Source organism: Bufo gargarizans, chromosome 1 (assembly GCF_014858855.1).
Source record: "Bufo gargarizans isolate SCDJY-AF-19 chromosome 1, ASM1485885v1, whole genome shotgun sequence".
NCBI classification, from domain to species: Eukaryota; Metazoa; Chordata; class Amphibia; order Anura; family Bufonidae; genus Bufo; species Bufo gargarizans.
In genome coordinates, this window is record NC_058080.1 from 148,588,041 (window position 1) to 148,660,129 (window position 72,089).

Below are 72,089 nucleotides of genomic sequence, written 5' to 3' on the forward strand. Positions count from 1 at the left end.
TAGTGACAGAATTAGACTTGGAAATGCACAGAAGCGTGTGTGTGAAGTTATTCTGAATGACCCTATGTGCACCTTCAATATTATATACCCTTTTAGGGATAGATTTCAAATAGCTCTGATATAGCAGAAACCACTAAATTATGAAATTGCTAAATTGGGAATTGTACTTCAACCCAGAACAAAAAATGTGCTTTGACGGACACTAAATATCTTGCCCAGCAACAACAGTACAGCGGTGGGTAACGAGAGATTTAGAGGGATTTAAATTTGAGGCCTAGTATTTAGGCGCTGGGTGACAGGTATGGGTTTAGTGACAGAATTAGACTTGGAAATACACAGTAGCGGGTGTGTGTGAAGTTATTCTGAATGACCCAATGTGCACCTTCAATATTATATACCCTTTTTGGGATAGATTTCAAATAGCTCTGATATAGCAGGAACCACTAAATTATGAAATTGCTAAATTGGGAATTGTACTTCAACCCAGAACAAAAAATGTGCTTTGACGGACACTAAATATCTTGCCCAGCAACAACAGTACAGTGGTGGGTAACGAGAGATTTAGAGGGATTTAAATTTGAGGCCTAGTATTTAGGCGCTGGGTCACCGGTATGGATTTAGTGACAGAATTAGACTTGGAAATGCACAGAAGCGTGTGTGTGAAGTTATTCTGAATGACCCTATGTGCACCTTCAATATTATATACCCTTTTAGGGATAGATTTCAAATAGCTCTGATATAGCAGAAACCACTAAATTATGAAATTGCTAAATTGGGAATTGTACTTCAACCCAGAACAAAAAATGTGCTTTGACGGACACTAAATATCTTGCCCAGCAACAACAGTACAGCGGTGGGTAACGAGAGATTTAGAGGGATTTAAATTTGAGGCCTAGTATTTAGGCGCTGGGTCACCGGTATGGATTTAGTGACAGAATTAGACTTGGAAATGCACAGAAGCGTGTGTGTGAAGTTATTCTGAATGACCCTATGTGCACCTTCAATATTATATACCCTTTTAGGGATAGATTTCAAATAGCTCTGATATAGCAGAAACCACTAAATTATGAAATTGCTAAATTGGGAATTGTACTTCAACCCAGAACAAAAAATGTGCTTTGACGGACACTAAATATCTTGCCCAGCAACAACAGTACAGCGGTGGGTAACGAGAGATTTAGAGGGATTTAAATTTGAGGCCTAGTATTTAGGCGCTGGGTGACAGGTATGGGTTTAGTGACAGAATTAGACTTGGAAATACACAGTAGCGGGTGTGTGTGAAGTTATTCTGAATGACCCAATGTGCACCTTCAATATTATATACCCTTTTTGGGATAGATTTCAAATAGCTCTGATATAGCAGGAACCACTAAATTATGAAATTGCTAAATTGGGAATTGTACTTCAACCCAGAACAAAAAATGTGCTTTGACGGACACTAAATATCTTGCCCAGCAACAACAGTACAGCGGTGGGTAACGAGAGATTTAGAGGGATTTAAATTTGAGGCCTAGTATTTAGGCGCTGGGTCACCGGTATGGATTTAGTGACAGAATTAGACTTGGAAATGCACAGAAGCGTGTGTGTGAAGTTATTCTGAATGACCCTATGTGCACCTTCAATATTATATACCCTTTTAGGGATAGATTTCAAATAGCTCTGATATAGCAGAAACCACTAAATTATGAAATTGCTAAATTGGGAATTGTACTTCAACCCAGAACAAAAAATGTGCTTTGACGGACACTAAATATCTTGCCCAGCAACAACAGTACAGCGGTGGGTAACGAGAGATTTAGAGGGATTTAAATTTGAGGCCTAGTATTTAGGCGCTGGGTCACCGGTATGGATTTAGTGACAGAATTAGACTTGGAAATGCACAGAAGCGTGTGTGTGAAGTTATTCTGAATGACCCTATGTGCACCTTCAATATTATATACCCTTTTAGGGATAGATTTCAAATAGCTCTGATATAGCAGAAACCACTAAATTATGAAATTGCTAAATTGGGAATTGTACTTCAACCCAGAACAAAAAATGTGCTTTGACGGACACTAAATATCTTGCCCAGCAACAACAGTACAGTGGTGGGTAACGAGAGATTTAGAGGGATTTAAATTTGAGGCCTAGTATTTAGGCGCTGGGTCACCGGTATGGATTTAGTGACAGAATTAGACTTGGAAATGCACAGAAGCGTGTGTGTGAAGTTATTCTGAATGACCCTATGTGCACCTTCAATATTATATACCCTTTTAGGGATAGATTTCAAATAGCTCTGATATAGCAGAAACCACTAAATTATGAAATTGCTAAATTGGGAATTGTACTTCAACCCAGAACAAAAAATGTGCTTTGACGGACACTAAATATCTTGCCCAGCAACAACAGTACAGCGGTGGGTAACGAGAGATTTAGAGGGATTTAAATTTGAGGCCTAGTATTTAGGCGCTGGGTGACAGGTATGGGTTTAGTGACAGAATTAGACTTGGAAATACACAGTAGCGGGTGTGTGTGAAGTTATTCTGAATGACCCAATGTGCACCTTCAATATTATATACCCTTTTTGGGATAGATTTCAAATAGCTCTGATATAGCAGGAACCACTAAATTATGAAATTGCTAAATTGGGAATTGTATTTCAACCCAGAACAAGAAATGTGCTTGAACGGACACTAAATAACTCGCCCAGCTACAGCACTAGGGACAGATTTAGCTGGATATAAATTTGAGGCCTAGTATTTAGGCGCTGGGTGACCGGTATGGATTTAGTGACAGAATTAGACTGGGATATGGCCAAAAAATGAACAGACTATTGCTGGTTAAATGCACTTGGTGTGACAGCTTCACCCTGATGTAGGCTTTAGCCAAAAAACAACCACACCATTGAGGGTTAAATGCACTTGGTGACAGGCGCAGCTTGCCCCTGATTTTGTATATGGCCAAAAAATGAACAGACTATTGCTGGTTAAATGCACTTGGTGTGACAGCTTCACCCTGATGTAGGCTTTAGCCAAAAAACAACCACACCATTGAGGGTTAAATGCACTTGGTGACAGGCGCAGCTTGCCCCTGATTTTGTATATGGCCAAAAAATGAACAGACTATTGCTGGTTAAATGCACTTGGTGTGACAGCTTCACCCTGATGTAGGCTTTAGCCAAAAAACAACCACACCATTGAGGGTTAAATGCACTTGGTCGCAGCTTGTGCTGGCGCACCACAAGACACAAAATGGCCGCCGATCACCCCAGAAAAATGAGACTGACAAACGGTCTGTGCAGCCTAAAAACAGTGAGCAATTGAGGATCAGCAGCTCAATGATCCACAGCTGCAGATCGATCAGTTAATCAAGTCCTTTGGAGGAGTTAATCTGCCTAATCTCGCCCTACTGTCGCAGCCGCAACCTCTCCCTACGCTAATCAGAGCAGAGTGACGGGCGGCGCTATGTGACTCCAGCTTAAATAGAGGCTGGGTCACATGGTGCTCTGGCCAATCACAGCCATGCCAATAGTAGGCATGGCTGTGATGGCCTCTTGGGGCAAGTAGTATGACGCTTGTTGATTGGCTGCTTTGCAGCCTTTCAAAAAGCGCCAAGAAAGCGTCACAAAAGCGCGAAGAAAGCGACGAACACCGAACCCGAACCCGGACTTTTACGAAAATGTCCGGGTTCGGGTCCGTGTCACGGACACCCCAAAATTCGGTACGAACCCGAACTATACAGTTCGAGTTCGCTCATCCCTAGTTGTCAGCAAGGTAGTGCAGGGATATACACAGCCAAAAATTGGTGAATGTCACCCAAAAATTTAACAGACAAATTAGATTTTTTTTTTTACCTGTCTACTAGGTATAGCAGTCGTATATCACACCCAAAAATTGGTGAATTTTACCCGAATATCTAACAGACAAATTAGTGTTTTTTTTTTTTTACCTGTCTACTAGGTATAGCAGTGGTATATTACAGCCCAAAACTGGTACATTTCACTCAAAAATGTAACAGACAAATTAGTGAAATGTTTTTACCTGTCTACTAGGTATAGCAGTGGTATATTACAGCCAAAAATTGGTGAATTTCACCCAAAAATGTAACAGACAAATTAGTAATATTTGTTTACTTGTCTACTAGGTATAGTAGTGGTATATTACAGCCAAAAATTGGAAAATTTCATCCGAAAATGTAACAGACAAATTTGTGAAATTTGTTTACCTGTCTACTAGGTATAGCAGTGGTATATTACATCCAAAAATTGGTGCTTTTCACACGAATATGTAACAGACAAATTAGTGAATTTTTTTTAACTGTCTACTAGGTATAGCAGTGGTAGATCACAGCCAAAAATTGGTGAATTTTACCATAAAATGTAACAGATAAATTTGTGAAATGACATAAAATAAAATAAAATACGTACAAATTAAAAAAATTAACTTGATTTATGAGGTGGAGGTCCATATGGAGTAGGAGTTTGAGGAGGCGGTCGACGTAGTGGTGTAGATGGAACCGGTGGTGGAGGAGGACGAGGTAGCCAACACTGGGTTTTGGTTTTATTTATTTTTTATTTATTTTTTTAAATTAGGGTACACTCCAAAAGAGTGTGAAATATCCAAAATAGAACAATGAGCAATTGCGCTGTAGTATAACAATGGCTGGGTAAGGCCGGTATACATGTCTATTCTGCACAAGGTACGGACAAGTCCTGTGGGATCCATGCCTAGTTCATTTTAATGAATGTGAGCTTTTCTACATTGGCTGTGGACAGGAGGCTGCGCTTGTCTGTGATAACGCCCCCTGCCGTGCTAAACACACGTTGAGAAAATACACTGTCTGCAGGGCAGGCCAGCACCTCCAAGGCGTATAGGGCAAGCTCAGGCAATGTGCCCAATTTGTAGACCCAGAAGTTGAAGGGGGCAGACCTGTCAATCAGTACATGTACATGTGTGCCCACATACTGCTCCACCATGTTGCTGAAATGCTGCCTCCTGCTAAGATGTTCCATATCAGCTGGTGGTGCTGGTTGTTGTGGCATGCTGACAAAGCTTTTCCATATTTCAGCCATGGTAACCCTGCCTTCTGAGGTGCTGGCGGTGCCCCAGCTGCGCTGGCGACCTCTTCCTCCTCCTCTGCCTTTGCCTTGTGCTTCCACTGTGCCCCCCTTTCAGGTGGGAATGCCACCAGCAGCGTGTCTACCAGCGTGCGCTTGTACTCGCGCATCTTACGATCACGCTCCAGTGATGGAATTAAGGATGGTACGTTGTCCTTGTAATGGTTATCCAGCAGGGGGGCCACCCAGTAATCAGCACAAGTTAGAATGTGGGCAACTCGGCGGTCATTGCGGAGACACTGCAGCATGTAATCGCTCATGTGTGCCAGGCTGCCCAGAGGCAACGAGAAGCTGTCCTCTGTGGGAGGTGTATCGTCTGTGTCCTCTCTATCCCCCCAGCTGCGCACCAGTGATGGCCATGAGCTGGTTTGGGTGCCACCCTGCTGTGAACATGGTTCCTCCTCCTCCATCTCCTCATCCTCCACCTAGTCATCCTCCAGAACTGTGCCCTGGCTGGACAATTCTGTACCTGGTGTTTGTGGGTGCAGGTACCCACCCTCGGAGATTCATGTGAATTGCTGGCTGGAAACGCTATGAAATGATCCCTCTTCCTCCTCCTCCTATGCCACATACTCTTCCATTATCGCCAGTAGTGTTTTTTCAAGGAGGCATAGAAGTGGAATAGTAACACTGTGAACGGTGTTATTGCCATGTTGGTGGAGTACTCGAAACAGCGCAACAAGGAACACAGGTCTCGCATGGAGGCCCAGTTATTAGTGGTGAAGTGGTGCTGTTCCGCAGAGCGACTCAGCCGTGCGTACTGCAGCTGAAACTCCACTATCGCCTGCTGCTGCTCGCACAATCTGGCCAGCATGTGCAAGGTGGATTTCCACCTTGTGGGCACGTCGCATATGAGGTGGTGAGCGGGAAGGCCAAAGTTATGCTGCAGCACTGACAGGCAAGCAGCAGGGTAAGACGGCCGAAAGCGCGCACAGACGGCCCTGACTTTTTGCAGCAGCTCTGACATATCAGGGTATTTTTAAAGGAATCTATGCACCACCAAATTCAGCACATGCGCCAGGCAAGGGATATGCGTCAAACTGGCTAGACCCAGAGCTGCTACGGGATTTTGCCCATTACTGCACAACACCAGGCCGGGCTTGAGGCTAACTGGCACCAACCACTCATCGGTCTGTTGTTCAAGGCCTGTCCACAGCTCATGCGCAGTGTGGGGTTTGTCCCCCAAACAAATAAGTTTTGAAACTGCCTGCTGTCGTTTATCCCTGGCTGTGCTGAAGTTGGTGGTGAAGGTGTTACGCTGACCGGATGAGGAGCCGGTAGAGGATAAGGAAGCGGAGTAGGAGGAGAAAGCAACAGGAGGCAAACTGAAGCGCACTGCAATCCTCGGTGGTAGAAGGACATGCGCCAAACTGCTATCCGCCTCAGGCCCAGCCGCAACTGCATTTACACAGTGTGCTGTTATAAAGATATAACATCCCTGACCGTGCTTATTGGTCCACGTATCCATAGTTAGGTGGACCTTGCCACAGATGGTGTTGCGCAGTGCACACCTGATTTTGTCCCCTACTTGGTTGTGCAGGGAAGGGATGGCACTCCTGGAAAAGTAGTGGCGGCTGGGCACAACGTACTGTGGGACAGCCACCGCCAAAAGGCTTTTAAAACTCTCCATCTCCACCAGACGAAATGACAGCATTTCAAAGGCCAGTAATTTAGAAATGCTGCCATTCAGGGCCAGGGATAATGGGTTGGTAGGGGGGGTACTTCCTCTTTTGCTCCATTATTTTGGAGATGTAGAGCTGAACACTTCCGTGGGACATTGTGGAGATGGTTGGTGACTCAGGTGGTGGTTTTGCTGGCAGATCCTCTGTTTGCGGGGTGGCAGGTGCCACTGTCACTCGAGAGGTGGATGAAGAGGCCAAGACTGCAGCAGAAGAGGAAGCAGGAGGAGCCAGAGACCTTTCTTGTTTTTTAAGGTGTCTACTCCACTGCAGCTCGTGCTTTGCACCTAGATGCCTGGTCATGCAGGTTGTGCTCATGTTGAGAACATTTATGCCTAGCTTCAGGCTCTGATTGCACAGCGTGCAAACCACTAGTGTCTTGTCGTCAGCATATTGTCTGAAGAACTATCACGCTAGGGAACTCGTTGGAGCTGGCTTTTGGTGTGCTTGGTCCCTTGCTGTGGTGGGCAGTAGCAGGTGTACTGTCTAGGGGACGGCCAGTCCGCTTTTGCACACTGCTCCCTCTTCTGCTGTGCTGGTGTCTCTGTACAACCACCGCCTCTTCCTCTGAACTACACAGGTCACTCGCATGACCTTGATTCCATGTGGGGTCGAGGACCTAATCGTCTTCCACATCATCTTCCACCCAGTCTTCACTCCTGCCCTCCTTGTCGGCCTGCACACTTTCGAAAGCCACAGCAGTTGGCACCTGTCTTTTGTCATCATCCGAGACGTGCTGCTGTGGTCCTTCCGTGTACTCTTCTTGAAACATAAGTGGTTAGGCATCGGTGCACTTAATTTCTTCCACTTCTGGGGCAGGGCTAGGTGGATGGCCCTGGGAAATCCTGCTAGCAGAGTCATCAAAAAGCAGAAGAGACTGCTGCATGACTTGGGGCTCAGACTGCTCGGCTGATTTGCAAGGGGGTGAGGTGAAAGACTGATGGACATCAGCTGCAGGTGCCAACTCTGATCTTTCAGCAGGAGACTGGGTGGGAGACAATGTAAAGGAACTGGAGGCAATGTCAGCAACCCAATCTACTATCGCCTGTACTTGTTCTGGCCTCACCATTCGGAGAGCCGCATTAGGCCCGACCAAATACCGCTGAAGGTTCTGTCGCCCACTCGTACCTAAGGAAGGTGTTTCACTTGTGCGTTTAGCTGGCACAGATCGACCACTTCCTCACCCTGCAACAGGAGCTCCACCAGCAGCTCCACGACCGGGGCCACTTTTCTCAAATTTAGGATCTTGCCTAAAATGCTTTTTTAAGAATAGAATATAACAACAGTATTTAAAGGGTGTATCTCACATTGACAGATGCAGCAAAGGCAAACAGAATATAAAAGCTTAAATTGCACACTGACTAATGCGGCAGAAGCCCCAGATGGAGGGTATTGCCAAAAATTTTTGTTTTTTAAAAGCCAGAAAATTATTGAAGTATTTCAAGCTTGTTTTTAACACTCACAGATGCAGCAAAGGCTGCAATATAGTACAGTATAGTACTTTGCCCAAAATGGGTGTTTTATTAATAACAGAATAGTACAGCAGTATCTAAAGCGTGTATCTCACACTGACAGATGCAGACAAGGCCGCAAATTAAGTACTTTGCCCAATATGGGTGTTTTTTTAATCACAGAATATGACAGCGGTATCTAAAGGGTGTATCTCACACTCATAGATGCAGACAAGGCCGCAAATTAAGTATTTTGCCCAAAATGGGTGTTTTTTTTAAATAACCGAATAGCACAGCAGTATCTAAAGCGTGTATCTCACACTAAGAAATGCAGACAAGGCCGCAAATTACGCATTTTGCCGCAAAAGGGTGTTTTTTTAATAACAGAATATAACAACAGTATCTAAAGGGTGTATCTCACACTAACAGATGCAGACAAGGCCGCAAATTAAGTACTTTGCCCAATATGGGTGTTTTTTTAATCACAGAATATGACAGCGGTATCTAAAGGGTGTATCTCACACTCATAGATGCAGACAAGGCCGCAAATTAAGTATTTTGCCCAAAATGGGTGTTTTTTTTAAATAACCGAATAGCACAGCAGTATCTAAAGCGTGTATCTCACACTAAGAAATGCAGACAAGGCCGCAAATTACGCATTTTGCCGCAAAAGGGTGTTTTTTTAATAACAGAATATAACAACAGTATCTAAAGGGTGTATCTCACACTAACAGATGCAAACAAGGCCGCAAATTAGGTATTTTGCCCAAAAAGGGTGTTTTTTTAATAACAGAATAGCACAGCAGTATCTAAAGGGTGTATCTCACACTAACAGATGCAGACAAGGCCGCAAATTAAGTATTTTTTCCAAAAAGGGTGTTTTTTCAATAACAGAGTATGACAGCGAGTATCTCACACTGACAGATGCGGCAAGGGCTGTAAAATTGAGTATTTTGCCCAAAAATTTAGTTTTGTAAAATCCTGAAAATTATAGCTGTATTTCTAGCTTAAATTAGACACTGACTAATGCAGCAGAGGCCCAAGATGAAGGTTATTGCCAAAGATTTGTGTTTTTTAAAAGCCTGAAAATTATTGAAGTATTTCAAGCTTGTTTTTAACAATCACAGATACAGAAAAGGCTGTAATATTAAGTACTTTGCCAAAAATGGGTGTTTTTTTTATAACAGAATATGACAGCGTTATCTAAAGCATGTATTTCACACCGACTGATGCAGCAAGGGCTGTAAAATCGAGTATTTTGCCCAAAAATTTTGTTTTTTTAAATCCCAGAAAATTATAGCTGTATTTCTAACTTAAATTGCACACTGACTAATGCTGCAAAGGCCACAGATGTAGGATCTTGCCCAAAATAGGTGATTTTTTTAAACCCAGAATATAATTGCAGTAGTTAAAGCTTCTATTTGACTGTCACAAATGCACATATGCTGTGCTGTTGCAAAGAACTTTCGTAAAATGGCCACCGCCGCCGCCCACCTAACTAACAGACGGATAAAAGTTATTTTTCTGGGTCGCTGGGTTCAGGGCAGGGTAAAAAGATTGTACCCACAAACCAAAATCTTGGTAGATCGCTGAGTTAACAAGCACTTCTAATTAAAGATTCTGTCCTATTCTCTCCCTCACAGCAGCAGCATCCTATTCCAATGCTAATCAGAGCAGAATAACATGCAGCGCTATGTGACTCCAGCTTATATAGAGGCTGGGTTACTTGCTGCACTGGCCAATCACAGTCATGCCATTAGTAGGCATGGCTGTGATGGATTCTAAGGGCACTGAGTTAAACGCTTGTTGATTGGCTGCAGCCTTTCAAAAAGGGCCATAAAATAGCCGAACACCGAACCCGAACTTTTACTGAAATGCTCGGGTTTGGGCTCGGGTCCGGGGTACAAAAATCCTAAAGTTCGGTACGAACCTGAACTTTACAACCCTAATCATAATGAATATCAGAACATTTGACAATTAGAAATATGTGTTATAATTGACCCTGGATTGTTTCAATCAACATCACAGGTTGCTCTAATTTGGAGAGTTTTGTTCTATGTAAGTATGAATCCTTGGGACTACTTTTAGGAGAGCTTTTTATTCTGCATTTTGAGATTACACTGCCACAGTAGGTTTTAAGTCTCCTTGTTTCAAACACCATAAACCAGTAAAAAATAGATGCACTATAGTTATGATGTAAGTGCTTATGGGTTTAGTCGAGTCACTGGCAACAAACAAAAAATCTACAATACAGTAACATGATTTAAGCATGCTATTAAACATTATTTGGTGAGTATATTGTTAAAGAAAACCTGACAGCTATCTCTGTATACACACTTACACAGAAAATACTATCAATCACTGATAACACCTCCCCTGTGTGCATCTATCAGTGACTGGCCACTATCTATGTATACACACTTACACAGAGAATGCTATCAATCATTCATAACATCTCCTCTGTGTATAGCTATCGGTGACTTACAGCAATCTATGTATACACACTTATGTGAGATAAAGAAACAGCTCTCATTGTCTGAACACTGTGTAAATTAAGTTAAATATCTGGACTGACATTCTGCTGTTTGGCCACAAGATGCCACTGTTTCCTAAACACAGCTAACAGGCTGCATATTATTCCATATTCATGAGAGGTGGAGTTGCAAAAGCCTGGAGAGAAAGAGATAGAGCTGCCATCTTGGGGAGGGCTTGGAAGAGGATTCAGAGGCTGGTTGTGAGGAGAATCTATTGACATCCAGGTGTGGTGGCACCCTTCGGTGACCAGAACTAGAGCCCAGTGAAGCTGATTGTGTCTAAGGCCCTGATTCTGTATAGAGGAACAAGGATTGCTTCCAGGAACGGTGATGAGAGCTGAGGAGCAAAGCAACATACTCTGCGGCACCGCATGCTTGTTGCTTGTTGGAGAAGCTTTTGTTCGGTCCACAGCCACCAGCGGATGCAGAGCAGACCCGGGTGGGTAAGACAGATCGTACACACACCTCATTACAGTGTTGGCGCCTAGAACCCTAGAGACTGAGACCTGAAGTTAGTTAGATAGGGTTTCTGTTTGTGTCAGGCCACAAGTGTTGCTGGCTGTTCATTGCAAGGACTCCACAATTTAAAGTGACATTTTACACTGGAGAGCAGATAAAGTTTCCCACAAATTCAAGCCAGGCTTGCATTTTGCTCAGAAGCAATACTCAGGCATGTCCTACAAGACCAGTTATGTGAGGGGGAATACAGTAGAGCATTGTAAGTTTGTAAGCTGTTGTGCTGCTTCGCAGGCTAGCCCGTACCACACACCCAAACAGTTGTTCTTGATTTTTTTGGGGGTAATAGCAGGTAAGGCAAGGCTGTTTAGTTGTGCCCACCAGTAGGTAAATTACCGCATTTTCCTCCGGCATCCATCGGAGGGTGCAGCATTGTACAGCACAAAGGGATCCGCCTTCGGGCTGGGTGTAAGTACTTTTATTGTGTGTTTCCAGCATTTGTGGTTGTGCTCATTGCCACGTTTAAGTAAAATACTGTTTTGGAAAAAGCTGGTGTTAGAGTTGCTTACCTCGTTCGTGACTTCGCTGTATCCTGGGGAGCCCACCCCGATACACGGCTTACACTTACACGGAAAATGCTATCAATCATTGATAACACCTCCCTGTGTACATCTATCAGTGACTGATAGCTATCTATATATACACACGCAGAGAATGCTAGCAATCACTGATAACAACTCCCTGTGTACAACTATCAGTGACTCACAGCTATCTATGTACACACAATTACACAGAGTATACTATCAATTACTGATAACACCTCGTCTGTGTATAGGTATCAGTCAGACCCCCGTCAATGACCAGGATGATATTGATTACCTATCCTGAGGATATAAAAAAGCGGAGAACCCCTTTAAGAATCTGCTCCTTCTCCTCTATAACACACTTCCATCAGATTGTGGTGATAGGTACTCTTTTTGGAAACTACCAAAGTTCAAATTCCTGCTTAAAAGTGTTATCCCATGATTAATGTCAAAAATGAAAATCAGACATCACATGGTACATGGTAATCTCTTTCTAACTAATCTTTCACATAGCCCTGCATTTCACATAGATCCAGAGATCTCCCCATTCATTGCTCTGCTAGATTTGCATCATGCTGGCAGCTCAAGGGGAGTTTATTTTCAGCTGCAGCTAAGGGTGTATCTCAGCTCTCCCTATCACAACTCAGGAGGCAGTTGAAAGCTGAAACTGAGTGTGTGCGGCCTTCTCAGTGAGCAGGACAAAGAAATAGGGAAAAAATAAACAGCAGGTGGCGCTGTACAGATACATTTTAATAAATAACTTAGTGGCTATGCTACCTTTTTAATTGCATGCAATTACAAAAGTATTCAGATCCAGGTGCTGGTTTGAAAACAGTAGAATATTTTTTCATGGGAAAACCTCTTTAACCACTTCAACCCCCCTAGCTGAAACCCCCTTAATGACCAGGCCACTTTTTACACTTCTGCACTACACTATTTTCACCGTTTATTGCTCGGTCATGCAACTTACCACCCAAATGAATTTTACCACCTTTTCTTCTCACTACTAGAGCTTTTATTTGGTAGTATTTCATTGCTGCTGACATTTTTACTTTTTTTGTTATTAATCGAAATGTAATGATTTTTTTGCAAAAAAATGTCATTTTTCACTTTCAGTTGTAAAATTTTGCAAAAAAAAAACGACAGCCATATATAAATTTTTCGCTAAATGTCTTTGATAAAAAAAAATGTTTGGGTAAAAAAAAATGGTTTGGGTAAAAGTTATAGCGTTTACAAACTATGGTACAAAAATGTGAATTTCTGCTTTTTGAAGCAGCTCTGACTTTCTGAGCACCTGTCATGTTTCCTGAGGTTCTACAATGGCCAGACAGTACAAACACCCCACAAATGACCCCATTTCAGAAAGTAGACACCCTAAGGTATTCACTGATGGGCATAGTGAGTTCATAGAACTTTTTATTTTTTGTCACAAGATTTATTTTATTTTTATGATGATTTATTTTATTTTTATTTTTTTTCTTACAAAGTCTCATATTCGACTAACGTGTGACAAAAAATAAAAACTTCCAAGAACTCACTATGCCCATCACAAAATACCTTGGGGTGTCTTCTTTCCAAAATGGGGTCACTTGTGGGGTAGTTAAATTGCCCTGGCATTTTAGGGGCACAGATGCGTGAGAAGTAGTTTGAAATCAAAATCTGTAAAAAATGATCGGTGAAATCCGAAAGGTGCTCTTTGGAATGTGTGCCCCTTTGCCCACCTAGGCTGCAAAAAAGTGCCACACATCTGGTATCACCGTATCACAGGAGAAGTTGGGGAATGTGTTTCGGGGTGTCATTTTACATATACCCATGCTGGGTGAGAGAAATATCTTGGCAAAAGACAACTTTTCCCATTTTTTTATACAAAGTTGGCATTTGACCAAGATATTTATCTCACCCAGCATGGGTATATGTAAAGTGACACCCCAAAACACATTGCCCAACTTCTCCTGAGTACGGCGATACCACATGTGTGACACTTTTTTGCAGCCTAGATGTGCAAAGCGGCCCACATTCCTTTTAGGAGGGCATTTTTAGACATTTGGATCCCAGACTTATTCTCACGCTTTCGGGCCCCTAAAATGCCAGGGCAGTATAAATACCCCACATGTGACCCCATTTTGGAAAGAAGACACCCCAAGGTATTTAATGAGGGGCATGGCGAGTTCATAGAAATTTATTTTTTTGGGCACAAGTTAGCGGAAATTGATTTTTTGGGGTATTTTCTCACAAAGTCTCCCTTTCCGCTAACTTGGGACAAAAATTTCAATCTTTCATGGACTCAATATGCCCCTCATGGAATACCTTGGGGTGTCTTCTTTCCGAAATGGGGTCACATGTGGGGTATATATACTGCCCTGGCATTTTAGGGACCCTAAAGCGTGAGAAGAAGTCTGGAATATAAATGTCAAAAAAAAATTACGCATTTGGATTCTGTGAGGGGTATGGTGAGTTCATGTGAGATTTTATTTTTTGACACAAGTTAGTGGAATATGAGACTTTGTAAGAAAAAAAAAAAACGAGCTGGAGCGCCGAAATCTCGCGAAGCGCGAGCTAGCACATGCGTAGTTCGTTCCCTATGCTGATGCCAGTACAGGGAATGAACATGATGCCGACACTGCGCATGCACTAGCTCGCGCATCGCGAGATTTCAGCACTCCAGCTCTGTGACGTCAGCCAGCAAGGAGGAGATTTCGGAGGACGCGGGGCGGTGCTGGGCTCCTTTCCGCTTGACTCATCTCCGGATACAGGACTCATATCAGGTCATTTGCATATGGATCAAAACTGTTTTTTAACACAATAAAAGCGCAGAGAGCTATGGAGACTGGGTATTGCAGATGTGCTAGTGGCCATCTAGCAGCCCATGTCCCCAGTTCTATGCACACAATCCTGGTGATAGGTTTCCTTTAAGCCTCCAACACACTAAAATACAGCAGATTGTATCCTGCTTTAGGAGTCCCCTGCTCTGACTCCATATATAGTTTAGGAGTCTCTGTTTTAACTCCATATATAGTTTAAGAGTCCCTGCTCTGAATCCATATACAGTTTAGGAGTCTCGGTTATCTGTCTAAATCCACATATGGATATATTTTAGTTAGGAGTCCCTGCTTCCTGATATATGAAGTCAGCACGATGAGGATGGGCTAGCTATTCCCAATGCTTGTGGATACCTCACTGATCCATAACAGCGACAAATACGGTATTAATGTTTCTTGTTATAAAGGAAAGCCATGGCATGAGTATGAACGTGACCTAACAGTCACGGTTGACAAGGTTTAGTTGATAATTCAACAACTAAAATAATAATCAAATGTCTCATTATATTCATTCATTAGTAGGAGGATATCTTTATGTCAAACATTAAAAGTTGCTGTCAAAATAATTTATGTTACATTGTTAACGGTCCTCTGGTCTACAACTGTCTCTCTCCCTTTTTTTCCATAATACATCTTCATACAAATGCGTTATTTGACCTTCAGCATCTGCTATGCAAAGTATTACACATTGTCAGAACCATTCTGCTTGGGAAGGTTAATCTGAAGGCATGTTTAATCATAATTTAAAAGCATTTAGCATATTGAGCAAAAGATACTCAACTAGTGGACAGGAAAGACTTTTGTGTCTTTAGCAAATACGAAAGAATAGTAAATATTCAAATTAAACATTCTTTAATATGTGAAAAATGTATTTATTGAAACAAAGGTACTATTCTCAGGCTCTGCTTACATTAAGTTTATATCTTCTTTAATTTAAGCGTATGCTTGTGACAGAAGATATACAGTGGAATCATTCATTCATATGGTTCCTTTGTTAAAACAATAGTTTTCTTTTTCCAATGCAACACCACAACATCATGTGCTGGCTGTGCTATATGCTGTGATGTCTCTAATGCTTGGAGTGGCTTCTTCAGCATTGCCAATGTTCTCCACCTGGTACCTGTGCCAGTGTCTTGGTTGTTGGTCTGTACAACCTGGATGCACACTGGAGGTTTTCCATCCACACTGTATGAGGAGAGAATCAGCTGAAGATCATATTAAACTGTATTCAGGATCATAATTTCTGAGAAGTAGAGAAGAAAGGAGGATGAGGCAGCTCTTTAGCCCAGTGAACTAGTGAACTGACTTGTGAAGTAACTTGCCCTGCTGTGTTATTAGTAGGGTTGATTGTGAAGCCATATTTCTTCAAGCTTTCTGGTAGCGAATCAATTTTTCCTAAAATGGTGGCTGAAAAAAAAAACTAAAATTACACTCACCTCATCCACTTGATCTCTGAGAGGCTATCTGCTCTGGTCTTGATAAAAAAAAAATCCCCCCAAAGGGCCTGCGGCGAGCGTGAAGACGTCACCACGTGATCACGCTGGCCACGCGACGTGCGGTGATGTCATCAGTGACACGTGGCATCTGAGGGGTTGAATGACAACGGTGGCACGATTGCTGTTCCCTGTCAATTCGCCCAATCCATAAAATGAAAAGCGATTTGTGACTAAGTAATTTGTCATGAATCGAATTTCTTTACGAAGTTGGGCAAAGCTGCCAAATCAAATCTTTCAAAATTTTGTTCGTCACCAGTGATAAGAACAGGCTTTGTGTGCACTAAGACGTTGGCCATTTTACTTCTCCTAATGATTGCTTCCCAGAGAAAACGAGTCATTATTGGAGATGAACGAATTTTTCAAAAATAAAATTGGATAAATTTATTTAAAAAGCTGCCTCCACATTTGTGGCATGGGAAACAAAGATGGCGCTGACACATCCCCACAAGACGAGTGAGCGCACCGCTGAAAAATCGGATGAGGATAGCGATACTGAGGAGCCCCAAAGCAGAGGTGCCCTGCCGATCATTAGGCTTTACCTGAAGCAAGCCCTCTATAAAGCCATGGAACCAGTCCTCCGTGAAATCTAAGGAGCTGAGGCAAGTTCGGGACCGAGTGGAGGTTCTGGAGACCCATCAAACCGCGATTTTGGCTCACCAGACAGCTACAACGCGATCTTTCGAAAGGTGCAGTACCTACCTAAATGACTTACATAATGCTCTGGAAGACCAGGAAAACAGGGGGCGCCGCAATAACTTGCGCTTTAAAGGGATCCCAGAGTCCGTGCCAACAGGGCATATACCTGCAGCAGTCAAATCAATCTGCAGCACCCTTCTGGGCCCATAAGAACCCCCTGACATTATCATTGAGAGAGTTCACAGGGTTCTTCGCCCCAAGCCGAAGCCTGAAGACCCCCCCAAGGGATGTGATATGTAGATTTCTTAACTTCCAGATTAAATTGGCGATTCAAGATGCTGCATGGAACCGTGCTAACCTGTCATATAAAGACGCACAAATCGCAGTATACCAGGATCTTGCACCTTGTACTTTAAGAAAACGTAGAGCCCTGAAGCCTCTGACTGACTGGCTTAGATCCAACAAGACCCACCATAGATGGAACTTTCTGTTTGGCCTTTCCTTTTTTTATGAGGGTCGCCACTTGGATCTCGGCCTACACAGATTTAGATCCAGTATATGATCATCTGCAAATCCCTTCGCTGCATGTGGAGAATTGGGAACTCTTTCAAGATTTAGCGACGTACAGTCGCTCCCTTTGCTCCGCAACGCACACCAAAAGCCCAGAGAACTGGGATAAGGAACCATCCATTGACACCGAAGAGACTGGCACAAGATTCACACTCAGTACAATTACTGATCACTCTACCTTTCTTAATAACCCCCTTAATCTTCACAGGTTGCATTATTCATAAGGGTCTTACAAATAATTATGCAGGTACCTGTCTTTTTAAAATATTTGTACTCTCATAACGGGGTAAATATTGAACTCTATTCTGTTTTTCCAACCTCAACCTTCTGTATTATATAGTGCGGGGGGAGTCATATATGGGTCCATAGACCATTTTCCCCCAAGTGCTCATTTTCCTCACTTACATTGTTGTTTCAATGTATAAGTCTATTTATTGTTTACTTTTAGTATTCATTTTCTTCTTTTGTACTAGGTTGTACTTGAAGTACAGGGTATATCTATGCATGGTTATCAGGACAATCTGTGTTTCCCTCTGGGCCTTTGCTCGTCCCCTGGTGGGGTGGAACTTCTGCCAGTATAAGCATGCGTCTACTTGGATGGAGCTCTCACTGCACAAAGGTAATCTAAAATACCTTAGTCCCTTATGGTTGACTTACACATTGCATATTACAATGTTAAAGGCTTCAATTCTCCATCTCAGCGTAGCCAAATCTTCACCATGTTACACAAATCAGGGGCCAGTGTCCTGCTCCTCCAGGAGACGCATTTTAGATTTAACAAATACCCTAATTTGTCTTTCTCACACTACCCGCAGTGGCATCATTGTGGAGGAGGTTCTTCTGCATCGGGGGGGGGGGGGGGGTGAGCATTGGCTTACAGAGGAAAATCCCTTTTAAATATATCAAACACGGGCAAATAGGCCCACAAGTTTATACTTTCATAAACATTTATGTGCCAAACACTGGACAAACACATTGGTTCTCTAATATATTGCCCACCATTAACTCCTTCAAGGAGGGGATTGTGATATTGGGTGGGGATCTGAATGTTGCCTTGAAGCCGCAGCTGGATTCTTCATCCCTAAGACACGCCCCGACCCGGTTAGGAGATGCGCCCTCCCACTCCGCAGCTGAAGGGGATTGAAAAGATTAAGGTAAAAATCAACTTCTTTCAGCTGCAGAGGTGGGAGGGAGGGTGACTTTCTCCTTGCAGCTCACGCTCAAACAGCACAGTGTGATGAAGGACATGGAGTCTGAAAGCTGGACTGTCCTGCCTAAAATCAGACCTCTGGCCAGCCAAGGGGCAGGCAACTGTGGAGGTCACAATTAAGGGGAAGGTCCGCTATGGAGGTCAGTGTTAAGGGGCAGATTGCTGTAGAGGCCACTGTTAAGGGGGCAGGGTGTTGTGGAAATTACTGTTAAGGAGACAGGGTATTGTGGAGGTCACAAATAAAGGGGGGGCCGCTGTGGAGGTGACTGTTAAAGGGGCTGGTGCTGTGGAGGTCTCTGTTAAGGGGGCAGGGAACGGTGGTGGTCACACTTAAGGGGATGGTCCACTATGGAGGTCAGTGTTAAGGGGTGGGGTGCTGTAGAAGTCACTGTTAAGGGGTCAGGGTGTGGAAATCAAATTTTAAGGGAACGGAGCTCTCTGGAGGTCACTATTAAGGGGGCGGGTTATTGTGTAAAACACTGTTAAGGAGACGGGGTACTGTGAAGGTCACTAAAAAAGGGGTGGCTGCTGTGGAGGTCACTGTTAAAGGGGAGGGTGCTGTGGATGTTACTGTTAAGGGGGCAGGCCGCTGTGGAGATCAATGTTAAAGGGGGTACTGTGGAGGTCACTGTTAAGGGAGGAGGGGACTGTGGAGGCCACCAATAAAAGGGGCAACGGGGTACTGTGAGGTCACTGTTAAGGTAGCGGGGTACTGTGAGGTCACTGCTAAGGCAGAGGGGTACTGTGGCAGTTACTGTTAAAAGGGTAGTCGCTGTAGAGATCTCTGTTAAGGGGGCCGGAAATGGTGGAGGACACAGTTATGGGGACTATAACCTTTAGGCAGTGTTAAGGGGTGGGTGCTGTAGAGGTCACTGTTAAGGGGGCTAGCCCCTGTGGATGTCACTGTCAAGGGGGTGGGGTGCTGTAGAACTCATTGTTAAAGGGGCAGGCTGCTGTGAAGGTCAAAGTTAAAGGGATGGGCTGCTGTGGAGGTCCCATTTTAAGGATACGGCGCACTGTGGGGGGGATCAATGTTAAGGTTTGGGGGCTGTGGAGGTCACTGTTATAGTGGATACTGTTGAAAACATTAACAAACATTAAATGAAATAGATGATGTAACGGACCGTTTCAGCAGACAAGGGGTTAAGATCCGTTTAGGCGATATGCCCCTTTCCGAGAGACAGGCACAGCTACTGCAGAACACCAACCTCCCGAACTGGATACAAAATAGCACTCCAAACTGGAACCTCACAAATAGCTGTCGGCAGACGAACAGGAAAAGGATCCAATCAGCTTACACTCCTGGCAATCAGTCTCCAACAGCATACAGGGAATCCCCCCAATAACGAGACAAGGCTCCGTCTTGAGGGTCAGCAGTGATCTGACTGTACTTCAAGTACAGCCTCTTTTATTGATAAAAACCAAACATAGTACTGCCCACAGGGTTTTGAAATCCAACCAATCAGTAATTCACAACACACACAATGTAAATACAGCAACCAATCGTTCCCGCCCCCTAGAGGACCAGAAGGGAGACTGCGACACAGAACAGATACAACATATCCCCACAATGCATCATGGTTTCCTCCTCTCTGCCTGGGAGACGACCAAAGACAATCCAATTATCTCTCAGGACAAAGGGGAGATCACCAATACACATGTGGAGACAACAGGACAGACATCACCATTTAAACACACAATGGGACAATGGGACAATAGAACCACACCCAGCATATTCCTCCCAAGCTGACAAGTTACACTTATTATAAGTTGTTATAACTTTGTGAGGTTACATTGTCCATACATATAACTTACATCAATTTAAACAGTATAACTTGGGGGACAAATCTATCCAAAATTCCCTGGAATAGGTTCAGGGGTTTAAAAGTTACTATGGGCCATAATCCTGAGGCAAGAGGCTTTTAAACAGCCCCCTCCAAAACCCAGTGGCGAGGTTGGTTTCGCCACACATCTCCCCCCCCCCCCCCCCAGGGAAGACTAACCAGATACCTGACCTCACGCCGGTCGGTACCTGAGTTAGTCTGGCAGGCCACCCACAACAAAATAGTGGACCTGCTGAATTTCGTAGCCTGTCTCTGTCCAGTGAATCCACCAAGATTATATTTGTAGCTGGTACTCCCGGTCTCTGAGTTGCTCCCTGGCTTGGAGTGGAGGTTGCTTTGTGGGCAGGGATCAGCGGGACTCTGCCCTGGTACCAGCGCTACCATGGAAGAAGCCTGGTTGAAGTCTGGTTGTTGGAGGGGGAAACCGACTGTCTCCCCTTTGGCTAAACTGCCCTGTTGCTGGGGGACAGGAACAACTGTCCCTACCCCCTGTGCTGTAAGTGCAGAGACCACGGTCCCATCTGCACAGTTGTGGGGCTTACTGTCTCCCCCTGGTGCGTTAATATGCCGCTGGGGAGAGGGGGTAACGAGCTCCTCTCCCATACATACTTCCAGCCGCTGGGGAGGGCGACCGACCGCCTCCGCTCCCAATACAGTGTCCTGCTGCTGGGGAAAGGAGACTGGGCTCTCTATTCCCTGTAGGACACTCTGCCGCTGGGGGACAGGACCGACTGTCTCTGCCCCCTGTAACTCCGTCTGCCGCTGGGAAATGGAGACTCGGCTCCCAATTCCCAAAAAATCATGCTGCTGCTGGGGGGCAGGAACAACTACCTCTGCCCCCTGTAACTCAGCCTGCCGCTGGGGAGGGAGGCCGTTGCTCTCCTCTCCCTGCATTTCACACTGCCTTCCCGGCATATCACTCTGCTGCTGGGGGGCAGGAACAACTACCTCTGCCCCGTGTAACTCAGCCTGCCGCTGGGGAGGGAGGCCGCTGCTCTCCTCTCCCTGCACTTCACACTGCCGCTGGGGAATGGAGACTGTGCTCCCACTGTCCCGCAACCGTAACTTTCGATGGAGGTCCACCCAACGTGGCAGCTGACCGTCACCTTCTGCCCAGTATAGTAGGGTCTTAGACACTAGACTCCTCACGAACTTCATGTATTTCTCACCTGGATTGGGTCCGAAGAAGTTCAGCCGCAACCACATCATACGGTCAAATTCCTCAACAGAGTATCTGTACTCCACTGCTGGTTCCATCCTGGTGCTTTTAGGGTCGCTGTACTGAGACATGCGTTGCCCGTAAATTGTAGAATCCACAGAAATGGTGTCTCCTGTAGCTGTCCTTCTGGCTGTAGGAACGATCCCACTGCTGCCACCAATGTAACGGCACCGTTTCAGCAGACAAGGGGTTAAAATCTGTTTAGGCGATATGCCCCTTTCCGAGAGACAGGCACAGCTACTGCAGAACACCAACCTCCCGAACTGGATACAAAATAGCACTCCAAACTGGAACCTCGCGAATAGCTGTCAGCAGACGAACAGGAAAAGCATTCAGTCGGCTTACACTCCTGGCAATCAGTCTCCAACAGCATACAGGGAATCCCCCCAATAACGAGACAAGGCTCCGTGTTGAGGGTCAAGCAGTGCTCTGACTGTACTTCAAGTACAGCCTCTTTTATTGATAAAAACCAAACATAGTACTGCCCACAGGGTTTTGAAATCCAACCAATCAGTAATTCACAACACACACAATGTAAATACAGCAACCAATCGTTCCCGCCCCCTAGAGGACCAGAAGGGAGACTGCGACACAGAACAGATACAACATATCCCCACAATGCATCATGGTTTCCTCCTCTCTGCCTGGGAGACGACCGAAGACAATCCAATTATCTCTCAGGACAAAGGGGAGATCACCAATACACATGTGGAGACAACAGGACAGACATCACCATTTAAACACACAATGGGACAATGGGACAATAGAACCACACCCAGCATATTCCTCCCAAGCTGACAAGTTACACTTATTATAAGTTGTTATAACTTTGTGAGGTTACATTGTCCATACATATAACTTACATCAATTTAAACAGTATAACTTGGGGGACAAATCTATCCAAAATTCCCTGGAATAGGTTCAGGGGTTTAAAAGTTACTATGGGCCATAATCCTGAGGCAAGAGGCTTTTAAACAGCCCCCTCCAAAACCCAGTGGCGAGGTTGGTTTCGCCACAGATGAAATATACCCATGCGAAGCCAGGTCCTTCAGCTACTTCATAATAAAGTAAAATTGAGCATTTTCAGGAATTTTATTTAGTTAATTCCTGGGGGAACCCTGGAGAAGCCCTTTACACTGACCGAGAATCTGCCAGATAACCACTAACGAGTAGGGATGAGCGGACCGTGGACGTTCTGGTTCGCCAGGTTCGACCGAACTTCAGGTCAAAGTTAAGGTTGGGACCCGTAATCGAACCCGAACTCCATTGAAGTCAATTGGGACCTGAATTTTGGTGCACTAAAATTGCTGTAAAATAGTTATAGTAAGGGCTAGAAGGCTGAAAAGGAAACTAAATGGGGGGTAAGAGCAGGACAATTGCCCTGCACACAAATGGGGATAGGGAAATGACTTAAAATAACAACAATAAAATAAAAATCTTGAACTAGGAGGCGGTGTAGGTGGAAGCGGCGGTGAAGGAGGAAGAGGTAGCCGACACTGTTTTTGTTTTTTCGTTTAGTTTTTTCATTTTATTTTATTTTTGTAGGTTTGGGAAGACACCAAAACATTGGATAATAGAAAAGAGAATGCAAAGAGAAAGTGCTCTGGAGTATAACAATGGCTGGGTGCGGCAGGTATACTTGTCTACTAAGCTCAAGGTACGGACAAGTCCTGTGGGATCCATGCCTGGTTAATTTTAATGAACGCAAGCTTGTCCACGTTGGCTATGGACAAGTGGCTAGGCTTGATTACCCCCTCTGCCGTGTTAAACACACGTTCGGACAATACACTTGCTGCAGGGCAGGCCAGCACCTCCAAGGCGTAAAGGGCAAGCTCAGGCCATGTGCCCAATTTGGAGACCCAGAAGGTGAATAGGGCAGACCCATAACTCAGTACTTGTTGGCATGTGCACACGTACTGTTCCACCATGTTGCTGAAATGCTGCCTCCTGCTAAGACCTTCGGTATCAGGTGGTGGTGCTGGTTGTTGTGGCATGCTGATAAAGCTTTTCCACATTTCGGCCATGCTAGCCCTCCCTTCTGAGGTGCTGGCGGTGCCCCAGCTGCGTTAGCAACTTCGTCCTCCTCTGCCTCCACCTTGTGCTTCCACTGAGCCCCCGCTGTCAGGTGTGAATGCCATCAGCAGTGAGTTTACCAGGGTGCGCTTGTATTCGCGCATCTTCAGATCACTCTCCAGTGACAGAATTAAGGACAGCACGTTTTCCTTGTAGTGGGGATCCATTCATTGCACAGACAGTGCAGCATGTAGTTGCTCATGTGTGCCAGACTGCCCAGAGGCAAAGACAAGCTGTCCTCTGTGGAAAGTGTATTGTCTGTGTCCTCTGTATCACACCAGCCATGCTCCATCGATGCCCATAAGCTGCTTTGGATGCCACCCTGCTGTGAATACGGTTCCTCCTCATCATCATACTCCTCATCATCCTGCAGAACTGTGCCCTGGCTGGACAGTTGTGTACCTGGCCTCTGTTGGTGCAGGAACCCACCCTCCGAGCCATTTGTGAATGACTGGCCTGATAACTGTGGAAATTATCTCTCTTGCTCCTCCTCTTCCTCCTCTGCCACATCCTCCTTCATCATTGCCCAAAGTGTTTTTTCAAGGAAACATAGAAGTTGGATAGTAACTCTGAGGACTGCGTCATTGGCACTGGCCATGTTGGTGGAGTACTCGAAACAGCGCAACACGGCACACATGTCCCGCATGGAGGCCCACTCGTGGTGAAGTGGTACTGTTACACAGAGCAACTCACCCGTGTGTGCTGCAGTTAAAACTCCACTATCACCTGCTGCTGCTCGCACAGTCTCTCCAGCATGTGCAAGGTGAAGTTCCACCTTGTGGGTTTGTCGCATATGAGGCGGTAAGCAGGAAGGCCGAAGTTATGCTGCAGTGCAGACAGGCGAGCAGCAGCAGGGTGAGAATGCCGAAAGCACGCACAGACGGCCCACACTTTAAGCAGCAGCTCTGACATATCGGGGTAATTTTTCCCCAAATTCAGCAGATGCTCCAGGCAAGGGGTGTGCGTCAAACTGGCTACGCCCAGAGCTGCTACGAGATTTCGCCTGTTATAGCACACCGCCAGGCCAGGCTTGAGGCTCAACGGCACAAACCACTCATCGGTCTGTTGTTCCATGCTAGTCCACAGCTGTGTGTTTTTCCCCCCCCCCAAACAGATGAGTTTCAAAACAGCCTGCTGTCGGGGGCGTGGCCAACAGCCAAACAGGTAGGAAGGATCTACCCAGAGCTCCTGCGATTGAAAGTCTATCCCAAGACATCCAGGCTATATAAAGGTTATAAGACGCCTTAAACCTGCCTTGATAGACTACATATGTCAGCCGGATCATTTTAAGCCCTTTCTCGGACTTCTATAGCACAGACAGCCGGCAGTTCATCTGCGGCCTATCAAGAGCACCGAACCTCGCACTCAATTTGCAGTCACCATCCACACGGCGGCCCGTGCTAACCTGACAACAAGGTCAGCTAGAAGGGGTACACTCTGAAACAGAGGAGAACGCAATACCGGTAAGAAGACTTACCCTCTCCTTGCCTTGCTGACCCAGGCAACACGCCGCCCCCGGGCCCTTGGGACATTTTCACTGCATCGAGGCCTGCAACTGGTTAACCTTAAGTGCCTCAAAGCCGAAACGGTTATTATTCCAGCGGGACTTGAGTTACACCCTATAGCCCTGAACACCACCCGATCCAAACAGGTGATATAAACATTCTCAGCCAAGCGATCGCAACACAGCCTGTGCTCAGGATTTGATGTGACACGGCAGTGGTCCAGAGCAACATGCTTCCATTATTCCCCCTGAGCGCTTCACCGCAAAGAAACCAGAGTGATCTAACACAAGTTTCAAGATATAAATTGGAATATACAAGATCTGCAGTCACTCTCCTTTGCACCCCCCCCCCTCCACCCTTTCCTCCATACTACCACCTGTACACAAATACTTAACTTTAGACCTTCACTACAGGTCTCCTGTAGTTTATTTTGATTTTCAAAAGAAGATCTATCTTTGAAGCTATTTAAAGGGCCAGTGAGCCATTTTTTTTACGTGGAAAGCAACACTATTACAACTTTGTAAGCTAATACAGCTATCTACGAAGCTTTGCAACATCTCAACACCCACAAGTGGACAATAACCCACCCAAAGTTCATCCCAACTGATCCACTGACTTTTAAAGTCTGATAGCCAGCGAAGGCTTGACTCTGTAATAACTGTCACACACCACTTGATACAGGCACAGGTGTCACAATTTATAAAGTAGTCTCAGACACAAAGCACTTATGGTAAATGTAGGAAGATACAGAGGCACCAGCCAAGAATACCATAACCCTGCAAAACTTCCACATCTGTCTCAACCAGGTCTGGACAAATTCATAATGAAGTCTCTACTCCTAAAGGAGCTGTACCAAAAACAACAACACGCGCACAAGAAGGAGACAGTGAATATGAAGATGTCACAGAACCCATAGTTGAACTCCCATTATCTAGATCCTTCATCTCCAGAGCCTTGTCAGATGCACTAAACACAGTACTAAACCCAGTACTGGAGGAACAAATGAAGCAATACCAAAAGCAGTAGAGGAGATCTGCAAGTCTCTGTTAGAAGATAACACATCTAACTCTATAATCATTGAAAGGGCTCATAGAGCATTACGCCCTAAACCAAAATCTGGTGAGCCCCCCTGGGTGCCGGGGCCTAAAAATATCTGACAGTGGCCTGTTCCAGTGGTGGGTGACATGAAGCCTGATTCTCTGCTATGACATGAAGCCTGATTCTCTGCTATGACATGAAGCCTGATTCTCTGCTATGGGACCTCTCTCCTCTGTCTGGGTGCCAGGGCCAAAATATCTGACTATGGCCTGTTCCAGTTTTGGGTGACGTGAAGCCTGATTCTCTGCTATGACATGAAGCCAGATTCTCTGTTACGGGACCTCTCTCCTCTGTCTGGGTGCCGGGGCCTAAATATCTGACAATGGCCTGTTCCAGTGGTGGGTGACGTGAAGCCTGATTCTCTGCTATGACATTAAGCCTGATTCTCTGCTATGGGACCTCTCTCCTCTGTCTGGGTGCCAGGGCCAAAATATCTGACAATGGCCTGTTCCAGTGGTGGGTGACATAAAGCATGATTCTCTGCTATGACATGAAGCCTGAATCTCTGCTATGGGACCTCTCTCCAATTGATATTGGTTAATTTGTATTTATTTTATTTTTATTCATTTCCCTATCCACATTTGTTTGCAGGGGATTTAACTACGTTTTGCTGCCCTTTTCAGCCCTCTAGCCTTTTCCTGGGCTGTTTTACAGCCTTTTTAGTGCCCTACAATGTTAACGATGTGCAAGAGGATGCAGCACTTGCACAAGTACCATGGCCCTTTCAAACAGCTGGCAGCGGTGGGTGCCAGCACTCAGACGCCATATAAAACCAGAATACGCCTCTAAATAGTATCTTGCTTTAATATGCTTTGCAAACACAATACTGTATACTGCTGTCATATACTTTTACTATTTATATTTTTACTATTCATGCAGTAATAACATGGAGTGGACACAACTAGTTTTTTGGTTTTGATGCATTATAGACTCAATAATTTTCATAAACGTTTTAAATAATAATAAAGATGTATTCAGTTTGATGGGGTGCTTTTGACCTCCTTTTCTTGTGTAGGTGACATGTAAAATTGTAAGGAATGGTAGACTTACACTCAATGAAAGGATGCGTCTGGTCTGTTATTTTGTTTTTCCCACCTTTATTCTACAATAGTTGTACTGTGCTATGATCCATTTCAAACAAAGAAAAATATATTGTTATAACTACTGATACCTTCAGGACAGTACAGTTCATTTATATAGATATATATCGTAACACATCAAGGGTGTTTGTATAAAAAGTATTTGCAGATACCACAAAGAACTAAAGTTGACCTCCTGCCTCATGCTGTGTTATTCCACTGAAATAACTGTGTTCCATTAGCCTTTGATCACTTGCCTATAAAACCATGAGAGGTTACTGAAGAACTTCCAGCTGAGTAGAAGGCAGCGATTATAGCAAAAACACCTAAATATACTTTAAGCAAATAATGTGGGTAAAAGTTGAATAAAAATGTGAGTTACATCAGAGGTCTAAAGTTCTAGAATCTGTATTGTCCAGTGTTAAGCTAAGGCCTCATGCACACGACAGTATTTTTTCACGGTCCGCAAAAACGGGGTCCGTAGGTCCGTGATCCGTGACCGTTTTTTCGTCCGTGGGTCTTCCTTGATTTTAGGAGGATCCACGGACATGAAAAAAAACGGGGTCCGTAGGTCCGTGATCCGTGACCGTTTTTTCGTCCGTGGGTCTTCCTTGATTTTAGGAGGATCCACGGACATGAAAAAAAAGTCGTTTTGGTGTCCGTCTGGCCGTGCGGAGCCGAACGGATCCGTCCTGAATTACAATACAAGTCAATGGGGACGGATCGGTTTGATGTTGAGACAATATGGTGCAATTTCAAACGGATCCGTCCCCCATTGACTTTCAATGTAAAGTCAGGAGTCCCTTTTATACCATCGGATCGGAGTTTTCTCCAATCCGATGGTATATTTTAACTTGAAGCGTCCCCATCACCATGGGAACGCCTCTATGTTAGAATATACTGTCGGATATGAGCTAGATCGTGAAACTTAGATCCGACAGTATATTCTAACAGAGGCGTTCCCATGGTGATGGGGACGCTTCAGGTTAGAATATACTGAAAAACTGTGTACATGACTGCCCCCTGTTGCCTGGCAGGTGCTGCCAGGCAGCAGGGGGCAGACCCCCCCCCCTGTTTTTAACTCATTGGTGGCCAGTGCGGCCACCCCCCCTCCCTCCCCTGTAGTTAACTCATTGGTGGCCAGCGGGCCCCCCCTCCCTCCCCTGTAGTTAACTTGTTGGTAGCCAGCCCCCCCTCCCTCCCCTGTAGTTAACTCATTGGTGTCCAGTGGGCCCCCCCTCCCTCCGCTGTAGTTAACTCGTTGGTGGCCAGTGGGCCCTCTCCCCTCCCCCCCTCCTAATTAAAATCTCCCCCCCTATCATTGGTGGCAGTGGAGAGTACCGATCGGAGTCCCAGTGTAATCGCTGGGGCTCCGATCGGTAACCATGGCAACCGGGACGCTACTGCAGTCCCGGTTGCCATGGTTACTTAGCAATTTGTAGAACCGTGAACCGTTGTCCGTCAAAAAAATAGGACAGGTCATATTTATTTGACGGACAGGAAACTACGGATCGCGGTCTCGGCTGCAAAACGGTGCATTTCCGATTTTTCCACGGACCCATTGAAAGTCAATAGTTCCGCGAAAAAACACGGAAAACAGCGCAACGGCCACGGATGCACACAACGGTCGTGTGCATGAGGCCTAAGTTTGTGAAAGTTCATTTTTGACACTGAGTTGCTAACTTAGGCCTCATGCACATGACCGTGCTGTTTTTTGCAGTCCGCAAACCGCAGATCCGGAAAAAAAGGAAGCCACCTGTGTGCCTTCTGCAATTTGCGGAATAGAACGGACGGCCCATTGTAGAAATGCCTATTCTTGTCCGCAAAACGGTATTGTTTTTTGCGGGGCCACTGAACAGGTGCAACGGAAGAGGACAGCCCATGGAGTGCTGTCCGCATCTTTTGCGGCCCCATTGAAGTGAATGGGTCCGCACCCGAGCCGCAGCTCAGATGTGGACCACAAAAAAACGGTTATGTGCATGAGGCCTCACTATGGATCCTCCATCTTTTCAATTTACTTCAAGAAAAATTCTACCAAAAGCAATGTTCAATATAATCTACTTTTTATGGTGTCACAGTAGACTGTGTATAGGCTGCATTATAATGTTAGTGTGTCATGAAGAAGGGCTGGAATTGTCTCTGGTAGCCCGAAAAGCTTAGACAAGACTGCTATTTTGTAATCCGTGGATGAGTTTTTAACCGCAAGCTGAATAAACGCATATTCCTTTATTTAAGTGGAGCTGGATTTTCTCAATTTCTTTTTTCCATTCTTTATTTATCCACCATGTGTTTAACCGGTCTCTGTTCTATATGTAAAGTTTATCGATTTATCAAATTGATATCGATTTATTCTGCCCTGATTGAGGCAATAATAATTAGACGTGGGCTTATATGTATTATGGTTCTGCGCAATACGGCTGAGATTCGGCATGTACATCTGGCCGGCAAATTCTCTGATGTGTGCTGTGGAGCGCATATGGTGACTATGTGTGGTGATCTCCATTCTCCCCATGCGTTCCACGATCTGACTTACTGAAGTATCAGGTGATCGGAAGAGATCACGGGAATGCACTGTCCTGCGTTCCACCGACCAGAATCACGTGATCGGAAGCTATCACGTGAGCGCGCTGTCTTGCGTTCAACGGGCCGGAAGACATGCCTTCCTGGTACACCATGTGACCGGAAGTTACCTTTCCAGCGTCCGCTAACTCATGGCAGCATTTTTGAATGTGGGAGCATAGATAAGGGGGCACCTTTTCTATTTTGAAAGTGGGCTGAATGAGGAGACATGAGGACCACCGTATCCTGATGCAGACAACTGTAAGTTGGGGAATTAATACCCCATTTTTCTTGTTAGACCATTATGGTTGTTGATCGTTAGCGTCCTCTGTCCTGTTGCAGCATGGGACATTTGTATGGACTGAAGGAATTTATTAGATGCACCCCTGGACCTGTGATGTTTCAAGTTATCATACGCAGACTGTGAGTTTCTCTCTATTGGTATGGGAACTGTTGGAGGTGTTTTCAGGATACCATTTCCTCCTACTATGTATCTTTTTTTTCCACAGATTTCTGCGGTGAACTCCAGTTAGGTCCTGTGACGGGCATTACTGCCGACCGGTGCTGGTCCTTTGGTCATATTGTCATGTTATGCTTTTCCCGAGTGAATGAGATTCCCTCCAGCCATCAATGATTGGCGCCCCATCTTATGTTGCCTGGCATCATTTTTTCAGTTACGGTTACCATATTATCTATGCTGGTATCCATCACCCAAATCCCATTGACCCCCTGATGAACCCATAAATTGGGGGAAACGCGTTAGGGTTTTCATATACTATCTAAACTAAGCGGTGGATTATACATTAATTTACTGGTCCTCGATAATACAATGACTATAAGTATTAATGTAACCCACCAACAGGCCTTCTCTTATAGGGTTGGGTGCGTTCTGTGTCTTTTATCGTTTTTGTAAGCACCCTTGTCTTAGGATATTACACATTTTTACACATTCCTTTAATACCCCATAGGGTCTTGTGAGGGTAGTAACAGCCCAGGTTCGAGGACAGGGAGTCCCCACAAACAGGGGTCGTCCCTGGGCTTAGGAATAGACCAGGGAGAGAAAAGGGACAGATTCCCTATCTCCCCCATTGGTTCCTGGGTGCTTACTATGGGTCTTAATTTAGTAGACCTTCATTGATAACTATCTGTCTGTATATGGGATTTTTATTCCCAGATTTTTAATTGAAATAAAATTTATAAGTTTTAAAGGGTTACTTCTTTTGCTGGAATACAACTGGACAATGGATGCAGACAGTACACCAGGGGTAATGCCACAACAAATTGGAAATATGACGCCATCACAGTACATAAAGTCATTATAGGACCAAAAATGATAATGCATACTAGGCCAGTTGTCATGGTGAACATCAATACCTATTAGCATCTGCAAGTTAAAGGGGTTCTCCGGGAATTAAGAAAATGACAATACGTAATCATTAGTTTATTATTAATATATTCCCAAATACCTTTCATTATTTATAATGGCTCATTTTGTCTGGTGAGCAATCATCAGGGTAAACAAAATGGCCACTGTCCTATTAGTTCAGACAATACCTTTCCTGATCACACATGAAGACAAGTTACTTTACAACACTGAGGTAGAGACCTGCCTCATCCTCATCCTCCTCTCCTACTTGTCAGTGATTATGATCCTGAATACAGCTGATAAGAACTTTAGCTGAATCTCTGGGGAATTTAGTTCATGAGGAGACATGAAGAACAGAGAGGATGGACAAGACAGACTGTGGTAATGTGTTGCTGTGGTAATGGACATTAAATACAAGAGCTGCTGCTCATTAGCCACACCTCACCCCCCTCTCATATCTCATCATCATCTCCATTCCCACAGAGATTCACATGTATTCAGGATCATGATTCCTGACAAGCAGAGCAGAGAGGAGGATGAGGCAGCACTATGGCTCATTGTGGTGAAGTAAATTGTCCTGCTCTGTGATTAGGACAGGATTTTTGTGTACTGATAGCACAGCTGCCATTTTATTTCCCCTAATGAAGCTCCCTAGGCAAAACAAACCATTATAACTAATGAAAGATATTTGTGAATATATTTATTATAAAATAATATTTAAGTATTTCTATTTTTTTTATGCCCGGAGAACCCCTTTATGCAGATGGTACTTATTTGGTAGTTATTGTTTAGGGTTCATCCTTCAAAGGGCATGATGTTGCCAGCAGAAAAGGGTTGACCTTATAGGTTAGTGCACACAATTCTTATAGGTGCCAGATTGCCGCCAAATCAAAGAAGAAGTTAGAATAGCATTATATGCTGGCAATGGGACAAAAATCCCTGAACTGAAAGCAGAGCACCCAGGGGTGCACAAAAGGAGTGACCCCCCACTTATTGGTGGCTATACCCTGGTCTACACACATCATATTCTGGCTTGGGGTATTTCTTGTTTCCCTTAATATTTTTATGTCCCCTGATGAACCTTCTCTTGACTAATAAGGGAAAACACACCAGGATGTTTTTTTCTAAGGTGCAGTAGGGGGAGCCCAGCTTTCACTAACAATGAGCTCACCACTTTCAGAAGAAAATCATGACCATAGTCTTATAGATTCTAGATTTACCTAGTGCAGTATTTAAAAGGAAGAACTGTAATGTATTGTCTATGATGGTGGTGGTAGAATCCGTTGTCTATGGAACTTTTGTGAAGTTGCATAAACTGTACATATAGTATATCTATACTTGGCCATAGTATATCTACACTTGGTCAATGGGTCCATTGTTGGCGGAAGGCATGTGTCACCGAGGTTCCTGGCCTCGGTGGCGTAAGAGCCAGTTTTCATGTGTCAGCAGCTGTAGCTGTTTGACACCTAGCTATTTAGTATAGCTCTATAACTGATCCAGGACAGCTCTTACTGGAAGTAGTAAAAGTGCTGGGTGGGTGATTACTCCCCACATTCCAGGCCGAGTCTTGACTGACCTATAAAAAACCAAGCTGGCAGTGTCATCTGGGTTTGATTACCTCTCTCTGACAGAGGAGCTCTGGCAATCGCTGGATTGGGATCTGAGCCATGTGCTAGGCTTGGGACCCGAGTTTGGGAGGTGTGCTCTGTCCTGAGCAATGCCGATCGGGTGTAAACTAACACCTAGGATAACAGGTGACTGTGTTGCGGTATGAACTGCCTAGGTGTGAATGAACACCAAAACTGAAAATGGACTGTCGTACTGTTTTGTTGCCAAAAGTGTGAATAAAACACTGACGTTTTTTTGAGTTACAAACTGGCCATTGCCTCTATACTGCGTCGGCTTGTCCTGTCTACCAGAGTGAATCCCTACAATTGGTGGAGGATGCGAGCATCGCAGTGAGGCTGGCGTGAAGGCCGAAATATTTTTGTTTTTTCGGACATGGTTGTATGTCCTACATCAAACCAGCGAGATTACAACCAATGTCCCTAGACAAAATGGAAGCTGTCGTGAAAGCCCTTGTGGAGGCTAACCTGCAACACCGGGAGGCCAACAAGCAGCAGCAGGAAATAAACCAGCTGCTGCTACAACATGTGATGGCTTTACCAGCCTCAGGAGCATCCCAGAGCGTCCATGATACCCGCAAAGCAGTCTATGCGGCGATCCCCAAGATGACCCCTGCAGACGATGTCGAGACCTATTTGTCGATCTTTGAGAAGGTAGCCATGAAAGAAGCTACCCCGGGAGCAATGGGCTGAAGTCGTTGCTCCGTTCCTGGCGTCTGGGCCCCAGCAGGTGCATTTTGATTTACCGGACGATCAAACCCCAGCAATCTTCATCACAGACCCAGAGACTTGCGCCAAACAAGCCTGCCCGGGGTGTACCCCCTGTAGACCTGGCTCTGATAATATGCTGGTGGTGTCATCGGGGTGAATGCATGGAGACTAACTATGGATACCGCAACTCATTGCACGCCAGGAAGCTGTGTGCATCAGGTATAACTATAGACTATAGACAATAAGTGGGATACACTCTGGCAGTGGCTTTGTTGGACTCAGGGAGTCTGGTGTCCCTGGTAAGAGCTACCCTGGTGCGGCCCGACGATTATACTGGCTAAAAGGCGGCAGGTGGACCCATAAGGTGGCTGTTGCCATCACTTTACCTTATAAACTAAGAATAGGGAGAGACTTTTCAGGCTTCCCGGCCCTGTGGTCGGCTGTGAGAGTTGTTGATGCCCCTGAGTCAGGGGTAACTCCAGCAGAGTGGCCTGGCTCAGGTGGGAGGCCAGAACCTTGGGAATCCGAGGCCAAAGAGGAGGAGACAACCCCGCTGAGTGTGTTGGTAGGAGACGTTGAGGACCTGCTGTCGGGTCTTGAATTGGCAGATCTCAATTTCGGAACCGCACAACACCGGGACCCAACCTTATCCCGGGCCTGGGAGAATTCATGGTAAACCACAAAAACCTGGGGCCGAGTCAATGTTTCCCCGTTTTGTTAATCACCAGGAAATGCTGTACGGGTAAACCAACTACGGGGGTGAGCATGTTGAACAGCTGGTGGTGCCCAAGGCGTATCGCAAGCTCGTATTGGAGCTTGGCCACCAGAATGCATAATATCTATACAGAGAGGTAGAAGAGTTTTGTAAATCTTGCCAGATAAATAGCCCTCAGACACATTTCTGGAGTCCTCTGGTACCTCTCCCAATTATCAAGGTCCCGTTCGAGCGAATCGCTATGGATCTCATACACCTAGTACCAAAGTCCGCTAGAAGGCACCAACACATCTTGGTCATCCTCAACTACGCCACTCGGTACCCAGAGGCGGTGTCACTGCGACATACATCAGAGATATTTTCCCGAGTGGGAATACTTAAAGGGATTCTGTCACCTGCTTTTAGCATTTTAAGCTGGCACCATCGCTATGTTGACTAAAGTACTTTATTTCCAGCAGTCTTCTTTTTACTTATTTTCGTTTGGTAGTTTTGATATAAAAGCGATTTTTATGTTATGCTAATTAGGGTCCAAGTTGCCCAGAGGGGCGTTTCTTTCAATCTCCAGGTGCCCAGTGACGCCCCTCTGCAGTGCCCAAGACAACCTCTTGATCATCAAAACACCTCCCACAGCCCGGCAAACGGTTCTGCCCCCTCCCCACGTCATAATCTACCTTATAGAAATGCCCCGTCCTCCTTCCTGTCTGCGGCCAGAAAACTCGCGCAGGCGCAGTACCGCCTGCGGCCTGCGCGATCATCAACGTCCTGCGTGTTCCCCTGATCTAAATCCAATTGAGAACCTTTGTGGATGGATGGCAAGGGAAGTTTACAAAAATGGACAACAGTTCTAGACAGTAGATGGCCTTCGTGTGGCCGTCTTCACCACTTGGAGAAATGTTACCACTCACCTCATGGAAACGCTTGCATCAAGCATGCCGAAACAAAATTTTTAAGTGATAAACAATAATGGTGGAGCTACTCATTACTGAGTTCATGTTTGGAAGTTGGATTTCTGTTTTGGGGGTGGTTTAGTTTTTTTTGGGAGATGTGGTCCTAAACTTTTGATCAGCTGAAAAACAGCCTGTTTCAGTTTATTCGTTGTTTTTATTAAATTGAATGCTCAAAAAATGTTTTGTCTCACTCCCATTTCTTCTTGTTGCATGTTGAAGCTCTACTTGGAACCTTGTTAAGATCCAGCCATGCTAAATATGATTTTTTGCCATTTTTTAAGTTGTCTTGAACTTTTGATCAGGACTGTACTTATTGCTCATTTATTTTTAGATTATTTTGAATCTTACTCCAAATAGATGACAAAGAAGAGGAAAATCGTTCCTCTTCCGTTATACCAGAAGTTCCCATACCAGAAAATGTGCCAGACTGCGGGTGGAACCCATATGCCCCAAAAAACTGTGACTTATCAGTGTACTCCTGTCTACGGTTATTTAATGAAGACCACTCCACCTGTTTTTTCGAGACAAAACATCTCAAATAAGTCTCCAGATTCTGGTTAGTGCGTTCAGTCTGTCCGTTCGACTGAGGATGAAAGGCCGAAGAGAAGGGCAATTTGGAAACAAACAGTCCCAGTATCAGACACCACATCAGAAGGAATACCTTGAAGTTTTACAATGTTATCGATAAACACTTGTGCATGAGTATTAGTATTAGGTAGACCTGGCAATGCTATAAAGTGTGCCATCTTTCTAAAGCGATCAACAACCACGAAAATCATAGTTTTTCCTGAAGAATTAGGCAAATCTGTGATAAAATCCATGGACAAATGATGAGTCCAAGGTCTGGATGGGATGGGCAACGGAAGGTAAGATCCGGAAGGCCAAGTATGTGTCACCTTAGCACGTGCACAAGTACTACAAGCAGACACATAGTCCTCAACACTCTTACACAACCCGGGCCACCAGAATCTATGAGATCAACAGTGGATCTGCTCCCAGGGTGTCCTATGAGAACCGTACAGTGATGTTCCTCTAACACCTTGTGACGTAATTCAGAAGGAATAAACAACTTCCCCGGAGGACAAGAATCTGGTGCATCTCCCTGGGCTTCCAACACCTCTGCTTCAAGGTCGGGATATAGGGCGTATATGACTACCCCTTCAGACAATATCGGACCAGGATTTTCCAAATCACCCCCCCAGGGAAGCTACGCGACAAAGCATCAGCCTTGACGTTCTTAACCCCAGGGCGATAGGTGATGATGAAATTAAATCTTGTGAAAGACAACAACCATCTGGCCTGCATAGGGTTCAGTCGTTTAGCCGACTCCAGACAAGCCAGATTATTGTGGTCAGTAAGCACAGTAATAGGATGAATAGCTCCTTCCAACCAATGATGCCATTCCTCAAAAGCCAACTTAATGGACAGCATCTCTCTATTAGTCACATCATAATTCCTTTCTGCAGCCGAGAGTTTCTTAGAGAAGAAAGCACATGGGTGCCATTTACTAGGTGAAGGACCCTACGACAAAACTGCTCATACCCTCACCTCGGATGCGTCAACTTCCACAATGAATGGTTGTGACACATTAGGTTGCACCAGTATAGGAGCAGAAGCAAAACACTCCACCGCAGAAAAGGCTTGTAATCAGACCAGACTAAGACATCCGAACCTGTCTTAGTCATGTCCGTCAAAGGTCATGTCTTATGTGATCCTGATGAGTCTCCATATCTGGAGAATAAATTAATATGTCATCCAGATACACCACAACAAACCTCCCCACCAGAGGCAAGGCGCAGTGAGGGAAGGACGCTTGGCGGCTGCTGGCTTCCTCACTGCGCCTGCTCCGAATATTGAGCGGCGCAAGATTTACACTGCAGACACGGCCAGAAGAAGGAGAGCAGCCCTGCCTGGCCGTGTCAATCAAGAGAAGAAGGGTGTGAAAAGGGTGGGCAAACGGAGCCTCTAGGAGCAGGTTCAAAGCTCGCCCCTTCTCCTAGATGCTAATTAGCATATTATAAAAGTTTGTTTTTCTCAATAAAGGCTTTAGGCAGTGAGATGGCACTAATATAGTTATATTCAGATGACATTAGCACATTGCTAATGTCAGCCAGCTTAATACCAATTTTTCAGGTGACAGAAACCCTTTAAGCTACACCTGAGACAAGAGGTGTGGTCATCCTTAAGCAACAATACAGAAAAGTGAAACCAAAGGGCTGTCAATCACGTGCAACCAGTCTCCTCGATATTCTAGTCCCTGTCACAGTCGGGACCGTGACATGTACTAGGATCTGCTGTTAACATCAGATACCATGGGACACCTTTAAAGGTTTTGTTGAGTCCATGACTTGACAGGTCAGAGCTGTTTTGGAGATACAGGGAGAGATTTGTGAAACTATCCAAAACAAAAACTGTCTTTACTGTCCTCAGCGACCAATCACAATGCAGCTTTCATTTTCTAAAACTACTGTAAAAATGAAAGTTGTGCTGTGATTGGTTGTTGGGGGCAACAGAGAGAGTTCTTCATTTAGACAGTTTCAGAAATGACCCACACAGTAGTCTATTTGATCAGCTGCTGACCACATTTCTGCATCTTTTTATACCGCCCTCCTCACTTTTCCAAAAGTGGGTGTGGCAAGGCAGGAAAGGGGATCGACCAACAGACAAGACATATTTATCTTCATTTCCACCAGTTTTCTTGTGCAAATGGACCCAGAAATGTATTGCAGCCCTGAGCTGTCGTAGATTTATGTTTAGGTGAACGGACTGCCATAGAATGTGTCTAATTAATGATGAGGTCTGAGCCTCGTCATAAATTAGGTGCATTCTTCTGGCAGCGTTGGGGATATTCAGACTGTTGCAAAAAACACTGTTCTTGATAAATTTCCCCCTTTATCTTCATAAGATTCAGTCAGCACTACTTGCTTGTCAGTCCTGGGAGATCAAAGGCACTTTGGGCAGGCCATAAGCATAAGTATATCCATATTCGTAAGTATTTCTAGCCAGAGAATAATATGGCGCTCTCTATCTGCCCTGATTAGTATAAAAATATACAGCACAAAGGAAAGATTGGGAGATTAAGTGAACAGCATGCTGGGAATAGTGCACTTTATTTAGAGATATATGAATATGGACTTAAAGAAAGTGAAGAATTTCTCACATATTTCTGGTGTCATACATTTGTGTGATGACTAAACATATGAGAACCAGAACTGGAAAGAACGGCATTAGTGTTGATCTACCGAGCACAATGGGAGTCAATGGGAGAACCCGAGCATTAAACCAGGCAGGCCCATTTCTGAAGAGGGGAGGGTGTCGGGACTCTAGTTCGGCTTAGGTGTCCCTGCTCTGATAGTCCTACTGAATAGACTGTTAGAATTTGTATTATGGCAAGAAAAATGCAGCTAAGTAAGGGAAAACGAGTGGCCATCATTACTGTAGAGGTCCCACTTTTAAAAGTGCCTGCCCCTTTAACAGTGACAACCACAGTACCCGCCCCTTTAACAGTGACCACCCCTTTAGCATTGACCACCCCTTTAACAGTGACCTTCATAGTGGCCGCCCTTTAACAGTGACCTTTACAGTGCCCGCCCCTTTAACAGTGACTTTCACAGTGCCTGCCCCTTTAAAAGATACCTCAACAGTGCGCGTCCCTTTAACAGTGACTTTCACAGTGACCACTACTGTAACAGTGACTTTCACAGTGGCTGCCCATTTAACAGTGACTTTTAAAATGACCGCCCCTTTAACAGTGACTTTCACAGTGACCACCCCTTAAGAACCTTGCTCTGAACCTGGACAACCCCTTTAAGTCTCCAATATTTCGGTCACACATGGGGGTCTCACACAGGGTTGTTTATTCTTTAGTATTGCCCCTTCAGGACAATGCCATTTTTCACCTTAAGAACCAGGCCCCTTTTTGCAAATCTGACATGTGTCACTTTATGTGGTAATAACTTTAAAACGCTTTTACTTATCCAAGCCATTCTGGGATTGTTTTCTCATCCCATATTGTACTTCATGACAGTGGTAAATGACTTCATTTTTATTTATAAAAAAAATCAAAATTTACCAAATATTTGGAAAAATTCACAATTTAAATTGTCATTTATCTGCTTTTAAGATAGATAGTGATACATCCTAACATAGTTATTACTTTACATTTCCCATATGTCTACTTCATGTTTTGTTGTTTTATTTTTGTTTGTTTTTTGGGGGGGGGGGATGTTAGAAGACTTAGAAGCAAATCTTTCAATTTTTCAGAAAATTTCCGAAACCCACTTTTTAAGGAGCAGTTCAGGTCTAAAGTCACTTTGTGAGGCTTACATAATAAAAACCACCCATAAATGGACCCATTTTAGAAACTGCACCCCTCAAGGTATTCAAAACTAATTTTACAAACTAAAAGGTGGTACTATTTTAAGGTACATATGATTTTGGGTTGCTCTATATTACACTTTTTGTGAGGCAAGGTAACAAAAAATAGCTGTTTTGGCACCGTTTAAATTTTTATTTTATTTTTTACAATGTTCATCTGACTTATATCATGTGGTATTTTTATAGAGCAGGTTGTTACGGACGTGACAATACAAAAAATGACTTTTTTGGGTTGTTTGTTTCAGTTTTACAAAATAAAGCATTTTTGAAAAAAAAATATTTTTTAAGTGTCTCCATATTCTGAAAGCCATATTTTTTTTTTTTTGGGGCGACTGTCTTATGTAGGGGCTCATTTTTTTGGGGGGTATGACGGTATAATTAGGACTATTTTAGGGGGCATATGACTTTTTGATCGCTTGGTATTACACTTTTTGTGATGTAAAGTGACAAAAAATGGCTTTTTTGACGCACTTTTTTTTAACGTTTTTCGCCTCTGGGTTTAGGTCATGTGATATTTTTATACAGAAGGTTCTTATGGACGTGGAAATAACTAATATGTTTACTGTTTTATTTATTTAAGTTTTGCATAATAACAGCATTTACTATTACTCTTGTCATAAGACTATGAAACCAATGGATGGCGCTGTTCATGAGTAGTGTAGATCGCAAATATTCTAATCGCAAATTTTTATCGCAAATTTTCCATGCGAAAGGCTGCACTAATAATATTGTCATAGAAACATATAATGTGTCGGCAGATAAGAACCATTTGGCCCATCTAGTCTGCCCCATATAATGAATACTATGAATAAGACTAAGAAACCAATAGATGGCGCTGTTCATGAGTAGTGTAGATCGCAAATTTTCCAGACAAATGGTTTTTCAGCTGAAAATTACATGAACAGCGCCATCTATTGGTTTTAGAGTCTTATGACAATACTATTACTCTTGTCATAAGACTATGAAACCAATAGATGGCGCTGTTCATGTAATTTTTAGCTGAAAAACCATTTGCATGGAAAATTTGCAAGGTTTCCTCTGGCCTGGATTACCCCCATATGTGTTTTTAATGCATTTTTTATATTGATGTTATTAAGTTGTGTATATAAGGTTTTATTAGTTTGCTAGTTGGGATCTGAGTAATCCCTACAGTGACTTGCATTCCAGCCAGGCTGATGTACCTTGTGTTTTGCATATATCTCTTATAACCATATACCTACCTTCCTCCTAGAGTGCCCTGGTTCATGTGGATTGCTGTCGAGGATGGAGGGATGTGAGGAAGTGACGCCTGAATAAAAAGAAAAAAGGATAAGAGAGAGTATAATAACAACAACAACAAGAAACTACAAAGGAAAAAGGAGGCAGGGAATTGTGAAAAATATGGGACTTTAGTTCGATGGACTTTTCGGATTCCTTGAATTTAAAAAAAAAAAAAATTTTTTATCATGAGACATATACTTGTGTTTGCGCTGTTTTGGTGGGCAGCCGTCTCTTGGCAGGTTTGCTGTTGTGCCATGATCTTTCCATTTGGTTATGATAAATTTGATGGTGCTCCTGGAGATCATCAAAGATTTGGGTATTTTTTATAACCTAACCCTGAGTTCTAATTCTCAACAACATTGTCCCTTACTTGTTTGGAGAGTTCCTTGGTCTTCATGGCAGTGTTTGGTTAGTAATGCCTCTTGCTTACGTGTTGCAGGCTTTGGGGCCTTTCAAAATAGGTGTGTATATATAATGACAGATTATGTGACACTTAGAGGTGGACATCATTTTACTAATTATGTGACTTCTGAAAGTAATAGGTAGCACCAGAGCTTTTTATGGGCTTCCGAACAAAGGGGTTGAATACATACACACATGGCAATTTTCGGTCTTCTATTTCTAAACAATAATTTTATTAAGATATTTTTCTCATTTCACTTCACAGACTATTGTGTTCTGATCCTTTACATTAAATTCAGATTAACAAATAAGCAAAAAGTAAAGGGCGGTTAATGCATTTGGAAGGTACTGTATATACAGTAATGCAAATAAGTATTTCATCCCTTTACAACTGATTAATAAGCACCTGGTGGGACACGCCCCAAATTAACCAAATTACATCCAACATCTCAACCTAGCTGTGGTTGTATTGTATATACAGGTCCTTCTCAAAAAATTAGCATATTGTGATAAAGTTCATTATTTTCTGTAATGTACTGATAAACATTAGACTTTCATATATTTTAGATTCATTACACACCAACTGAAGTAGTTCAAGCCTTTTATTGTTTTAATATTGATGATTTTGGCATACAGCTCATGAAAACCCAAAATTCCTATCTCAAAAAATTAGCATATCATGAAAAGGTTCTCTAAACGCGCTATTAACCTAATCATCTGAATCAACTAATTAACTCTAAACACTTGCAAAAGATTCCTGAGGCTTTTAAAAACTCCCAGCCTGGTTCATTACTCAAAACCGCAATCATGGGTAAGACTGCCGACCTGACTGCTGTCCAGAAGGCCATCATTGACACCCTCAAGCAAGAGGGTAAGACACAGAAAGAAATTTCTGAACGAATAGGTTGTTCCCAGAGTGCTGTATCAAGGCACCTCAGTGGGAAGTCTGTGGGAAGGAAAAAGTGTGGCAGAAAACGCTGCACAACGAGAAGAGGTGACCGGACCCTGAGGAAGATTGTGGAGAAGGACCTTGGGGGACCTGCGGAAGCAGTGGACTGAGTCTGGAGTAGAAACATCCAGAGCCACCGTGTACAGGCGTGTGCAGGAAATGGGCTACAGGTGCCGCATTCCCCAGGTCAAGCCACTTTTGAACCAGAAACAGCGGCAGAAGCGCCTGACCTGGGCTACAGAGAAGCAGCACTGGACTGTTGCATGTCATTCGGAAATCAAGGTGCCAGAGTCTGGAGGAAGACTGGGGAGAGGGAAATGCCAAAATGCCTGAAGTCCAGTGTCAAGTCCCCACAGTCAGTGATGGTCTGGGGTGCCATGTCAGCTGCTGGTGTTGGTCCACTGTGTTTTATCAAGGGCAGGGTCAATGCAGCTATCTATCAGGAGATTTTGGAGCACTTCATGCTTCCATCTGCTGAAAAGCTTTATGGAGATGAAGATTTAATTTTTCAGCACGACCTGGCACCTGCTCACAGTGCCAAAACCACTGGTAAATGGTTTACTGACCATGGTATTACTGTGCTCAATTGGCCTGCCAACTCTCCTGACCTGAACCCCATAGAGAATCTGTGGGATATTGGGAAGAGAAAGTTAAGAGACACAAGACCCAACACTCTGGATGAGCTTAAGGCCGCTATGGAAGCATCCTGGGCCTCCATAACACCTCAGCAGTGCCACAGGCTGATTGCCTCCATGCCACGCCGCATTGAAGCAGTTATTTCTGCAAAAGGATTCACCACCAAGTATTGAGTGCATAACTGAACATAATTATTTGAAGGTTGACTTTTTTTTGTATTAAAAACACTTTTCTTTTATTGGTCGGATGAAATATGCTAATTTTTTGAGATAGGAAATTTGGGTTTTCATGAGCTGTATGCCAAAATCATCAATATTAAAACAATAAAAGGCTTGAACTACTTCAGTTGGTGTGTAATGAATCTAAAATATATGAAAGTCTAATGTTTATCAGTACATTACAGAAAATAATGAACTTTATCACAATATGCTAATTTTTTGAAAAGGACCTGTATACATATATATATATATATATATATATATATTTAAACACACAGCGCGATAGAGATTTCAGATGTAACCAGCTGATTTCGTACAAGTGACAGACTGAAGCATCACTGGGTCTGCAGTAGAAGCCTCCTTCCTACGGGCTATGGACCCAGGACTATGGAGACCCCAACTCTGACCTATTTGGGTTAGAGTGAACAATAAACCATGATTTATTGGTTGAGTTTATAGCCACATCTTTCCTATTCTCCATTAAAGTTGCATGGGGTGAATCCATAAATGCAATAAGGGTTAACTCTGCTCTGAGACTCCCAATGAATGTGTTAGTTTATTTGTCCCTTTGTTCTATTGCATTAGTTATGGGATTAAGAAGAAGCCGACTCTGGTGTAGAGAAGTAGATCATCCTATGATACACTCAGGAGATAATCCCATCCCATGGGTCTCCTCTCTCCCTATTGTTTCATCAAGACACTGTGGAGGGGATGTCTGTTTGCATGCTGTTCATTTTTTATTGAGTTATGCGGCATAAACCTGTCAACAACTGCAATTATATATAGATCCCTCCATATTGGAATTTCTTTATATCTAATGTTGTTAAGATTTCTGAGTTGTTTCTCTCAAATCTGAACATTCTGTGATTACAGAAGTTCCTATTCCCTCCATTCGGAGAAGGCGATCGGCAGAGGCCATGGAGGTGTGGAGGTTGAGAAGGAAGAGGAGGAAGAGGAGGAGGAGGCCGGACCCTCCCAGCCTATTGAGCCACACCCACCAGATGTGGGAAAAGTGAAAGAGGTGGAGGTGGAAAGTTCTGGACACGCAAGCACCGCCCCATGTCAGGACTCAGAGGAAGAGGAGGCGATCACCAGCCCTGCCAGGGGGTTAAATATGTGCACATAGCAATATGATTATGTATCCATAACATGTACATAAACATTAAAAGGGTTAACAATGAGGGGACAACATACACTATAGTAAAACAAAAAAAAGAACACTGGACAATAACTCTTTAAGCTACGTTGAAACCATTAACTTAACAAATAAATAATATTAAACTCTATTAAACTATCACTAACAAACAAAATAAAATTATACTGTACTGAAATATCACAAACTAATAAACTATATAATCATCATAAATATCACTAACTAACATATTGAGATTTAAATCGTCAATGTGTATTAAGACTTTAAATAAAAAAAATATATAAAGGTAAAAAATAGACAGACGTATTTTTTTACCGCCGTGTACATATCGACCGTCTCTATAAAAATATCCTATGATCTAACCCCTCAGGTGAACACTGTAAAAATAAAAAAATAGAAACAATAAAAAAAAAGAATAATTTTGTCACCTAACATCACTAAAAGTGCAACAGCAAACTGCTGTGCTGAACGTCCTTTCGGACAGGACACTTGACGAGGGGCAAGCTAACAGTTCCATGGCAAATTGTGCCAGCTCTGGCCACAGGTCAAGCCTGCCCACCCAGTAGTCCAGGGGTTCATAGCTTCTCAGGGCGTCCACATCTGCCATTATCCCGATGTAGTCGGACACTTGTTGGTCTAAGCGTATCCTGAGGCTGGATCCGGAGGACAGCTGTCGATGGATCGGCTGAAAAAATTATCTCATATCAGAAGTGACCAACACATCTTCAAACTGCCCTCTTCTTGCAGGCACTGTTGAATTGGTACCCGCTACTGTTTCTCTGTGAGTGGAAATTCCTCTGCCAGCGCATGCAGCATTTCTCACAGCAAGGCCGGGAAGTGCTGCATTCTGACAGCCCTCTGTGATCGTGGTAGCATTTCCGCCATTTTTTGTTTGTACCGGGGGTCTAAGTACGTTACCACCCAGTACTGGTCCTTGCCCTTTATGCTTTTTATATGAGGGTCCCTCTTAAAACACTGGAGCATGAAGGCCCCCATTTTCACTAAACTGGAAGTGGTGTAGTGGCCTGGCTCCTGCTCATCATCCATGATAATGTCCTCGTTCTCCTACCCCATCAACGGACAACACCACGGATCCCATAAAGGTTTAAAGCATGCTCTTCTTGCTCCTCCTCATCCGCTCCGGCACCTTCCTCCTCTGACTCCTCTTCAGACTCCTGTTGTTGACGTGTCTCAGGTGAAGTAGCCCCCCCCCCCTGGGAATTCATCCACGATTGCGACTTCCTCATCTTCCTGCTCCTCGATGGCTTGATTAATGACACAACGCAATGCATGCTCCAGAAAGAAGCTGAAAGGTACGATGTCACCCATGTCGTCCTGGCTGAGACTGACCAGTTTGGTGATCTCATCAAATGACCGAAGAATTCTGCATGCGTCGCAATTGAGCAGGCACTGACGCGGTGAAAAAAAACAAGCTTCCCAGAATGGGTCCTGCCGAAGAGTTCGTACAAGTAGTCATTAACAGCACGTTTTTGCTAGAGCAGCCTATCAAGCATATACAAGGTGGGGTTCCATCGCATCGGGCAGTCATAAATCAGACGTCTGACGGGCAGGTTGTGTCGCCACTGAATGTCAGCAAGGTGAGCCATGGCCATGTAAGATCTTCTGAAATGGCCCGAGATTTTCCTGGCCTGCTGCAAGACGTCCTGGACCCAGGGGTATTTGGCAACGAATCACTGCATGAATAAGTTCAGGACGTGTGCCATGCATGGCACGTGTGTCATTTTGCCCTGTTTCAGCACGCTCAGCAGATTGGCACCATTGTTGCACACTACTTTACCAACTGTCAAATTGAGCGGGGTTATCCACTGATCTGCCTGTGAACGCAAAGCTGAAAGGAGTGCAATCCTTGGCAGTAACACCAAATCTACACTAGTGCCACGGGTTTCATGCTTGATGGCCGTCAGAAGGTTCACCCAGTGGGCAGTAAAAGTTATGTACCTTCCCTGCCTGTGTTTGCTATACCACGTGTCTGTGGTCAGATGTATCTTGGCACCGACACTGTGTGCCAGAGATACATTCACTTGCCACTGAACGTGGCCATATAGCACTGGGATGCCCTTCTGGGAGAAATATTTCCTTCTGGGGACCTTCCATTGCGGTGTGCCAAAGGCCACAAATTTTCGAAAGGCCTCCAAGTCCACCAGTTTATATGGCAGTAGTTGGCGGGCTAGCAGTTCCGACAAGCCAGCGGTCAACCGTTGGGCAAGAGGGTTATCCGGCGTCATCATGTTTTTGCGCTCGAACATTTGGGCCACGGAACGTGAGGACGGCACGATGGAAGGTGGCGTGGAGGACAATTGGTAGGAGAGAGGAGAAGGAGAAGAGGCTGAACGGTGAGCGCCTGGAGTGTGGCTTTGTGGGTTCTGACGGCATTGCTCCCACTGGGCTCGGTGATGGGAGGCCAGGTGCCTTCATAAGGCGGTCGTCCCTAGGTGAGTGTTAGGCTTACCGCAGCTTAGGCGTTGACAGCACAGGCTGCAGATGGCAACACTATAGTAAAAAGAGCCCGCACTGCAGAGCCATGTGCTGGCATCCTGGGAGCGCCAGATGTGACCGTGCATTGTAGATGGCTCGCTCCTGAAACATTAGCAGTCTGTTTTTTGCCTCCTGTGCAATGTAAGTTCTGCCTGCTTCTCCTCCCTATCTGCTGGTTCATCACTCCCTCTGAACTCCCCTCCTCTTCCTCTCTCGGTGCACCCATGTGACGTCCATAGACACGTCAGCATGGACGTCACCTTCCCCACCACTAACATTAGAGATCTCGGAGTAGGCAGAAACAGCGAGGACCAACCTCCTTGGGCTGATCTGGGTACTGTCGTCAGACTGCTGAGTGGCGGCCGTTGCTACCTCCTCTTCCTGATCCGATGCCAAGAATGGCTGTGCATCGGAAATGTCTTGTAATGGATCAGGAAATAATGCCTGTGACTCAAGCGGAGGGTATATGGCGGTGGTGGTGTTGGTGGTGGTGTCTTTAGGGGTGCACACAGCAGAGGAGTGAAGAGGGTGCAGATAGAGAGGATGAGGAGGGCACTGAAGCAGAAGGCTGAGTAAGCCACTCAACCAAGTGTGGTGTGTCCTTTGACGTAATCACACGCACCTTCTGCAACTTCCCACCTAGGCTCTGGCCTGGTGCTCCTGCCCGACCCCTACTACCCCTGCGGAAGGGCCTGCCTCTTTCTCTGCCTGTCATTTTTTAAATGACCCTGTGGCAAAAGTATCTAGAGAAGCGCAGTGTTTGTGGAAGAAGGTATATAACACCCCGCTTCAATCAGTCATTTTGGGGGACGATTGGTATATGACACTCGTTATAATACATTTTTCCCAGTACCGTTTGTCACTGTGTGCAGCAGAGGGAATGCAGCAAAACAGCAAACAAATGCTGCAGTACCCAAATATAAGATAAAGAAAGTATATTGGTATATAGCACCCAGTTTCAATCTGTTGTTTTGGGGGGCGATTGGTATATGACACTCGTTATAATAATTTTTTTCCAGTACTGTTTGTCACTGTGTGTAGCAGAGGGAACGCAGCAAAACAGCAAACAAATGCTACAGCACCCAAATACACTATTATAAAAGTATATTTATATATAACACCCCGCTTCAATCTGTCATTCTGGGGGGCGACTGGTATATCACACCAGTTATAATAATTTTTTCCAGTACTGTTTGTCACTGTGTGTAGCAGAGGGAACGCAGCAAAACAGCAAAAAAATGCTGCAGTACCCAAATACACTATAAAGAAAGTATATTGGTATATAACACCCCGCTTCAATCTGTCTATTTGAGAGGTGACTGGTATAACACACCAGCTATAATATTTTTTTCTAATTAAGTTTGTCACTCTTTGTAGTTGTAGTATCGCTGCAGAACCGCTTACCAGTCACAATGCTGCACAATACAAATCCACTATAATAGGCTTTCTATATTAGAAAGTATATTATAAGTGTATTACACCCCTATGTACTGCGCACCTATCAATAGTACACCTATTCCAGTCCTTAAAAGGACTTTTGTGGCCCTATTAGCTAGCGATTTGTGTCCCTAACAGTCTGTCCTTGCTCCACACAGCAACCTCTCCCTACACTGACAAAAGACCGTATGTAAAATGGCAGCCAGATCAGGTCTATTTATAAGGTAAGGGGTATGTCCATGTGCTGAAACTTTTCAATTGGCTATCCTGTACCACCTGATGGATGTGTCATGGGTCAAAGTTCTTCACAATGTAACAGAATATGGCCGGTGCGAATATCGCCGTATGTTCGCATGTTCAGAGAATCGCGAACAAGCAAAGTTCGCCGTGAGCCGACCGTCGGGCGAAACCACAAGGCCATCTCTAGTGAAAAAGGCCTTATTCTTTCGTTTTTCTTCAAGTGCTTCAAAACTGTATGAGAGACTCAACAGGGGCATAGCTATAGGGGGTGCAGAGGTAGCAGTCACTAAGACCCTTGTGCCGCCTAAGAAGACACTGGTATTAGGGCTCATGCACACAACCTTTGTTGTTTTGCTGTCCGTTTTTCACGGATCCGTTGTTCCGTATCCGAGTTTTTTTTTCCTCTGATTTAAGTCCTCTTCCGTTCTATTATTCCACAAAACATACTCGTATGGTTTCAGTATGTGATCCGTTTTTTGTGGATCGGAAACAGTAACTTATTAATCACCAAACACTTAAGCAATATGGGCTGGGCATAGCATTTCTATGGATCCACAAAATACGGATGAAATGCGAATTGCATATGGATATGTTCCGTGTGCCTTCCGTAATTTTTGCGGGCTCATTGACTTGAATGGGGCCTCGGACCGTGATTTGTGGACAATAATAGGACATGCACTACTTTTTTGCGGAACAGAAATACGGAAATACGGAAACGGAATGCACGGAGTACCTTCACTTGTTTTTGCGGACCCATTGAAGAGAATGTTTCCGCATACGGTCCGCAAAAAAAAAACGGAACGGAAGCGGAAGAAAATACATTTGTGTGCATGAGCCTTTATAGAAAGTGCATGATGGTCAAGTTACACCTCTGGCTAGTGGGATGAGGTTAGGTGAAGAATTTGGCATGGGGGGAGGGTGCTGTTTTCAATTTTTCGTATGAAAATATGTTCGTGTGCATGAGGCCTAAGAGAGTGTCAGTGTTGGAATTTGGAGGAGATCTTGAATCCTCTACATTTTCTAGTAAGGTCTAAAATGTCAGCACCTCTCACCCCACTGTGACCACTTCAAGTGTGCTACTCGGGACGCAGCTTTTATTTTTTGCTATTAAGTCCATGCTTCACTTGCAATGGATGACATTTGTGAACGCGTGTAATCCCAGGAGTAGGTTGTTGGTGACGGATGACTGAGCGTGCTGTAATGCATATAATACATAGAATATTTGTTTTCAACCTACAAGTGATCTTTAAATGCTGGGAAAAGTTAGGCCCAAAGGGAGACTCTAACTACATCTGAAATCCTTGTGAATTGATTTTTACGTTTTTTTCCTTGCTCCTTTTATTCTGACTTCTGAGCAGTCAGCATTGTAGTTAACATTGTCTATTTGCTAAGTTATCTGTACACACAGTAATTCCTTAATTTTGCAAATGTTAGCATATTGATTGGCAAAGAGACAAGCACTTTAAGTGCTTTTACACTTCAATTCAATAGTGCTGCTTGCAAAGTAAAAACTTGCAGTGTAAGACACTTTTGTTACCCTACAAGCTACATTGCGGTGCATTTTCTATATATCTTACTTATTCTCCGCTTTTACAGCATATTGTGCCTCTATTAAATCCCCTAAGAATAATGTTACTTGTTGCTATTGTCTTTACATCCTTGTAAGCATCATTAAACACTATGGGGAACACGTTTACAGTATTACCCAGATCTTCTCATTTTCAAATTCCTGTTGAAGTAGTTTTGATTATTATAATTACTTTTCATTATACTTTTAGGTAATGAGTTCATTCATTGTAGAAAGCAATGGTTTGACTGAACTAGGCCATCCACACACACAATAGCATCATTTTCATGGTTAATATCACTAAAAATGGAAACTGTACTGCAAGCCAAATGGGGATTAAAATTGTAACAGGATATTTCTGCTAATATAATGTAATATGATACTGTAATGAAGATATAGCCTAATGTAGGAGGATAAACATAACAAATGCTTGTACGTATGCACAGAAATGGTATTCTAATGAAGGCCTCTTGCACACGAACGTGTGCTGCCCGTGCCCGTGCTGTGGCCCGCAAATTGCGGTCCGCAATGCACGGGCACCGACCGTGGGCCAGCCGCATGAGGATCGCGACCCCATTCACTTGAATGGGGTCCGCGATCTGCCGGTTCAGCAAAGAGATAGTTCTATCGTTTTGCTGAATGGAAGCACGGAACGGAACCCCACGAAGCACTCCGTAGTGCTTCCCTGGGGTTCTGATCCGTGCTTGCGCACCGCATTTCCAGATTTTCAGACCCATTCAAGTGCACACGGCCGGTGTCCCATGTATTGCGGACCCGACGTATACAGGCCGCAATACGACCACGGGGGACACACGACCATGTGCAAGAGGCCTAAATGGAATGTGTCATAAGAAAATGACCAGAGGGGCGTTATTTTCATTCAAAGGTGCCCTGGACCGCCCCCCTACAGAGCCTATGCATGCCTCCCTCTCCACTCATACACTACTCCCACAGCAGCGCCATTACCACCCCCACTACATCACTAGCAGCCAATAACCCCGCTCACCCTTTCCCTTCAACATAGCCGAACATTGCCTGCACCTGCACTCTTCCAGTTCAACTGTTTCACTAGGCATGCGCTAAGCCTCTGCTGAGGGAGTAGTGTATGAGCGGAGAGAGAGGCGTGCTTGGGTTCTGTAGGGGGGCGGTCCAGGGCACATTTGAATGAAAATAACGCCCCTCTGAGCACCTTAATGCCTCATTAGCATATATATTAAAGTGGCTTTTATGACGATATAATACAAGCTCCAAAGGAAAAAAAAAACACATGGAAAGAAGATATGAAGTACTATAAGGACATACTTTTGGTTTAATATCGATTATCTAGGTGACAGATTCACTTTAAGCAGGGTTCATTACCACTTTACAGCCACAACTTCCCCTGCACCTATTCTACAACAAACAACACAATAAGAGTATATTCACATGCTGTAGATTTGTCTCTTTCACACCTGCGTTCTTTTCTTCCGGCATAGAGTTCCGTCGTCGGGGCTCTATGCCGGAAGAATCCTGATCAGTTTTATCCTAATGCATTCTGAATGGAGAAAAATCCGTTCAGGATGCATCAGGATGTCTTCAGTTCCGGAACGGAACGTTTTTGGGCCGGAGAAAATACCGCAGCATGCTGCGCTTTTTGCTCCGGCCAAAAACCCTGAACACTTGCTGCAAGGCCGGATCCGGAATGAATGCCCATTGAAAGGCATTGATCCGGATCCGGCCTTAAGCTAAACGTCGTTTCGGCGCATTGCCGGATCCGACGTTTAGCTTTTTTAGAGTGGTTACCATGGCTGCCGGGACGCTAAAGTCCTGGCAGCCATGGTAAAGTGTAGTGGGGAGCGGGGGAGCAGTATAATTACAGTCCGTGCGGCTCCCGGGGCGCTTCAGAGTGATGTCAGGGCGCCCCACGCGCATGGATGACGTGATCGCATGGCACGTCATCCATGCGCATGGGGCGCTCTGACGTAATTCTGGAGCGCCCTGGGAGCCGCACGGACTGTAAGTATACCGCTCCCCCGCTCCCCGCTCCTACTATGGCAACCAGGACTTTAATAGCATCCTGGCTGCCATAGTAACACTGAACGCATTTTGAAGACGGATCCGTCTTCAAATGCTTTCAGTTCACTTGCGTTTTTCCGGATCCGGCGTGTAATTCCGGCAAGTGGAGTACACGCCGGATCCGGACAACGCAAGTGTGAAAGAGGCCTAGACGTGTATCTTCGATCTGTCTTTTACACATCTGTATCTTAGAGTTGTCTTAGATCTATATGGGATAGATTAAAAAGTCCATTTCATCCAGCTAAATACGATTTGTTTTGCAGCATGTGCATCGATTTCTGCAAAATCCATTAAGATTCATGGGACAGTCACAGAAATTTCTGCAACGAATCATGTGACTCTACCCCGCTAACATATGTATGGACCCTGTAAAGCCTCGTTCACACGTCAGTGTTTCACGGACGTGTGCTGTACGTGTTCTCCACGGACAGCACACGTCCCCATTCATTGTAATGTGTGTATTCAGACATCAGTGTTTTAGCACGGTCCGTGGTTCAGTGTTTTTGGCACGGATGCATGCTCTATTTTGTTTGTCTTCACGGATCCATCATGTCTATTATAGTCTATGCGTCCGTGAAAACCACTGATGCAACACAGATGCCATCCGAGTTTTTTAAGGATCATTAAGAAGAGATGCTTTGAAGATTATTTTTCAGCTGTTCAGTGTCAGTGATGCAACACGGACAGCAAAAATCGGACACACACGGACCCAACATGAATCCTTCACGGACACCTTCACGGATGCATCACTGACCACCTGCTCACAGATTTGAGCATGGACACGGACGTGTGAATGAGGCTTAAGTCAGATTAGAGAGTCACCTTTATGGATCCATAGATACTAGATATGCTGCCACATGGTGACAGGTGAGAAGAACTGCACAAAACTTCATGCATTGCAGCAGACAAAAAATGTTTGTCTAATGAATGACACATCAATCCATAAGAAAAACTTGGGAGTGAATACCAAACACTCATGCAGATCCTCACATAAAAAAACAAAAAAATTACTTATAAACCTAACTGTAAACTGATATCCTTTATTTTAAGGCTACTTTCACATTTGCGTTCGGGGCTCCGCTTGTGAATTCCATTTAAAGGCTCTCACAAGTGGCCCCGAACGCATCCGTCCAGCCCTAGTGCATTCTGAGTGGATGCGGATCCACTCAGAATGCATCAGTCTGGCAGCGTTTGGCCTCCGTTCTGCTCAGCAGGCGGACACCCGAACGCTGCGAAACCAAACGGATCAGTCCAGACTTACAATGTAAGTCAATGGGGGCGGATCTGTTTGAATTTGACACAATATGGCTCAATTTTCAAACGGATCCTATTGACTTTCAATGTAAAGTCTGGACGGATCCGTCTGCGGCTACTTTCACAGTTAGAATTTTTTTTACAATATAATGCAGACGGATCCGCTCTGAACGCAAGTGTGAAAGTAGCCTAAGTTTGTTAAAATAAATTCCAGTTCACACAAATATTTTAAAAGAACAGACTATGTCAGGTGAATTCTCATTAGTTTGAAAAACCCAGTGTGGATATAGAACAGATGAAATGTGAAAAAAGAAAAATGTGAAAAAATTTTAAGATTTTCCAAATGTATTTGTTAGGGTTGAGCAAATCAAAGTATACGAAGTAGACTTTGATCCAAATTTCAGGGAAAATTCGATTTGCAGCGAAGCTGAATTTCCTCGTGCATCATGGTAATGAATACATTTTCCCTGAAAAAGGGGGGAAAAAATACAAACTCACCTCATCCATTTAAGTGAAAAGAGGCCACCGCGGCCATCTTGATTAAAGATCCCACGCAAAATCTCATGTTTGGTGACGTATGACGTCACCAGGCCGGCCAGTGTCACAAGGGGTAACAGGAGAAAATGCACTACACAATTTATTACCCATTTTCTCTTGAATACATAAATACAGTACCCCTTTTGTGGTCATAAACTGCTGGATGGGCACGCCGCAGGGCTCAGACGCGAAGGACCGTTATGTGGTTTTTGGAAGGCAGATTTCGCTGGAATGATTTTCAGGTGCCATGTCACATTTGAAGAGATCTTGAGGTACCCTTCAGACCCCTCCCCAAAAAATGACCCCAGTTTTCAAACTACACCCCTGAAGGAATTTTCCAAGTGATAAAGTGAGCATTTTGACTCCACAGGTGTTGTCCAGAAATTAATGTGCAGTTGATGGTGAAGAATGAAAATTGCAATTTTTACACAGATATATGCCAATTCAGTGCCCAATATTTTGTGTCCAGTGCACCCTGCACATTTGAGGCCTAATTTGATGATTTACACAGTATTAGCTGAGAATTGCAGAAGCTCTGATGTGAAATATAAAAGAGCACCCTATTTTGGAAGCTAAACCCATCACAGAATGTTTTGAGGGGTGTAGTGAGCATTTTAAACCTATAGATGTTTTCCAAAAATTAATGCGTAGTAGATGGTGAGAAGTGATCAATGTATGTAAGCTATGTGGGGTATATTAGAGTGTAATAAAATTGTAAACTTACAGGGTACATACAAATGTACATTGTGTAATGCCAGGATTTTATACCACACCATCGTTTTCCGCATGGCAATGTACAGTTTCAACACCTGATGTGAAAGATCAACCCCTCCCATGTTCATTTTGTAATCCAGGGTGCAGTTTGGCTTGGAGCTAGTGCGAGTGGTACCTCTGCGGCGTCAGGTCATAGTTCAGGGCAGCAGGAGAAGCACGTCAGATCTCTAGAGTGGCGGCACCATCAGAAGCAGGAGAGGTAAGTTGTTTTATTTTTATTTTGTCTGCTCGGAGGCCTGATAAAGATTGGGGGGGGGGGGTCTGTTTTAGTGGTCTGATGAAGATTAGGAGTCTGATCTGAGGTCTGATAAAGATTGGGGGTCTGATACAGATTGAAAGTCTGATTTGGGGTCTGATTAAGATTTACATATTTTCTATTTATGCCAGTAATTAATGATAACATGATAAAAATAACGACTTGTCATGGCGACATGTCTTAACTTCTGATTGGTGGAGTAGAGCTCCAATAGCTGGAACAAAGGAGCTATGCCACTTATCTGAGTCTTATAACCCTTTGCCTATGATTGGTTTTATTCAGCTGACAATCTACCTACTCAGAGGCTTTCTAACTGAGTGATTCTGTCAGTTTGTTCCAGTGATTGTCAGTGCCTCATCACCTGAATTCCCATAAATCTAAATATGTCAACAAAGAACAGGCACCTTTCAAGGGTCTGCACAGCCTTGTCTGTTTTATAAATTCATTTTCATTGCCTTTTCTCATGGAAAAATGTACAAATTTGAAAACAAACATCGAAATGGGGTACATTGATTTCAATCGCAGTCAATGTTTCCAAATGCACAGTATCTCTTTTATTTATTTATTTTTTATTCTTTTTATTATTTCAAAAAGATAGAAATCTACAATCTTCCAATTCAATATCAAAAGCAGTATAATACAATACAACATAATCTCATCTTATGCTAAATCTCCCTCTTGTTTTTTACCATCCCACCCCTCCCTCCAACCCCCTTTTTCCGCGGAGCTACCGTCGTCACACCTAGTGTTATCATTTCCAATTACCCCATATCCGCAGCCAGGCTACTTCCTTTCCAGCTGTTTGGGCAATACTGTGTTCATACTGCTTTACCCTATTCATACCCTCTATCCATTCCTGAAAATTGGGATATTTCATTGAGCCCCAATATTTAACTATTGTTATTTTGGCCAAGGCGATGCCCCGAAGCCAAAGTAGTTGCTCAGTTTTATTTTTATCTGTCTCTGGGAAAGTTCCCAGAATCGCATAGTCAATACATGCTTCATATTTCATAGGGGAGCTATTCTGCAGTTTCCGAAATATTTTGATCCAGTAATCTTTTATCCCCGGGCATTCCCACAACAGGTGTTTGTAATCTCCTCTGTCTTTGTTACATTTATAACAGTTCTGTTCTCTGTCTTTATAGATAGTATGCAATAATACTGGTGTGTAATAGAGACGGTGTATAATTTCTAAAAGAATCCACGTATGGGCAAGGGAGACTGTAGACCTTTCAATATTTCTATAAACAATGTTCCACGAAATGGGTTCCACATTCTGCAGGTCTTTTTCCCATTTAGCCTCACTTCTAAATGTAATCAATTTCGTGTATTCATATTTTAACTTTGCATAGATGTGCGATATAGCGGAAGTGTTTAATGCCATGTCGTGACAGAAATCTAGAAAAGTGTTCCGTACAATATTAAAATAGTTCTTGTTTTCCGTGTAGTGTATGGCGTGTCGTAGCTGTTCATATCGGAATTTATCAATAAATCCTAGTGTAGTGTCAGAAAGGATTTCGTTTAAAGGCTTAATCTGTCCTTTATGAAAAACTTGTGCAATTAAGTGAATCCCATGTTTTTCCCAGTATTCAACCTCACCCAGTTGCCTAACTTGTGGTAAGTGTGCATTCCCCCACAGGGGGGTGTACTGAACCGCTTGGGATACTCCAGCCATAAGTCTAATTAATTCATTGAAAAGGGTCTCTAGCTTATTAAAAAACATGTCTTCTATCGTTATTGGGCTTGCATTAAGTACATATAATAGCATTAGTAGTAATGTCATTTTTATAAGGGCTATATGGTTAATTTGTGACAGGGGGAGTTTTAACCATGTTCTAATTGTTTCCTTAACTTTATCTATTATTGGGAGTATATTCAGCTTCGTATAATATTCCAATTTGGTCCCTATAAGGATGCCCAGATATAATAAAGAGTCTGATGGAGTCAGTATGCTAACCCGGAAATTGTAACCCGGTGGAACTGGGCGTCTTAATGGGAGAAATTTAGATTTTTCCCAGTTAATCTCATATCCAGATAAGCATCCAAATTCGTCCACGCTTTCCATAACCCTGGGCAAGTTCATATACCCTCTCCCCAAAAAGAGTAGAGTATCGTCCGCATATAGACTTATTTTGTCGACTTCTCCCTTGCACCCGAAGCCCTGTATTTCCTCATCTGCTCTAATTTTACATGCCATTGGCTCCAGGAACAACGAAAAGAGCAAGGGGAAGAGGGGGCATCCCTGACGCGTTCCTCGGGTCAGGGGAAAGGGGACGGAATATTCCCCATTAACTCGGACTCTGGATACCCGGTTTTGATACAGAATGCGAACCCATCTGGAGAAATATTCCCCTATCTTCACCCGTGACATAACTCTCCAGAGGAAGGCCACTCCACCCTGTCCAAATGCACAGTATCTCGAATTTATAATAGAAATGTAACATTTTTTGCCCAATAAATTCTATTTTTGTGTGTTTTATTTTACATTGAACACATTTAGAGATGAGCGAATCGAAGCTGACAAAGTGGAATTCGATCCGAACTTCAGGAAAAATTTGATTCGCACCAAAGCCGAATTTTCTCGCGATTCATGGTAATGAATCGCATTTTTTCCTAAAATGGCTGCTGCACGAGTGAGGACATGGAGCAAGGAACTCTGGAAAGGGGTGATCACCCACAATGCCATGCATGCAGTCAATCAGCAACCAGCCAGACCTGTGATGTCACAGCCCTATAAATAGCCTCAGTCATCTTGGATTCTGCCATTTTCCGGTGTACTTAGTGCAGGAAGAGACGTCAGCAGGCGCTAGAGACAGTGCTAGAAAAAACTTCATTGTGCAAAAACAAGCGATTTGCAAGTGTAGGGAAAGATTATTCAAGGTGTAGGGAAAGGATAGGGAGGAATCATTCCACAGCATTTATGTTGAACAGGGTTCAGTAGGGTAGGTTACAGCCTGGGTAATGCCTGGGTAATAGGAACAATCCTATTATACCTTGCTGCACTGACTGGGGATTCAAATTGCCATTATACAGCACTGTAATTCCAGCAAACTGTTCTTGTTATTGGGGTGCAAGTGCTGTGTGATACAGCCATTAACAGGGTTTATTGCACGGAAATATTTCTACATCTTATTTGACCTTGTTCGGTGCAGTTATATGTTCTAAAGATTTTTCTGGCTTGTATTAGTTGGGTGGTGAAGTGAGAAAATTACAGCAATTTTTGTAGTGTATAAGGGGCAAAAGAAAAAATGTATTTGCCGTTCAGCGGTGCAGTTATATGTTCTAAAGCCTTTTGTGGCGTGTAATAGTGGAAAAATAAAAAATATATTTGCCGTTCAGCTTTGCAGTTAAATGTTCTAAAGCCATTTGTGGCATGTATTAGTGGCAAAAAGAAAAATATATTTGCCATTAGCGGTGCAGTTATTTGTTCTAAAGCTTTTTTTGGCTTGTATTAGTTGGAAAAAAAGGGCTTATTAGCCGTTGTGTGGTGAAGTAAGAAAATGACAGCAATTCTTGTAGTGTATTTGTGGCAAAAGAAAAAAATGTATTTGCAGTTTAGCGGTGCAGTTACATGTTCTAAAGCCTTTTGTGGCGTGTATTAGTGGGAAAAAAATATGTATATTTGCTGTTTAGCTTTGCAGTTACATGTTCTAAAGCCCTTTTTGTCGTGTATTAGTGGCAAAAGAAAAGTATATTTGCCGTTTAGTGGTGCAGTTATATGTTTTAAAGCTTTTTTTGGCTTGCATTAGTTGGAAAAAAAGGGCTTATTAGCCGTTGTGTGGTGAAGTAAGAAAATTACAGCAATTTCTGTAGTGTATTAGTGGCAAAAGAAAATATATATTTGCCGTTCAGCGGTGCAGTTATATGTTCTAAAGCCTTTTGTGGCGTGTATTAGTGGAAAAAGAAAAAATATATTTGCCGTTCAGCTTTGCAGTTAAATGTTTTAAAGCCCTTTTTGTCGTGTATTAGTGGCAAAAAACTAATATATTTGCCATTCAGTGGTGCAGTTATATGTTCTAAAGCTCTTTTTGGCGTATATTAGTGGCAAAAAACTAATATATTTGCCATTGAGCGGTAAAATTTAATTGTACTACAGCCATTTACGGGGTGTATTAATAGGATAGATACGTACGTCCTATTAGTGAATTGGTGAATTGTGATTGCTCTATTTATATTTTTGGGGTGCATTAATAGGAAAAAGAATACGGGAAAATTGATAGGTGATTGTAGACCTCCTTTTGCTGTTCAGACCGAATTATGTCGATTAGCCATTCAGTGCTAAAATGTTTTTGTGAAACAGCCTTTTTTGGGAAAATTGATGGGTGATTGTAGGCCTCCTTTTGCTGTACAGACCGAAATACATCGATTAGCCATTCAGTGGTCAAATTTTTTTGGGAAGAAGCCTTTTTTGGGAAAATTGATGGGTGATTGTAGACCTTCTATTGCTGTGCAGACCGAATTACGTCGATTAGCCATTCAGTGGTGACATTTTTTTGTGAAACAGCCTTTATGAGTAAAATTGTAGGGTGATTATAGACTTTCTTCTGTATGAACCGAGTTACGTCGATTAGCCATTCAGTGGTGACATTTTTTGTGAAACAACCTTTTTGGGGAAAATTAATGAGCGATTGTGGACCTTCTTTTGCTGTACAGACCGAAGTACGTCGATTAGCCATTCAGTTGTGAATTTTTTTTGTGAAACAGCCTTCATGAGTAAAATTGTAGGGTGATTGTAGACTTTCTTCTGTATGAACCGAGTTACGTCGATTAGCCATTCAGTGGTTAAATTTTTTGTGAAACAACCTTTTTGGGGAAAATTAATGAGTGATTGTAGACCTTCTTTTGCTGTACAGACCGAATTACATAGATTAGCCATTCAGCTGTGAATTTTTTTTTGGTGAAACAGCCTTTATGACAATGTCCGCCTCTTCCTCCTCATCCTCCACCGTGTCCTCAGCCTCCACTGCAGGGACAATTGAATACTGATGGATAACTGACCAAATGCTGACCGAGTAAAGGCGGATGCTCAACAGACAGGATCTGTTTTTTGGGGGTTATTGTTTTGACGGATCAGAGAAAGGGCAAAATAATCAGTGACGTCAACACAAACTTACTGCTGACACCCTCTCTACTCTTTCAGGGGGGCTCTGCTGGTATAAGCATTTAAAAAAGCAGCTTCTGTAGACATGGATGTGGAATCAGCTGACGATGGTGTAAAAGGTGTGCCCTTCTTCTTGACGCTAACATCGACCTGTAAGGCTGAGTTCATACTTGGATTATTTTGGCAGTTTTGGCACCGTGACTGCCCAAATAAGTGAAGTGTGCAGTGATTCTAAGAGCGATGACTGTCATCTGCATGTCATACTGACTCACAGTATTATTTTACTACCAGAGCAGACTCCCTATGCGTGTTACTGCAAGGCACAATGTTCTACACCATTATAAAGGCTCTCTGCAGCCAGGAAATATCAATTTTTTAACTAAATTCGCCACAAATTAATTTGGATCAAACTGAATTTATTTCAATAAATTCAGTGAACCGGCCAAATCGAATTTTTTTAAAATTCGCTCATCTCTAAACACAATGATGCAATAAATGGATAACAGGTGACATTGACTGTGACTTTGTTTTCTCATTTGTTAACTCACTAATTTCATATTAAAACCTGATACAACTGATGACATCTTTGTAATAGCAGTCCTGCAGTATATTTCTGATATTTGACACAACCAGAGCGGATGTTGTTAGACCCAGCAGTTCTGACATTATCAGCCATCAGGAGTGATATCAGAAGAGATGATGATGTTGTCTAATATTAATGGTGTGTGCGTAGCACTACAGGAGACATAATTGGTTAAAAACCTTTTTTCCATCTTTCCTACTGTCTTATGACCATACTATATCTTACAATGCAAATGTTTATTATATATATATATATATATAGATCCAGAAAAAGGACGGCACTCCGGTCTTGAAAAAGTGAAGTTATTCTTTAATCAACCTTGCGGTACAACGTTTCGGCTCCAATACTGAGCCTTGCTTGAGAAAGGCTCAGTATTGGAGCCGAAACATTGTACCGCAAGGTTGATTAAAGAATAACTTCACTTTTTCAAGACCGGAGTGCCGTCCTTTTTCTGGATCTATTAATTGGGGTAAGAGGTCGATTCCCCTGGAACGTGCACCCATCTTCTCCGCCTGCAGTCAGTGCCGCCATTTTTCGTATTTATATATATATATATATATATATACAGTACAGACCAAAAGTTTGGACACACCTTCTCACTCAAAGAGTTTTCTTTATTTTCATGACTCTGAAAATTGTAGATTCACACTGAAGGCATCAAAACTATGAATTAACACATGTGGAATTATATACATAACAAAAAAGTGTGAAACAACTGAAAATATGTCATATTCTAGATTCTTCAAAGTAGCCACCTTTTGCTTTGATTACTGCTTTACACAGTCTTGGCATTCTCTTGATGAGCTTCAAGAGGTAGTCACCTGAAATGGTCTTCCAACAGTCTTGAAGGAGTTCCCAGAGATGCTTAGCACTTGTTGGCCCTTTTTCCTTCACTCTACAGTCCAGCTCACCCCAAACCATCTTGATTGGGTTCAGGTCCGGTGACTGTGGAGACCAGGTCATCTGGCGCAGCACCCCATCACTCTCCTTCATGGTCAAATAGCCCTTACACAGCCTGGAGGTGTGTTTGGGGTCATTGTCCTGTTGTAAAATAAATGATGGTCCAACTAAACGCAAACCGGATGGAATAGCATGCCGCTGCAAGATGCTGTGGTAGCCATGCTGGTTCAGTATGCCTTCAATTTTGAATAAATCCCCAACAGTGTAACCAGCAAAGCACCCCCACACCATCACACTTCCTCCTCCATGCTTCAAGGTGGGAACCAGGCATGTAGCGTCCATCCGTTCACCTTTTCTGCTTCGCACAGAGACACGGTGGTTGGAACCAAAGATCTCAAATTTGGACAATTTAGACCAAAGCACATATTTCCACTGGTCTAATGTCCATTCCTTGTGTTCTTTAGCCTAAACAAGTCTCTTCTGCTTGTTGCCTGTCCTTAGCAGTGGTTTCCCAGCAGATATTCTACCATGAAGGCCTGATTCACACAGTCTCCTCTAAACAGTTGTTCTAGAGATGTGTCTGCTGCTAGAACTCTGTGTGGCATTGACCTGGTCTCTAATCTGAGCTGCTGTTAACCTGCGATTTCTGAGGCTGGCGACTCGGATGAACTTATCCTCCGCAGCAGAGGTGACTCTTGGTCTTCCTTTCCTGGGGCGGTCCGCATGTGAGACAGTTTCTTTGTATCTCTTGATGGTTTTTTTGACTGTACTTGGGGACACTTTCAAGGTTTCCCCAATTTCTTAAAGTAATGATGGCCACTCGTTTTTCTTTACTTAGCTGCATTTTTCTTGCCATAATACAAATTCTAGCAGTCTATTCAGTAGGACTATCAGCTGTGTATCCACCTGACTTCTCCACAACGCAACTGATGGTCCCACCCCTATTTATAAGGCAAGAAATCCCACTTATTAAACCTTACAGGGCACACCTGTGAAGTGAAAACCATTTCAGGTGACTACCTCTTGAAGCTCATCAAGAGAATGCCAAGAGTGTGCAAAGCAGTAATCAAAGCAAAAGGTGGCTACTTTGAAGAACCTAGAATCTGACATATTTTCAGTTGTTTCACACTTTTTTGTTATGTATATATGTTATGTAATTTTTGGTCTGTACCATATATATATATATTATAAACATTTGTAATATAATAATAATATAATATATAAATGTAATATATATGATACTTTCTAATACATGTATATAGAGTTAAATCTTAGTAACAGACCATCTCTTGGAGTCAACCGCCCCTTTGTCTAGACCACTTTGCCCCGTGGCAGATATCATATACTATGTATACTATGTATATTGACTTGCCCTTACTTTTACAGGACTGCCCATCTAGAAGACAATTTCTAATGTAGATTTGAGTGATCACATTAAAGAGGTTTGACTGTCTCCCCTTATGTTTCTACATTTGCTGTACAATTTGTTCCATAAACAGCTATGAATCAAATATTAAAAAAAGTGGTGGAAAAGAGGCAAAATAGTCAAGCAGCTTGGCATAATTCACCACTAGGAGTGAATTATTCATAAATCTGAGATCTTTTCTTTTGATTAGTAAAAAGACAAAAAAATAAAAATACCCACTAGAGAACGGGGACAGTGGATGTAGTGTATATTGTATATCTCAGCTTCTCTCCCTATTATCTCTGTGTACATAAAGGCAAAAAGCTACACATTCTTAAAAAGCATTTGACTGCCACAGCTGCAATGGAATATATTAGCTATGCTCCTATGGATGCTGTCATTCGGCCTACACTGCAAGCTGTACTCAATGCCAAATTATTCTCTACATGGATTTAGAAATGCATCATGCCCTTAAATGACTTGGCTGAATTAAATATCAGCCGATCAATGGGATAGACCAGCTACCAAGGAAACACAGTATCCAGTTTTAACTATTAATTTGGGATAATTTGAGATTGCATATTAACTGGTGGTGAACTTTTCACATCCTCATCTTTGGTTTAATAATTGTAGCCTTTTTAAATTATAGCTATTGGTTAATATTACATTGACAGAGATTTTCTATTGACATGTATTAAACTATGTATGAAGTAATTCATTCTGACACCATAATGAGCTGATTATAAAGTAGTGTGAATTATTGCAATAGAATTGGAATATACTGAATTTAAGTGGTCCGTCACCCATTCAGAAACAGCACTGACTGTAGTCTGCATGGACACTGAAGCTGGGTAGTCTCTGCTCCTCTAGCAGCTTTCTTTCCTCAATGTCTCCTCCACCGCCTCATGTCATAAGCGACCCCTCCTCTTAGAGTAAGCTTCATCGCGACAATCAATACACAAGGTCTGACATGAACTTTCCCTTTTCGTCTTGTAAAAGACAGCCTGGAGCAGCTGGCACAATGTCCCTTACCTTATACAAACTTTGACTGCTGTGAGAGACTGCTTGCTTGATGTCAAACAATCAATTGCTCATCCCTTACTGTATTTATTTTCTAAAAATAAACTTGCATGAACTTTTTATTAAGAAAAGTACCATAGAAATTATGTTTGATAACATATTTTAGGGAGTTAAGGTAGTTAAAGGGGGTTGTATAAGAGTAGAAAACCATGTTTTTAGTCCTCTAGAAATTAACTATTTTTGTCCATGGTCTTGAAGTTCAAATGAATGGGCCCGACCTGTGGTACCACACACATTCTTTGGACAAGAGAAGACACATGTATGTTCCATTGTATAATTAAAGCAGCTGTCTATTCTAGAAACCTCCTTGCCATTTCCATAATACTTGCACATTGGTGGTAAATTAACCTTCTAATAAAGAAATAAAAACCCACAAGGGTCACTGAAATAACTCAAAACTGACAAATCAACTACTGAAAATCAGACATAGTTATTGAATTGTGGTTCAACAGAACAAACTAACGAAACTGGCCTGGTCAAAAATGATGGTATCCCTAACTTAATATTTTGTTGCACAACTATTTGAGGCAATCACTGCAATCAAGCGATTTCTGTAATTCCCAATGAGATTTCTGCACCTATCCACAGGTATTTTGTCCCACTCGTTGTGAGCAAACTGCTTCAGCTGTCTTAGGTTTAAATGCTGCCTTCTCCAGATTAAATGTTTCAGCTCCTTCCACAGATGTTCAATAGGATTTAGATCAGGGCTCATAGAAGGCCACTTCAGAATAGTCCAATGCTTTGCTCTCAGCCATTCTTGGATGTTTCTATCAGTGTGTTTTGGGTCATTATCCTGTTGGAGGAACCATGTCCTGCGACTGAGACCAAGCTTTCTGACACTGGGCAGCACACTTCATTCCAGAATACTTTGATAGTCGTGAGATTTTATTGTACCCTGCACAGATTCAAGACACCCTGTAGCAGATGCAGCAATGCAGCCACAAAAAATAACCAAGCCTCTTCCATGTTTCACAGTAGGTACAATTTTCTTTTCTTTGTATGATTCATTTTTGCATCTGTGAACATAGAGCTCATGTGACTTGCCAAAAAGCTCCAGTTTTGTCTCATCTGTCCAAAATACATTCTCCTAGAAGTGTTGTGGCTTGTCAATATGCATTTAGGCAAATCCCAATCTCGCTTTTTTATAATTTTCTTTCAACAGTGGTTTTCTCCTCAGTTGTCTTCCATGAAGTCCACTTTGGCTAAGACAGCAATGGATGTGCGACACTGATGTACCTTGACCTTGGAGTTCACCTCTAATTTCTTTGGAAGTTGTTCTGAGCTCATGGTTTACCATTCATAATATCTGTCTCTTCAATTTGTCATCAAATTTCCTTTTTTGTTTTTTTGTTTTTACCTTTAACATTTTTGTCAATAACTTTCTTCCTAATTTCCTGAAACAACTCTATTCTTAAACTTCTTTGGTCCATATTTGTGTGGTACACACCCTTTAAATAGGCAGACTGACTGATTACAAGTTTGAAGACACCTTTGATGCTAATTACAGGACACACTTTAGGTTAACATGTACCTGTGGTCAAATTATTTTGAATCTTTTCTAGGGGTGCCCAAATTTTTGTCCAGGCCATTTTCATAAGTATTTTTTTTATTTTTTATTATTCTGTTGAATCATAATTCAAAAGCAATGCCAGCATTTCATTAGCTGATTTTCAGTGTTTTTTTTTTTTTATTATTCCATTTGTCTGTTCCAAGTTATTTTAGTGACCATTGAGGTTTTTTCTTTCTTTAATGGAAGGGTACCAATAATTTTGTCCATGTGTGTATGGATGAAATAAAGCATGGCTCTCCTCTCAGAACACCCTCCATTTTAGATTGACTGCTTTAGACATCTCCTATGTATTAGAAGCATCCTTTGACTATAAGTGTCACGACCATGGTTATGGTCGTGACTCTTTGGTCGCATGCAGTTGCCAGCGGTTTCCTTTTGTTGTCAATCACAGGTGAGGGCTCTGTGTATGTTGCCTCATGTGTGGTTGCCGCTGGCAACATGATGTGGTTGGCAGTGTAGCAGCTGGAGCTGGTTGCTAGGCTGCTCGCTGTCACTGCATGCGGTTGCACCTGGCAACCTGTCTATGTAGGTGTGCCTTGTGTCTGTTTGTTGTGCATGAGGTTTATATATGGGTGCACATTCCCTTTAAGTGGCTGTCTTCCCTTCCCTGGTGTGAGAAGGGTTAATTCCCTTCCTGGTGTGTGTGCACTGGGTGTGTCTGTGTGGGTGTGGCTACATGGGCTATTTAGCCTCAGTTGAGACCTGATGTCTGAGGGGTACTTCAGGCATGTTGCTGGAGTCATCCTCCTGGTCTTTTACCATCTGCCAGTGAGGGCCACCCTTGTGGTCATAAATGTTATACATGGTGTTATGAAGGTATGTCTTTGGTCTTCTTGTTTATTGCAGTTTATGGTCCTGGGTTCCTGTGTGATGTGTGGTGTGTGCCTTGTCCGTTTGTGTTCTTGTGGACAGCAGTGCTTCTGCATGGGTTCCAGGCTTTGTGTATGTGGCAGGTAGGTGTTGTACTAGTTGCATTTACCTGCCATTGCCATAAGCTGTTTATGTTCCCCTTTCTTTGTAGCTTGGCCAGTGAGACTCCTGTTCGTCCGTATCTAGGAGGAACAGGTAGTCAGTCTTACCCTAGGAATCTTAGGTTCCAGAGTATGAGCCCTCCTACCATCAGGGTTGGCCCATACGGCTAGGAGACAGGGTCAGAATTAGGGATTGATAGGAGGTGACCTGCTCCCTGATTCCTGTCCTGGCCTTGCAGCGACCAACATCTTCTGGCATCGCACGGCTGAGGGTTTCCCCCATCCTGACAATAAGCTAATCACAAAGTATACTCCTGCTTAAAAAACATGGATAAGCTGAAATCCATGGGGAGACCTTATAAAAAGTGTAAAAAAGAGAGTTGCAGAGCAGCACAAACAGACCTCTTGACCCATCCGGAATGCACCAGCCGCGATAGGACCACAGATCCAAAGCAGTCCCAGGAATAGTAGTAGATAGCAAAGAAGATTCACAGCAGCATGTCCAGTGTGACTGTTTAATGGGAGCCAGGAGTGCACACACAAAGCATACGACGTTTCGGCTATGCAGTAGCCTTTATCAAGTATACAAAAAGATGGCAATCATATATACACCACACTAGCCACTCCTCTGACATAGTAGAGCCAATCAACTGAGGGCTCAATCAAATCAACACATGTGTAACATTTAAAATGGTCTGGGCTCCAATCAGACTATCTGTAGTTAATAACAACAACAATGTGTATCTGATATCCCAATATGTGTCATCCAATTACCTCAGCCATGTTTCTAATTCAAGTCGGCGTCTTGACAAGCCTATTGCGCATATCCGTGATGTCATCACGTTCCGATGTGGGCGTGCCACTGTCAACAGGATCAAGGATGCTGCCGCACCCAATCCAATGGCTGCACCATATACAGCCAATCACCGCTCGCATCTCAAATCACATGCGTGGTGCGTCATCGGCACACGTGAGCGTCACAAGACACACGTAAGCGTCACAAGACCAGCAAAAAGGTCCTAGATCCACCATAACCAAAGGGGAATATGTAAACCTTGCATGTATCTATTATCTCAAGCCACCAATATGTAGATGGGGACACAAAATATGTCTCACTCACGTCCAGTCATATTGCAAGGGGCTGGACAAACCATCTAATAAAACGTCAGGTTAATTACATATCCCTTGCCTTATGGCGGATAGTTCTAATTAGTGTTGAGCGTGAATATTCGAATTGCAAATTTTTTTCTAGAATATCGCAACTTCGAGATTTCGAGAATATTTAGAATATTGTTCTATATATACGCAAAATCGAATATTCTTTTTTTTTTTTTTTTTTTTTTTGTTTTATTGTTATATTTTTTTCTTTCCCACTTCCCTAAAGTTGTTCTTACCTGTCCTATGGATTCCTGGCTCCCTGGCTGCTCCAGTCAGTGCCCATTGCCGCTTCTGCCGACTTCCGTGCTCATGGAGCGTCCCCATCACCATGGGAACGTCTCCATATACTAGAATGTACTATCGGATTTGAGAATTACGTTGAAATCGCAATCCGATTAATTCAAGTTATAATAATCGAATTGCAATTTCAACTGAACACTGCTATATTCCATATTCGTTAATTCTAGCCTAATATGGAATATAGCAGTGCTAAGTTGAAATCGCAATCCAATTAATTCAAGTTATAATAATCGCATTGCGACTTCAACTTAATACTGCTATATTCCATATTCGTTAATTCTAGCCTAATATGGAATATAGCAGTGCTAACTGAGCTAAGTTGAAATCGCAATACGATTAATTCAAGTTATAATAATCGAATTGCGATTTCAACTTTTTACGTATATTCTTAATATTGCTCTAACTTCGTCTTTTAGAATATTCGTAATATTCTAAAAGATGAAGTTAGAGCAATATTACGAATATTCTAAAAGACGAAGTTAGAACAATATTACGAATATTCTAAAAGACGAAGTTAGAGCAATATTAAGAATATTCGTAAAATACACATATAGATTGTAATTTAGCTAATATACTGCTATAGTAATTTTTTTAATAGTGTACATATTTTACAAAACTTAAGTTCAGAAGAGGCAAAAAAATTAGAGAAAAAAAGGATTATAGCACTATATTAGCTAAATTACAATCTATATGTGTATTTTACGAAATTTCGTAATATTGCTCTAACTTCGTCTTTTAGAATATTACAAATATTCTAAAACAAAGTTAGAGCAATATTACGAAATTTCACTAGTTCTAATCAAATAGTCACTAGACATCGGCTTGAAAGAGAAAAGGTAATGGATGGAACAATGAGTATCAGTATATATATATATATATATATATATATATATATATATATATATGTGTGGAGCACGAAACAGTGATAGAAAATATACCCCCAAGGGGACAAATAATTAAAGTGCAAATAAAGGTGTAAAAATTCTACCTTAAAATACCGAATAAAACCATGCTATACTGAATCGGACAGCAATATATGAAAATGTTCTATCTATCTACACTGTTTACATTAAATTCAATGTTAAGTCCCTGGGGTTGTAAGGATTGTAATTTGAAGATCCATTTTAACTCTTTCTTTCTCAACATACGTTCCCTATCACCACTTCTCTTGGGAACCTGAACAGAGTCGATGACCCGAAATCTCAGTTAGGTGACAGAGTGTCCACATTCAATAAAAATGTTTACCCACCGGCTTGTCTATCATTTTTTTCCTAATAGTACTTTTCTGTTTGTTGATGCGCTCTCTGATTTCCATGGTCGTTTCTCCCACATAGATCAAACTGCAGGGGCAAATGATCATGTATATGACAAACCTAGACCGTCACGTGTAATATTCTGTAATATTAAATTTTTTGCCACTATATGGGTGAACAAAAGTGTTCCCTTTTAGCATATTCCCACAGTTGCAGCAACCCAAACAAGGAAAATTCCCTGTCTTTCTGGGCTTCAGATAGGTCTGACCCCCTCTACTAACATCACCAATGTCGGTCTTGATAAGCTTGTCATGCAAATTAGTACCACGCTTGTATGCTATCAATGGCGGGTTCTCAAATTCACTTACTGTAGGTAGGCCCCTGTGTAAAATTTGCCACTCCCTTCTCAGAATCTGTGCTATGTCAGAACTATGATTGCCATAAGTGGATATAAACGGGATGCGTCCAACATTCCTTCTCCTAGGAGAAGCCTGAAAGGTGGACACTCTGTCAACCAAGGAGATTCTGGTCCTTGACCTGTGTAACAACCTGTCTGGATATCTTCTATTGGAAAATGTATTACACATCTCATCAATGCGATTCATGAACATGTCATCATCAGATACCACTGATCTCACACACAGCATCGGGCTCCAAGGTAAGGAGTCAAGCATGCAGCATTGATGATTACTGTCGTGTCTTAAAAGATTGTTCCTATCCGTCTATTCTTGCACAAATCAGTTTTTAGCTCACCTCCCTCAAGGTATACCCTGACTTCAAGAAACTGCAACTCCTCAGAAGAGGCCGTCACAGCGAACTGAAGCCCGGGTACCCCATTATTTAGGTGTTGGTGAAACTCATTCAAGGAGTCCATCGAGCCACTCCAAATCATAAAAATGTCATTGATGTAGCACCACCAGCATAGGACCCACTGATGAAAACGTGATGCATATACCAGTTTGTCCTCGACCTCTGCCATGAACATATTGGCATAAGTTGGTGCCACGTTGGCCCCCATGGCCACACCACGTTTTTGTTGGTAAAAGGTGTTGCCAAAGAGGAAATAATTCCTCTTGAGGACCAACTCTAGGAGGTTGAGGACAAAGCAGCGGGCATCAGGAGTGAGTCCTGTGTCGGCCAGGGCCACATCAATGACATTTAACCCACAATCATGCATAATAGACGTGTACAGAGACACCACATCAAAGCTCACCAGATAAAAGTGGGCTGGTAAGGTAATTCCACTTAATTTGGTTAAAAAATGTCCTGTGTCTCTGACATAGGAGGGAGCTGAGGTTGCATGGACACGGAGCAGTCTTTCCAAAAATATGGCAATATTGCTGAAGATAAATCCCCTGCCAGACACAATGGGTCTGCCCGGGGGATCAATCAATCGCTTGTGTATCTTAGGGAGGACATAAATCAGCGGGGTGATGGGGAACGGAAGGTACTTAAATAAACTAACACAATCTTCTTTGCTATCTACTTATAAAAAGTGTGTGATTTCCCTGCAGTACCAGCACAGATGAAATGAAGCGTTACACATCAATGGGTTATTTTCAAAATGCAGGACAGGACAGGTACTTCTTAACATGAGACACTGCTCACAACTGCTCTCAAGACTGCCCAAAAGATGATGGTCCCTAATCAGGAGACCCCCTTTTTTTACTAACATTTATTTCATGGCCAGGGTTAGACTGGCCCTCTAGAGTACCAAAATGATCCGCTGGTGGGCCTAAGCTCTGACACCATAAAGAAGCCACCATAAAACAGAGCCCCTAACATCTAATTAAAGACAAATTCATTTGTAGGTGACCTTTACCTTGGAATAAGATCAGGGGTGGACCTACCATATGTGCAGCTGCACAGGGGCCAAAAAGAAAAGAGGTCCACCACCATATTATTAAGACATCGCCAATGCATCGTAATGCTCACTTCATAGCATGCAAAGGACCGTAACTATTGTCCTACTTTTTATTAGAGGATTAAAATCTACAAGAGAAGTTGGTACACCATAATTTGGTGGCCCATGACAAGTGGCTCACTTTCAACAAATATCAATAACGGACTGGCTAAATAAAACTTAACTTTTATTATATCCGAGTTAAAAAGTAAAACAAAAAATATTACCCAAAAATAATAGTTCTGAATATAAAATGAACATAATCAAAGGCCAAAAGAGATGTATAAATGTACTAGACCATTTTTATTATACACCTCAATTTTTTTTTATTAACCCCTTAACTACAGATGAGTGAATCGAAGTATACAAAGTGGAATTTGATCCGAATTTCAGGAAAAAATTTGATTTGTACTGAATCCGAATTTCCTCACGTTTCATGGTAACTAGAGTTGAGCGAACACCTAGATGTTCGGGGAGTTTTAATACTGGGGAGGGAGGGGGGTCTGGCTCCTGCTGCCTGGCAGCACCCGATATCTTACAGGGGGCTGAGATTCGCACAGTTAACCCATCAGGTGCGGCACCTGAGTGGTTAATTGTGCGGATCACAGCCCCCTGTAAGAGATCAGGTGCTGCCAGGCAGCAGGGGGCCGTTATGTCCACAGTTCTCAGTATATTCTAACTTGAAGAGTCCCCATCACTATAGGAACGCCTCTGTGTTAGAATATACTGTCGTATCTGAGTTTTCACGATCTAACTCAAATCCGATGGTATATTCTAACAGAGGCGTTCCCATGGTGATGGAGACGCTTCAAGTTAAAATATACCATCGGATTGGACAAAACTCCGATCTGATGGTATATTAATATTACCCGAACACAGAACCCAAACTTTTACTGAAATGTTCGGGTTCGGGTGCCGAACACCATAAAGTTTGGTACGAACCCGAACTTTGCAGTTGAGGTTCACTCAACCCTAGTGGTAAC